Source organism: Solanum stenotomum, chromosome 2 (assembly GCF_019186545.1).
Source record: "Solanum stenotomum isolate F172 chromosome 2, ASM1918654v1, whole genome shotgun sequence".
Classification (NCBI taxonomy): domain Eukaryota; kingdom Viridiplantae; phylum Streptophyta; class Magnoliopsida; order Solanales; family Solanaceae; genus Solanum; species Solanum stenotomum.
In genome coordinates, this window is record NC_064283.1 from 32769924 (window position 1) to 32842012 (window position 72089).

At 37.0% G+C, this 72089-nt stretch overlaps 2 pseudogenes; both read right to left on the reverse strand.

The window, feature by feature from the left end:
* Nucleotides 1–24338: 24338 nt before the first annotated feature.
* On the reverse strand, nucleotides 24339–24994 carry LOC125857062 (agamous-like MADS-box protein AGL62; annotated as a pseudogene).
* A 10076-nt stretch (nucleotides 24995–35070) lies between these two features.
* On the reverse strand, nucleotides 35071–35727 carry LOC125857063 (agamous-like MADS-box protein AGL62; annotated as a pseudogene).
* Nucleotides 35728–72089: the final 36362 nt, after the last annotated feature.

Genomic DNA, 72089 nt, shown 5'->3' on the forward strand with positions numbered 1-72089 from the left:
TAAGAAAAGGATAGTAGTATAAGAATGTGTATAGATTATCGGCTATTGAATAGGGTCACTATTCGAAATAAGTATCCGTGGCCTCGAATAGACAATCTTTTTTTACCAATTGCAAGGTGCATCAATTTTTTCTAAGATCAATCTAAGGTCTTGCTACCATCAATTGAAAATTAGGCCTGAGGATGTGCCTAAGACAGCGTTTAGAACTCGCTATGGGCACTATGAGTTTTTCGTTATGTCTTTTGGTTTGACCAATGTGCCTGCAACTTTTATGAGTTTAATGAATGGCGTGTTCAAGCCATTTCTTGATTCTTTCGTCATAGTCTTTATTGATGATATTTTGGTCTATTTGAAAAGTGAGGAAGAACATGCCAACCATCTTCGTAGTGTTTTGGGTGTTCTTGGGAAGCCAAAGCTATATGCTAAATTTTTCTAAGTGTGAATTTTGGTTGAAATCGGTTGTATTTTTTGGTCATGTAGTTTCGAAAGAAGGAGTAATGGTAGATCCCCAAAAGATTGAGGTGGTTAAAATTGGGTTTGGCCTAGCTCTGTGACGGAAGTTAGGGGTTTTGTTGGGCTCACTAGCTATTATCGTCGATTTGTGAAGAACTTTGCTTCTAATGCCACTCACTTGACTAATTTGACCTAAAAGGAGATACCATTTGAAAGGACTGAAAAATGTGAGGAGTGCTTTCAAAATCTCAAGACTCTCTTGACCACCGCACCTATTCTAGCATTACCGGTTGAAGGTAAAGATTTTATTATTTATTGTGATGCTTCTCATTCTGGGTTCGGTGTTGTGTTGATGCAGGATAAGAATGTTATAGCTTATGCCTCGCGTCAATTGAAGGTGCATGAGAGGAATTATCCAACACATGATTTGGAATTGGCAGCGGTGGTGTTTACTCTAAAGATTTGACAGCATTACCTCTATGGTGGTAAGTGTGAAATGTTTACTGATCATTGTAGTTTGCAGCATGTGCTCACTCAAAAGGATCTGAATTTGAGACAGCGAAGGTGGATAGGGTTACTTAAGGATTATGATGTGACCATTCAATACCATCTAGGAAAGGCTAATGAGGTGGCAGACGCTTTGAGTCGAAAAGCAGTAAGTATGGGTAGTTTAGCTTGCTTAAGTGTAGCCAATTGACCTTTGGCTAATGAAATTCAGACCTTAGAATCTAAGTTCATGCAATTGGGCATCTCAGAAAGAGGTAGGGTGTTAACTAGTATTCAAATGAGGGCCACATTCATTGAAGATATCAAGGCCAAGCAATTTGAGGATGAGAATTTGGAGGAGCTTAGAAAGAAGATTGTGAATGGTAAGGCACAAGCAACCACGCTTGATGCGGATGGTGTGCTCAATTTTAAAGGAAGAATTTGTGTTCCAAGAGTAAATGACTTAATTGAGAAATTATTGGCGGGGTCTCATGGCTCGCGATATTCTATTCATCCGGGTGTGACCAAGATGTATCAAGATTTGAAGCGAATTTATTGGTGGCCGTGCATAGTGGAGTTTGTAGCGAAGTGTCAAAATTGTCAACAAGTGAACAATGAAAATCAAAGGCCTGCAGGTTTACTTCAAAGAATGCCAATTCCGTAATGGAAGTGGAAAAGAATAGCCATGGATTTCGATTAAATATTACACCAGGTAACCTTCTTGTTATTTATCTAAGGAGGAAAATAGTTTCTAAAAGTTAACAGTTTTGATATTTATAGTGTATGTTTTTGGGAAAAGATTTGCAAACCATATAATTTTTGAATGAATTTTCCTTGGCAAAAAGTGTTGCCTTTAAAATTCTTTAGTTTGCAGAATGAGAGATGCACATTTTTGTTTGATAAAATAGTATGTAAAAATGTTATAGTTGGAAGACTATTTGAAAACAAAAGCATATGTATGTGATAATCTATTCATATGTTTAATTCTATTTGGAGATGGAAAAAAACTTTTGTAGTTTTGTACTCCATGTGCCTGATTTTTGTAGAGACTAAAAACTTTTGTAGTTTTCTACTTGGATAAATTCGACTATGCAATTGGTTTGAAGACTATGAAAACTTCACGTAATAAGTCAATGTTGTACTTTTGATTTTATATAAACTTATGTCTATTTGTGATAGAGGAAAAATATCAGTGACTTAGAGTTTGTGATTTTGTGCCTCTATGGAATGAACTTTGACATTGTGTAAAAATTGTCAAATGGAATTGAAGCATTATAATTCTTTTGTAAAATAATATTTTCAAAAGTGGTTTCATGTTGCCAATGACACTTTGATAGCATGAGAAAAAAAATGAGGAAAAACTATTTTCAAATACTTGAAAAATATTTTGAGATCATATTTAAAATGTGGGGGGGTTCTTTGCTTATGACAAAGATAAAATTAGACTTAATGTCTAATTTAAATTTGGAGGAAAAGATATGAAATTCGATGATACTTTTGTATTATGTTAGACCCACAAAATTTTTGGAGTATATTTGATATTGTGGTTGTTGAGTTTCTCGTTTACTAATATATGGTATGACTAGTATGAAACTAGCAAATTATATGTATACTTGTTAAAAATGATTGAGTTCTTTTATGAAAAAAGTGTCACTTAAAATGTTGTGATTTTTTATGAAAAGACATGTCTATTAAATATAACTATTTGTATATACATGAGTATTGGTGAATAGTCATTTGTTATGTTTTGTAAAAGAAACATTTGGAATATATTGCCTTTATTGGACTCGATGAAACTTTGTTCATAGGTATTTCTATAACAATCAAATTGAAAGTTATGGAAAGGTCCTTTTGAAAAGGACACTTGACAAGGTGATGACTTTGAACAGTGTTTGTATCACAAAAAATTGTAAGAAAGAGGAACAAAATATTTGTGAGAAAAAACTACCTCGCGGAAAGCTTTACAAACTCAATATTTTTATTTGTTCTTACTTGCTTGAGTCAAACTGTTTGTGACATGAACACTTGTGAATGTCAATTACAAAACCTTGTGAGGAAAACTGATCAACTTAGAAGTTTTGTCTAACTGTGAGTGCAATAAATAAAAATGTCAAGTTTGTGTGGAATCTAAGTATGATGAGCATTCTTATAAATCTGTTGAAAGGAATTCTAATCCCTTAGAGTTGATTTACACTGACATTTGTGATATAAAGTCAACACCTTATCGTGGTGGGAAAAAGTATCTCATAACTTTCATTGACAATTGCATTAGAAACACTATTTATTTGGTGAATGGTAAAGATGAAGCAATATACATGTTTAGACAATATAACATTGAAGTTGAAATCAATTGAAAAAAAGATAGGAAGTGATAGGAATGGAGAGTATAAATCTCCTTTTGCAAAAATATGTTTGGAAAATGGATTTATCCTATTCACCTAATCTAATGGAGTTGCAGAATGGAAAAAAAAACGAACTTTGAAGAAAATGATGGTTGCATTACTTATAAGTTCAGGTTTACCACAAGACTTGTGTGGAGGAACTATCCTTACTGCAAAAGTGAACAACAAAAAGTTTTGTCTTTTCAGAAAGAAAGCAATTTTGTTTGTTCAGGACACAATCTATTCCATATGAGAAATGGAAAGGAAGGAAATCCAACTTGATATACTTCAAAGATATGGGGGTGTCTAGCCAAACTCCAAGTTCCTATTCCTAAAAGGATTAAGATAGGACCTATGATGGTGGACTGTAAAATTAGACTTTAGTAGTTTAGTGAAGGGTCTAAAATACCTTGGAAAGAAAAAAGGAGAATGTACTAGTAAATGTCCAAGGACATCTACTTCCTTTGAATATGATTTTGTAGCATTTCTTGTGTCTTCTGTAGACTCATCATTTTGGAAAGATGGTGTCATAGTGAGATTCATTCAATCTTGAGCAATCATACTGGAAGTTAATTGATTTTCTTCCATAAAATAAAACTTTGGGTTCAAAGTGAATTTTCAAAAGGAAAATGAAAATCGATGGAACTATTGACAAATACACAGCAAGACTTTTTGTCAAAGGTTGTACACAAAAATAAGGTTTTGATTTTATCGATACATACTCGCCAGTAACTAGAATTACATTCATTTGGATGTTAATTGCATTAGTTGCGGTATATGACCTCCAAATTCATCAAATGAATGTGAAAACAATTTTCATAAATAGAGAATTGGAGGAAGAAATTTACATGGAACAGCCTGAGGGTTCTGTGGTTGTTGGTAAAGAAAATAAAGTGTGCTAACTTGTTAAGTCACTTTATAGACTAAAACAAGCACCCAAACAATGACATAAGAGATTTGACCAAACTATGTTGGTAAATGGATTTAAGAATGATGGAAGTGATAAATGTGTTTACATTAAAATCACAAGGACATTGTTTGTTTGTATATTGGTGATATGTTGATCATCAGTAGAGACGCTAGAAAGCAACTTTGATATGAAAGATCGTGGAGTTGCTGATGTGATTTTAGGTATAAGAATCCTTAGAACACCAAGATGTTCAGCAATGTCACGGTCTCATTACATTGAAAAGGTACTTGACTAGTTCAAATATTTGGATTTTAATATTGTCAAGGCCCCAATAATGTGAGTTTTGCAGTTCAAAAGAATGAAGGTGAAAGTGACTCAGAATTGCATTATGTTAGAGTATTGAGAATTATGGTGTATATCAGAAAATGTACACAATCAGATATAGTATGTGCTATTAATAAATTGAGTCGGTTCACGAATAATCTCAATCAAACTCATTGGATGACAATGAGAAGAGTTTTCGGGTATTTAAAACATACTCAAAACTATGTCTTGCATTCTACAAATATCCTACCGTATTGAAAGGATATAGTGATGCAAATTGGATAACCAAGATCAAATGAAGTAAACTCCACGAGTGGATATGTATTTACTCTTGGTGGAGGAGCGTCTCTTGAAAATCCTCCAAAAAATACATGTACCGCTAGCTCTACAATGATCTCTGAGCTAGGTGCTCTAGATAAGGCCGGTGAACAAGTTGAAAGACTCTGGAATTTTTTGATAGATATTCTTTTTGGCCCAAACCTTTGGCATCAGTGTGCATACAATTTGATAGTCAAGATGCAATAGGTAGGGCATGGAGCATGATGTCTAACGGAAAGTATCATCATATAAGACATAGACATGATACCATTAGAAAACTACTGTCTAGCGAAATTATCACAATTGACTATATAAAGTCAAAGGATAATGTGTCGGATCTACTAACAAAAAGGGCTAACTAGAGAGAAAGTTGAAAGATCCTCTAAGGGAATGGGTTTACGGGTTAGGACAAGTCATAATGGCGGTAACTCTATCTAGTAGACTGGAGATCCCAAGAGCTAGATTCAAGGAGAAAAACAAAGTTGTGACTGACGGTTCGGCATTGTCAACCAACTCAATCCATTCCCATGATGAAGACAATGCTTAGGAACAAGGAAACAAAATTAAGGCTTGTTAATGAGTTAATAAAGCTTAAAGTTTTTAATGATTTGCTATGTTTCGTAGATTTGATCAAAATAGTGTATATACACGATAACACATTTAGAAATCACCTATTTGAGTGTGAAGTGTAAGACGCTTTAAAGAGAATGATTGTCAGAATCCCATCTCTATATACACTCATGAAACCAAGAGGTGTTCATGGCTGAAACGAAGACAACCGTAAGAACCTTAAACGGTAAAGGGTTAATTTTGTGACATATGGTTGTCTAGGTATACACCAAAGCTCGACGGTTCAAAGATATCGCATCTACTGGTTGATCGAGTATATCCGACATATGTTCACTACGGAGAGTCCAAGGGGAAACCTACTTATCCAGATGCAATGAATTCTTGCTTGTAAAGTACTCATAGTTTTCCGTTTCTTTGTCTCGGAGTCATTCCCCATTCATGTAGGGGATTTTTGGGCTTTAAAAGGTGTGAATGGAAAATGAAGAGTTGCGACTTTTATGAAGAGTTGTGACTTTTATCAAAAGTTGCGGCTTTTATGAAGAGTTATGACTTTTATGAAAAGTTGCCACTTTTTTGAAAAGTTGTGATTTTTATGAAAAGTTGTGACTTTTATGAAAGGTTGTGACCTTTCCGAAAGATTGTGACTTTTCCAAAAGTTTGTGACCTTTTCGGTAAGGCACAATAAGAACCTTTTCACACTACCATTTGTTTTCTATAAATTGAGGGATTTCCTCTCATTTTAGGGGAACGATTTTTTCTGGACTTCTTCTACTACTACTAAATCTAGTATTCGAAGTGTACTTTACTTCCGTTGAGTGGTTCACTGTCACAATGATTTTAGGTACCGATACACCGGTGAGTAAGATCATTCTATCCTGGGAGGATATATTCCATTAACCTTGGGTATTTGAGGGGAATAATTTCCTTAAGGGGACATTATGCATTCAGTGGACTCGATATTCTCTCTTTGAGAAAACTATTTTTATATTGTTTCTAATATGTTTCTGATTCTATTTTCTCTACTAGTTTAATCTTCTAGTATGAAAATACTCTTTAAACTTTGTTGTTGCTTACCAAGTTCTTCAAAGTTTTGTTCTAAGTATCTTAGGAATACAAGATGAACAACAGACGTGAGGGGTGAAATCGTGGGAGTTTTTTGGGAGAAATTTTAATATATTATTTTTCGTTTTTGTTTTGTCCACATTCGAATATGTGAATGTTTTAACTTTAAATTAATTAATTAATTTATAATTTAAATTTTTAAGGGGATGTAATTTGTGAGGAGTAGAAGTCTTGGAAATTTTTTTGGGAGAGATTTTAGTATAGATTTTCTTTTCCTCTTTTGTTTTGTCCATATTTCAATATGTGAATCTTTATTCAAAAATATTTTAAAACTTTCAAAATCTTCTTAACTCTTTGGAAGATCCAAAATATTATCCTAATATATTGTGTATGCTTTTGGTATTTTTAATTTATCATTTTACAGTTATTAACTTTACCATTCTGTAACTTCTAATTATAAAATTATTAAATAATTAAATATATTTCAACGAATAAGAATTTTCTGATTAAGATAAACTCAAACACAATTTTCAAATTCAATTTTTTTTTCTAAAAAGCCCAAAAATCCTTGAAAACAGTTTTCATTGTTTCTAAACGCATCCATGTTGTGGATTTTAAAAGAAAAAAAAAGAGTAAACAATATTAATTTTCAATTTTTTTTAAAAAGAGTCAAAAACGTAAAATATATAAACAATTATCTTTCTATTAATTTTTATTTTCGAATTAAGTTAAATCTTAAATTTCTGCATAATGTATAAGCTAAATTATAAAAGAAAATGAAAATAGAACGGTAAATATAAAATGTTACAGAAAATGAAGATCTGAATAATCAATTAATATTAATTAAAGATTTTGAATTAATTTTTATCATTACTTTTGATATATTTTGATGTTTATTATTATTTATTATTTTCTTGCACTTAAATTGTCGTATCAATTTATTGTAATAAAAAAATTGTTCTTTTTCCAGTATGATTTGACATGTTTGTTATAGTATTTTGCTAGTTCACTTCAAATAATTTTTTTCCGACTTGCTTTGAACATTTTTTACCTCTTGAACTCTGGTGTCTATCAAAAATAATTCTTCTAACTCTCTCAATAGGGAAAGTTTTGCATAAACTCTATCCTCCTATATCTCACTTGTGATACTATAGTGTGCATATATGTTGCTATTGTTGGGATCTTCATTTTTTATTTTTATTATGTGTGAACTTCAAAAAAAACAAGCTAAAACAATCTAAATATACAATTGGATGAGCATATTTCTCTCTATATTTTGTACTCTCGTGTTTATATAGTGAATTACTCATCTCCTTTATGGATGTAGGTCGATTGACCGAACCACGATAAATCTTTGTGTCTTTTGGTATATTTCTCGTTTGTCTTCTTACTCGTGGTCTTTCGAGGTTTTCTTTGCTCGCTTCCACATGACACCAAATCATTTCGGTCATAACAGACTCACAAACAGTGTTGCTAGTTGATTAGAGATAGTACTAACCATGAGTTAGATATTGAACGTCAAAACCTACAATATCAAACAATATAGGCAGAAAGTATGTGGTTAGTGAGGAATATACATAATAAACATGATATTTAAACATACTAAATATTTAAAACATGTTGATATAATGACCAAGTTGAATAACATGAAGTTGAGACATACTGAACTGAAATACAAAGTACAAGGTCGTGCAATTAGTAAAATTTTGATTATGGGAGATACTAAAACTGATATAACAATGTGAGCAACTACATGGAGTGCAACGTACTACCCCCATACCAAAAAGAGGGTGCCCAATACTTGTCATTGTAAGGGACCTGATAGAGAAAATATTGATTCACTAAGCTAATGCCTATCTGAGAGAAATCTCATGGTGGTACGTAGTTCTGAGACTTAGATATTGCTACTAAAGGTCTATGGACGCTGATAAAAAACCTTCATCTCTAAATCTTCTCGATGCTATGTATTACTACCAAAGAAAACGCGCATAATCTGTAAACACTAATAGTCTCATAATACTGAATCATACTAATAACTAATACATACTGAGTAGCTCATAAATTATGACTGAAAATAATCTGGAAGATACTTTATCTAAAAGCATCTAAATCATGAAATTTTAATTAAGTGAGACATGAATCTGAAATAGCATAATTTTGACTCATGAAAATACTTGTATATTGAGGACTCATGAAAATAACATTGAAATCATGGGATTCATGAGTACAACATGCAATTAGGGACTACTCACGAAGAAAAAACTAATTTACCATGAAAATCCATGAAGATCAAAAAATTTTCTAACTTGTGGGAATCATAACCTTGAAAATCTGATGTATCTTTTGGACTCAATGGGTGAAGGATACCCATTGATGAAATCCCACATACCTTGAGTAGAAACCTACATGCTTGATTCCTTCAATGGAAACTTGAAGCTTGAAATTCTAGTTCTTGCTTTGGGAGAAGACTTGACAGAGAGAAAACCTTGATTTCGGAGAGTTAGGAAAGAATGGGAGGTTAGGATCACTAGAAATCTTTTAATCCCACTTAAAATAGTCCAAAATGGCCCCTTGTCTCTTAAAACTGACGGACGCCCCTTGATAGACCTTTCTATGGTCCGTGTAACGATCAACATACCGTGAAGGTGTCCGTAAAAGATAGCGATTTTTGGGTTTCTGAAGGTCATTTTACGGAAGCTTCTACGGACCGTAGGTATGTCCAAGGGCCGTATAAGTGTCCATTAAAGACAGAGTTTTCTGGGTTCTAGAGTTTAGATCTATCCATAGTACGTAAAAGTTTCCACTATCTATAAAACAGTGTGAAACGTTCTTACAAAATTTCCAAATTATGAGCTCTGGCTTATGAGTACAATCATGACCTTGGCTCCTTTCACTGTCCGTGGAGTCGTCTGTAAAATCAAATCTTTTGCAGACCTTAGTTCTTATTGAACCTTCCAAGGTTTGATATGGGCTTAAGAATTTTAAGAGTGTTACAATATTTTCCTCTTAGGAACATTCATCCTCGAATGAAGTTTAACTAGGCTAAATATAGTAGGGAAGGAACTGCAACCCAATAGTGAAAGATAAACACTGAAAATTGAAGGAATGACTGACTTCGAAATAAAACTTACAAGTTGATCTGATTTCATGAACATGCATGCATACTGAGACATGAAAATAACTGAAAAAACATGAATTTGAAAGAGTTCTAACGAGAAATTATTACCTCATGCTGAAAATGAACTGAAAGGGAAAAGATGGGGATATTTGGACATCATTTTGCTTCGATTTCTCAAGTTGAACCCTCACCTAATTTATTTCTCCAAAGGACTTTCATTGAAGTGACTTCCTTATTCCTCAACCTACGAACTTGACGTTCAAGGATCTCAACTGGGACCTCTTTATAAGAGATTCTTTTATTCACACTGATACTTTATAAAGTCACAATCGAAGTCAGATCACCAATGCATTTTTTCAACAAGGACTCATGGAACAATGGGTGCACTAATGCTAAATTTGAAGGCAAACACAACTTTTAATCCACATTATCAAAATGCCTCACAATCTGATAAGGGCCAACATAATGGGGACTAAGCTTTTATTTCTTACCAAATCTCATCACCCCTTTCGTGGGTGAAATATTTAGATGAACTCAATCATCTATAGAAAATTCATGTTATCTTCTCCTCACATCTGCATAATATTTCTTTCTACTATGGACCGTTCTCAACCTATCTCTAACAAGTCAAGTTTTTTACATGGAAGCATGAACTAACTCGGGACCTATCAAAGCCACCTCACCAACTTTGAATTAACCAATAGTATATCTACACCTCCCACTATGTCAGCACATTATTTTTTGTCTCTTCGTATAATGCCTCAGCAATAATGTTTTTCCTCTCTTCTCTTTTGTTACACAGTAACTCACACATAAATAATTAAATTAATGTGTTTGAGTAGGTTTAATTAGATTCCTTTAGACAAATGTATATCTTCTTTGTGTTGTGTTTTAAAAGGTGTGAATGGAAAATGAAGAGTTGTGATTTTTATGAAAAGTTGTGATTGTAATGAAAAGTTGCGATTTTTATGAAGAGTTGTGACTTTTATGAAAAGTTGTGACTTTTATGAAATGTTGTAACCTTTCTGAAGGGTTGTAACTTTTCAAAGGGTTGTGATTTTTCCTGATAAGGAACAATAAACATTTGTCCACACTACCCTTTGTTATCTATAAATTCCTCTTATTTTTCAACAAGGAAAAAACTAATTTTCTGGACTTCTACTACTACTACTACTATTAATACTAAATCTAGTTTTCTAAGTCTATAAATAAATAATTTTCTCTTATTTTTCAACAGTGGGCACGATTTTCTTCTTTTAATTTTTTTTTTTGTATATTGTTTCTAATCTATTTCGGATTCTATTTTCTCTACTATTTTTAATTTTCTAGTTTTGAAAATGTTGTTTAAACATTGTTGTTTCTTATCAAGTTCTTCGAAGTTTTTGTTCTAAGTATCTTGGTGTTATTCTGGTTAAAGATTACACCAGGTAACCTTCTTATTATTTATCTACGGAGGAAAATAGTTTCTAAAAGTTAACTCTTTTGATATTTATCATGTGTGTCTTTGGAAAAAGATTTGCAAACCATATGATTTTGAATAAATTTTACTTGGAACATAGTGTTGCCTTTAAAATTGTTTAGTTTGCAAAATGAGATATGGAGATTTTAATTTGATAAGATAGTATGCCAAAATGATAAACTTGGATGACTATTTAAAAAGAAAAGTATTTCTATGTGATCTAAGAATATGTTTTATTCTGTTTGGGCAAAACTAAACTTTTGTAGTTTTCTACTGTGGATAAATTAGACTATGCAATTGGTTTGAAGGATATGAGCATTTTACCTAATAAGTTAGTGTTGTACGTATGGTTTTCTATAAACTTCATTATTAAATAGAAACAAATTCTACAAAAAAAATTGTCTTTATTGTTAGTATTCTAAATTTTAAGTGGTATGTCTAATTGTGATAGATAAAAAAAAGATTAGTGACTTAGAGTTTGTGATTTTGTGCCTCTATGGAATAAACTTTGACAGTGTGTAAAAATTGTCAAATGGAATTGAAGCACTATAATTCTTTTGTAGAATAATATTTCCAAAAGAGATTTCATATTGTCAATGATATTTTGATAGTATGGGAAAAAATATGTGGAAAAACTATTTTCAAATACTCAAAAATTATTTTTGGGATCATATGTAAATGTGGGGGGGAGGGGGGAGTTCTTTGCATATGATAAAGATAAAATTAGACTTAGTTTCTAATTTAAATTTGGAGCACAAGATATGAAATCCAATGATACTTTCGTATTATGTTAGACCCACAAAATTCTTGCAGTATATTTGATATTGTGGTTGTTGAGTTTCTCTTTTACTAGTATATGATATGACTGTATGAAACTACCAAATAATGTATATACTCGTTCAAAATAATTGTGTTCTTTTATGAAAAAGTGTCAATTAAAATATTGTGATTTTTCATGAAAAAATATGTCTACTAAATATAACTATTTGTATAGACATGAATATTGGTGAATAGTCATTTGCCATGTTTTGTAAAAGAAACATTTGAATTACATTGCCTTTATTGGAACAGATGAAACTGTGTTCATGGTAGCTCTATAACAATCGAATTGAAAGTTATGGAAAGGTCCTTTTGAAAAGGACATTTGACAAGGTGCTGACTCTAACAATGTTTGTATCACACAAAATTGTAAGAAGTAGGAACGAAACATTTGTGAGTAAAAGCAACCTCATGGAGATCTTATCAAACTCAATATTTTTATTTGTATTTACTTGCTTGAGTCAAACTGTTTGTGACATAAACACTTGGGACATGTCAATTACAAAACCTTGCAAGAAAAACTGATAAACTTAGAAATATTTTCTATCTTTGAGTGCAATAAATAAAAACGTCAAGTTTGTGTTGAATCTGTGTATGCTTAACATTCTTATAAATCTGTTGAAAGGAACTCTAATCGCTTAGAATTGATTTACACTTACATTTTTTATCTGAAGTCAACACCATCTCGTGGTGGAAAAAAAGTATCTCATAACTTTTATTGACAAGTGCATTAGATACTATGTATATTTGCTGAATGCTAAGGATGAAGCAATAGAAAGACAATATAGTATTGAAGTTGAAAATTAGTTGGGAAAAAGATTAAAAAAAAGTAGCAGGAATGGAGAGCAGTCTACTTTTGCATAAATATGTTTGGAAATTTCCTATTAACCTCAATTTAATGGAATTGCAGAACGAAAAAAACCGAACTTAGAAGAAAATGATGGCTACATTACTTATATGTTCAGGTTTACCACAAAACTTGTATGGAGAAGCTATCCTTACAGCAAAAGGGAACAACAAAATGGTTTGTATTTTCAGAAAGAAACCAATAAAAAGTTTTGTTTGTTCAAGACACAATTTATTCCATATGATAAATGGAAATAAAATAAATCCAACTAGAAATATTTCAAAGTGTGGTGGTGTCTAGACAAAGTCCAAGTTTCTATTCCTAAAAGGATTAAAATAGGCTTTAGACTCTGGACTATAAAATTACACTTGAGTAGTCTAGTGAAAGGTCTAAAAGACCTTTAAAAGAACAAAAGGGTAATGTACTTAAAAAGAGATTCAGAGGTGTAGTAAATGTTAAAGGACATTGTAACGACCCGAACCATTGTTAATTAGGAGGGACAAAAATCTGGGAAAAATCTAGGCCATTGTCCCACCACAGCAAGTAATATGCCACTACGGCAGCAGCGCCAGTGTGGGGTAAGTTGGCGCCAGAGAGGGATAGGTGAGGCAGAACCTAAATTACAAAAATCCTATTTTCTCTACCTTCCTAAAATTCCTAAATAAGTCATAAAACACCCTAGAAACCTCAGAAAAGCTGCTCTAAGCTTGGGAAGGAAGGAGAAGAAGAATTCTAACGTGAGGATGGCAATATGTTGCAGATTCTTGGCCAAATTCACCGTCGCGAAGCCCAGAAAACCGGAAACAAAGTCAAAACTCCGTGCCTCTGCTTGGCACCCAGGTAGGCTTGGTTTTATGAATTGGGTAGTTACAAATTTGTGCTTACTACATAATATATGGAAATCAATGATAGGGTTATGTTTAGACCTTCGTGCACCAAGTAAATTCCATGAGTAATCCCTAGAAATCAAAGTATGTGGGTTTATGCTTTGAAAGGAGAAATTGATGAATTGTTAGGGCCTCTAGAATTGTTATCATGGATATAACTAGTTTAAGAATAAGACTATGAATCATGAATGGAACTAGATTTACGAATGCATGCTAGATCATAAATTGGAGTGATTGAATTGAGGGTTTATGATGAATTGTGACTAAACCCTAGAAATAGGCGTTAGATGATCAACTAGGGCTAAGTATAGTCAATTTAAGGTATTTATATGAATGTTGCATTGTTGATCACACTTTTTAATAATGAGATGGGTGAACCATGATTGGCATGAATAATGACTTAAATGTATGATCTTGAAGATATACTTGTGATTGTGACTGTGATCTGTTGAATAGATTGGTTGCCACGTTTTGGCATAACTAACTTGGATCAGTTGCCACGTTTCGGCATAACTATTGGATCGGTTGCCAAGTTCCGACATAACTATGAAATCGGTTTCCATGTTCCGGCATAACTAACTTTGATCGATTGCCACGTTCCGGCAAGCTAACTGTTTGGGTTTAGGTTCTATGAGAGGACCAATGATGTGATATAAATGTGAAGTTGTTCGCTGTTCGTAAATGTTGATGATATCGTTTATGTTTTATATGCCCATGCGAGTATAGTGTTGTATTGACTTGCTTATGGTGTACTTAGTGGAAGGGAAAATTATTCAAGAGGCGAGTAATAGGTAGTAGGTGTTGTAATGGCAATGAGTAGAGGTAGCATGTGTGATGAAATATACTTAGGTGGATTTCACCTTTGGGGAAAGGGATTGAGTTTAGTGTTAAGGGAGCTTGATGTAATATATTATCTGACTTTGGTTGGGTAATGTGACGAGGAAGTAGTGGTATGATGTGAACGGTTAGTCGAAATGTTGGTGTTTATGTTTGGGGGATTTCTCTATTAGTTAGAATGGTTGGGCTATGATCAAGTACCTGGAGAATAGGTTAATTGCGAAGGGTGTTAGTAGTTAGAGTACTAGTGTATGTTGGAGGTTTTTCAATAAAGAGTAAAGGTGGAGAAGCGAGTGGTTTATGTCATGATCTTACTAGTTGGTTTCTTTTTTTATGTGATGGGCGTCGGGTTGACCGTTGTTGCCTACCAGTACGCGTGTTTGTTCTGATACTACTCTTCCTATGTATTTTGACATAGTCTGGATGTAGGATTGGTGGCGTTTCATTAGGTGAAAACGAAGGAAATCTCTAGCAGCTTCTATTTTTCCTTCCGCATGGTGAGAGCTCTGTCTTTTAATTAATGTCCAGTTGTACCCTTAGTAGCTCTTGTACCTGTTTAGACTAGATCCATAGGAGTTGTTTAAATTACTTTACAAGTTAAATCAAAAGTGTGTCTAAAGGTATTATTTGTAAAATCATAAGTATTACATTTATTTTTGTTTTCTTTAAATTTTCGCATGTGTTTACTATTGGGATATGATGGTTCTCCTACTTAGGTGTTAGAGTGGATGCCCGCACGATCCGATGGGTTGGGTCGTGAAATTGGTATCAGAGCCTAGGTTACCGGTCTCCCCGTACAAGAGAAAAATATAGACTAGACTCCTGCGGATTGGTGTGTTGACGTCTACATCTAATCTTGCTGAAGCTAAGAAACATTCTAGGAAATGGTTCCACTCATTCTCTCCTTCCGTGCGAAGTGTCGCTTGTGGTATGAGTTGAGTCCAATTGGTATCTCCCGATTCCAATTGGAATCTCAACAAAATGAACCGGAAATCGTGGTCAAGACTGAAGGAGCACAAGCAAGGTAATTGGAATTGGGAAGGTTCCAATTGGTATCTAGCCTTATGGGTTGTAAAAGGGATGGATGACCAGTAATGGTCATCTATGGGACGAACTAACTAATGAATTGAATATGTATGTGTATTGTATCTTGCGAACTGTGAACGCGCTCTTCTTGTTGATTGAATTAGCTGTGAATGTAAAGTTGAACTTGTTGAAAGTGATGATGCGATTATGTGTACTATAAACGTGTGTTTGAACTTTATTATGTGCAATGTGCTGGCCAAGTGGTGTAAATTATGCGAGCTATAAATGTCGGGGTGTATCATGTGGATGTATGAGTTGTGGTATTGAATTAATGATATGAATTGGCTCGCGTACCGTGGGATTGATTAGAGGGTAGACCATGATAATTCTAGTTAAGAAAACTATTCTAAAACATGCTAAGTAAAGCTGGGAACCTTGGTGGAATTTAGAAAGATAGAAAACCCTCAAAAAATCTTAGCTAGGTTCGGTTCCGTGTTGGCTGCTGGAGAGGGATTATTACTACCAGGGTGAGACTGCCAGAGCGGGATTTTTTCTGCCATAGTGGGATAAGGCGAGGCAGAACCTCAGCATGTCTCCCCTGTTTTGCCTAAGCACAAATTCTAATCCAAATGGTATCTTAATCCACCCCTACCAGTCTAGAAGTGTTCAACAACAGAAGTAATAGATCATAAAACCTTAAGATTAAATGGAAGGCTACATCAGACAGCAAGAAACATGCATCTTTGTGCTATAAAGACTTAAGAGAGCCAGAAGATAAAAACAACGCGTCTAATATTTACATGCCAAAAAGGGTGAAATAAAAAGTCAGATCAAGAACCCTGAGAATGAGAAGTGTCTGTGTCAGAGGCGAGGTCCTCCAGGGGCTTCTCGCCGGCCCAGGCCTCATTCAGCATAGGGAACTCCCTGTAGTCTTCTAGATCAAGTCGGGGGATGTCCCTGTTGGGGGATGTCCCTGTCAGGGGATACAGAAGAAAAGATAGCCTTAATAGTCTTGCACATCCAGGCCATAAGGCGGTCCCTCTCCAGACCCTTCTGCCTTTCCCAGCGCAGCTGGTGACGGAGCATCTCGACCACTAGGCAGTGCTGGGTGGAACCGGAGTGAGGTCAGCATAGACACTCCTCATCTTTTTCTGGATAACCTCCAGATCCTCTTCAACCCGTGCACCTGAGAGTGGCTCCTCGTCGTTTGAATCCACGACTGCTTTACTGCTGCTAGCCCTACCCGTCCTCCTCATTTTGCTCATACAAGTAGAGCTTTGTCTAACCAAAAGAGGGTGTAGGGGGGATACATCGAATGTACCTCATCAAATCAAAGAGTGGCACACTCGCCCGCTTGTACAGAGCAGTGATAAGACCAGGAAGAAGGACCGCCTTTTTGTTGCCACGATAAAATATCTTCCATTATGAGATGATCTGCGCCCCCACATTTAACTGGATACCCTGTATGGCTCACGCCACCACCAAGGCCCGGGGAAAGGTCACGTCGATGCGGTTGCCCAACGGGCGTATCCTCCTAGTAACCAAATATAGCCAACTCTTAGCATCGGGTGACCAATCCATTCTAGTAATACCCTCAGCAGTAGCCCAGTATACCTGATCCCGGTGCGTAGGCTCAACTAGAGTGTCTCTCAGCCAATCAAGATCCATCTCCCTTAGCCTGGCCTCGTATTCATGGTTCGGGACCTTCGATAACTCTAGGGCCTCATTGATAGCCGTGGCATTCAGAGGAATGTAAACTCCTCTGATGCGAATGAAGGGGTGAGGGTCGTCCCATCGCACAGTAGGCAGGATGGCATAGAACTCCCTCACCGAAGTAAAGCGTGCATGTTGGGGAGCCTCAGTCAGTGGAATCCACTCAAACTCTACCAGACAAGCATAGAAGGTAGGCTCCTTCTCCTCTAACTTGAACAACACGAAACCCCTCTTGCAACAGAACCCTGTTTGCAGTTATCGTGATGTCTTTCCCGACTCACAACATAGGGAAACTGGATGAAAGGTAAGTGTTTGTCATTTTGTCCAACCATTTCGAGAGCCTGCAATAAGTAAAATATAAGTTAGAATGTGAAAGTATACTTGGGGTAAGCCTAAAAATTGAGAATGAAGAAAAGAGAATTTTTTGTGTTAAGGGTAAGGCAACTGCCTGGTGCATCTCGCCACAACGGCCATAATCCCATCTTGGCGGGATTATGAAGGCCGCCAGAGCGGCCTTCATTTAGGACGAACACCAGGCGCGTCAATGGCGCCTTTTTGTCCCAAAACCCCTATTCTTGATAGAATTTCAACAGATCAGAGTTATTTAACTATCCTAGAACATAAATAAGCAATGATTTCGTCAAATTAACTCCTAAAAGAGACCTAAATCAGAGTTTTATACCAAGGGACCCTTCGACATCCCCCACCCATTTCTGTACCATTTTACCCATATTCTTAAAAAATCCTTACGCCCAGGACATTGTGGGAACGTTGGGGATGTAAGGGAAGTAACCATGCTACGTTTTCTAACAAATCTAGCAACTAGTTCAATTTCTAAAACTACCCCAAAACCATCTATTTTTGATCATTTAATCGTTATGAGATTATCGTTAAATAGGTAATAAAGTAAAGAGTGAAGGGGAAACGAGAATTTACATTGATTTCGACGTCCGAAAGTGAAACAATCGAGAGGTATTGGGAGAGTTGAGTAAGGGGGAAAGGGAGAAATGAGGGAATTCGTTCCTCACTCCCCCTTTATTGTTTTCGATCTCCCGTCTCAGTGGGAGATCTCTCGCCACAGCGGCTCCGCCTTAGCGGGAGGGCTGTCGCCCTAGCGGGCCAGGCTATGTAAATTTAATGCATTCAATTCTTCTTGTTGGTTTCATTTGTTCCTCTAGGACATTGGGTATAATATTCTTTCATGTTAATGAAGTGAAAAGTTGACATTTGTCGTGATCCCGTAGTGGACCAATCCTTTACTTTAGTAATGAATCGAAGTAGGGAGCATGATGTTCGTGCACTAGACGTTCGGGGATGAACGAGGGGTAAATTGGTATCTATTGTAATGACCCGAACCATCATTAATTAGGAGGGACCAAAATTTAAGAAAAATTTGGGCCATTGTCCTGCCACAGCGAGTCATATGCCGATAGGGCGGCAACGCCATGGCGGGGTAAGTTGGCACTAGAGTGGGATAGGCGAGGAAGAACGTAAATTACGAGAAATCTTATTTTCTTCGCCTTCCTAAAATACCTAAATAAGTCGTAAAACACCCTAGAAACCTCAAAAAAGCTGCTCTAAGCTTAGGAAGGAAAAAAAGAAGAACTCTAACATGACGATGGCAATACCTTACCGATTCTTAGCCAAATTCATCATCGCGAAGCCCAGAAAACCGGTAACAAAGTCAAAACTCTGTGCATTTGCTTGGTGCCCAGGTAGGCTAGGTTTTATGAATTGAGTAGTTACAAATTTGTGCTTACTACGTAATATATGGAAGTCAATGGTAGGGTTATGTGTAGACCTTCGCGCACCAAGTAAATTCCATGAATAATCCCTAGAAATCAAAGTATGTGGGTTTATGCTTTGAGAATAGAAATTGATGAATTGTTAGGGGATCTAGAATTGTTATCATCGATAGAACTAGTTTAAGAATAAGACTACGAATCATGAATGGAACTAGATTTACGAATGCATGCTAGATCATAAATTGGAGTGATTGAATTGAGGGTTTATGATGAATTGTGACTAAACCCTAGAAAGAAACCTTAGATGATGAACTAGGGCTAAGTATAGTCAATTTAAGGTATTTATATGAATGTTGCATTGTTGATCACACTTCTTGATAATGAGATGGGTAAACTATGATTGACGTGAATCATGACTTAAATGTATGATCTTGAAGACATACTTGTGATTGTGATTGTGATGTGTTGAATGGATCGATTGCCACCTTACGGCATAACTAACTTGGATCGGTTGCCACGTTCTGGTATAACTATGGGATCGGTTGCCACATTCCGGCGTAACTAACTTGGTTCGGTTGCCACGTTTCGGTATCCTAACTATTTGGGTTTGGGTTCCATGAGAGGACCAATGATGTGATACAAATGTAAAGTTTTTCATTGTTCATAATTGTTGATGATATCGTATATCTTTGATATGTGCATGTGATTATAGTGTTGTATTGACTTGCTTATGTTGTACTTAGTGTAAGGGCAAAATGTTCAAGTGGTGAGTAATAGGTAGTAGGGGTTGTTCATGTGTTGTAATGGCAAGGAGTAGAGGTAGAGTGTGTGATGAAATATGCTTAGGTGGATTTCACCTTGGGGGAAAGAAATTGAGTTTAGTGTTAAGGGAGCTTGATGTAATATATTATGTGACTTTGGTTGGGTAATGTGACGAGGAAGTAGGGGTATGACGTGAACGGTTAGTCGAAATGTTGGTGTTTGTGTTTGGGGGATTTCTCTATGAGTTAGAATTGTTAGGCTATGATGAAGTACCTGAAGGGTAGGTTTATTACGAAGGATGTTAGTCGTTAGAGTACTAGTGTATGTTGGAGGTTTTTCAAGAGATAGTAAAGGTGGTAAAGCGTGTGGTTTGTGTCAGTATCTTACTAGTTTGTTTCTTTTGTTATGTGGTGGGCGTCTAGTTGACCGATGATGCCTACCAGTACACGTGTTTGTACTGATACTATTCTTGCTATGTCTTTTGACAGTCTGGATGCAGGATTGGTGACATTTCATTAGGTGAAGATGAAAGAAATCTCTAGCAGCTTCTATTTTTCCTTCCGCATGGTGGGAGCTCTGTCTTTTAATTAATGTCCAGTTGTACCCTTAGTAGCTCTTGTACCTGTTTAGACTAGATCCATTAGAGTTTTTTAAATTACTTTACAAGTTAAATCAAAAACGTGTCTAAAGGTATTATTTGTAAAATCATAAGTATTACATTTATTTTTGTTTTCTTTAAATTTCTGCATGTTTTACTATTGGGATATGAGGGTTCTCCTACTTAGGTATTAGAGTGGGTTCCCGCACGATCAGATGGGTTGGGTCGTGACAGACATCTACTACATTCGGATCTGATTTTGAAACATTTCCTATGTCTTTTGTGGGCTCATCCAATTTAAAAAGATGGTGTCGATAGTGAGATTGATTCAATCTTGAGCAATCTTATTGAAATTTTGTTGATCTTCCTCTAGAAAATAAACCTTTGCGTTCACAGTGAATCTTTAGAAGGTAAATGAAAGTCGATGGAACAGTTGACTAATACAAAGCAAGACTTTTTGTCAAAGGTTTTAGAAAAGAAAAAGGTCTTGATATTTTCGACACTTACTCGCCAGTAACTAAAATTATATTCATTCGGATGTTAACTACATAAATTGCGGTTTATGAACTCCAAATTCATCAAATGAATGTGAAAACAACTTTCTTAAATAGAGAATTGGATGAAGAAATTTACATGGAATAGCCTAAGGGTTCTGTGGTTCCTGGTAAAGAAAAGAAAGTGTGCGAACTTGTAAAGTCACTTTATGGACTAAAACAAATACCCAAACAATGACATAAGAAATTTGACCAAATGATGTTGACAAATGGATTTAAGAATGATGGAAGTGATAAATGTGTTTACCTTAAAATCGCAACGTCATTGTATGTTTGTATATTAGTGATATGTTGATCATCAGTAGAGACACTAATGACATAATTGCTACTAAACATATGCTAGAAAACAACTTTGATATGAAGATCTTGGAGTTGCTTATGCGATCTTAGGTATAAGAATCCTTAGAACTTCATAATGTTTAGCATTGTCACGGTCTCATTGCATTGAAAAGGTATTTGACTAGTTCAAATATTTGGATTTCAATATTGTCAAGACTCCATAAATGTGAGCTTTGCACTTCAAAATAATGAAGGTGAAAGTGATTCACCATTGTATTATGCTAGAGTATTGGGAAGTATGATGTATATGAGAAAGTGTATGCGATCAAATATAGAATGTGCTATTAGTAAACTGAGTTGGCTTACAAGTAAACTCCATCAAACTCATTGGATGACAATGAAAAGAGTTTTGGGGAATTTAAAGCATACTCAAAACTATATCGTGCATTACAACAAATATCCATCAGTATTGAAAGGATATAGTGATGCAAGTTTGATCATCGGGATCAAATAAAGTAAAATTCACTAGCGGATATGTATTTACTCTTGGTGGAGGAGTAGTCTCTTGGAAATCTCCCAAACAGAAATGTATCACTAGCTCTACAATGATCTTTGAGCTTGTTTCTCTAGATAAGACCGGTGAATAAGTTGAAAGACTCCAGAATTTGATAGATATTCTCTTTTGACCCGAACTTTGACATTAGTATGCATACACTTTGATAGTCAATATTCAATAGGTAGGGCATGGAGAATGATGTATAACGAAAAGTCTTGTGATAAAATAAGTTGGCATAATACCGTTAGAAAATTCTTCTTTAGTGGAATTATCACAATTGACTTTGAAAAGCCAAAGGACGTGTCGGATCCACTTACAAAAGACCTAATTAGAGAGAGAGTTGAAGGATCATCTAAGGGAATGAGTTTACGGCTTAGGAAAAGTCATCATGGTAGTAACTCTACCTATAATACTTGAGATCTCAAGAGCTAGGTTCAAGGAGAAAAACAAAGTTTTAACTGACAGTTCAACATTGTCATTCAACTCAATCCATTTTCATGATGAAGACAACGCTCAGGAACAAGGATAAAACATTAAGTCTTGTTAACGAGTTAATAAAGCTTAAAGTTTTTAATGATTTCTAAGTGTGAAGTGTATGTCATTTCAAAGAGAATTATTGTAAAAAGTCTATTGTCTATACACTCATGAAACCAGGAGGATTGTTGCGTTTTAAAAGGTGTAATGGAAAATGAAGAGTTGCGACTTTTATGAAAAGTTGTGATTGTAATGAAAAGTTGCGACTTTTATGAAAGGTTGTGACCTTTCTAAAGGGTTGTAACTGTTCAAAGGGTTGTGACCTTTCTAATTAAGGCACAATAAACATTTATTCACACTACCCATTGTTGTCTATAAATAGAGAGTTTCCTCTTATTTTTCAGGAAAAAACAAATTTTCTGGACTTCTTCTACTTATACTAAATCTAGTATTCTAAGTGTACTTTACTGTCGTTGAGTGGTTTGCTGATACCGTGGTTTTAGGAACCAATACACCGGTGAGTAAAATCGTTCTATCTTGGGAGGATATATTCCATTAACCTTGGTACTTGAGGGAATAATTTCCTGAGGGGGACACTATGCATTGAGTGGGCTAGATTTTCTTCCTTAAGAAAAATATTTTGTATTTTGCTTCTAATATGTTTCTGATTTTATTTTCTCTATTGGTTCTAATTTTCTAGTTTTGAAAATGCTCTTTAAACTCTATTATTTCTTATCAAGTTCTTCAAAGTTTTTTTTAAGTATCTTAGGAATACAAGATGAACATCACTTTGATCTCTTTGATGACTCTTATATAGGCTTCGTTAGAGCTAGTAGTCGTTGAGATCTTTTACGACAAAGAAGGCAACCCCCAAAAACTGATCCTTGGAAAGAGGAATTGATACTTTCGACTTGTGCCATTTTTTAGAGAATACGATTCAGTCCTCAAAATAGATTGGTACTTTCTTTCATATTAATCACACGGTCTTGATACTTCTTAATTTCCTTCAAAATGGCTTGGTACTTAATATTATGGTAATATATAATTGTCCTCCTGTAATGAGAAGTGTTTTGTTACATTAACATATCTTTGATTTGATTGTTTTATTTCTTATATACTGATACTATATAGAATTTGATATCATGGATATCTTGAATATTATTTTATAAATATTTATCTCTACTTATTGTTGTACTAATAATGTAGAAGTGCTTTGGAAACATGTGTATGTATAAGCTCGACTTTGAGCTAGTATGGAAAATAGTGTGGAAGTAATATTATTGTGAGTTGTAAGAAATAAATGAGTGTTGTTCTTATTAAAGAGTAGTAGTCTTTTGACACTACCAATTTTTATTCAATATTATTGATGTTGTTGTTACTCTCTTGCTATTGCTATTTAGGGTGGACATTATCCTGGGTGTGATTATCATTTTGTCAAACAAACTATACATACATTAAAAACCCTACAAAAGAAGATGATAAATTATATCAAGACTAATATAAGTCTTTGTCCCCCATTTATAAATGATTAGAACTTGCAACATTCACCATCTTCTTCTCCAACTATGTAAATCGGCCATGAATGATCAACGGCGAGTGATCCTTCTATCTACACTAGAAGAGAAGCATGCTTATCTTATGCCACATAGCATCCCAACTTGCAGTCTTCTATCTACACTAGAAGAGAAGCAAACCAATCATGGTTTTCTATAGGGAATTCTGATTGAAAGGTACTTGACTAAATGAAGGTGTTGTGTTTCACAAACTAAGAAATCTATGAATTGTAGAAGCAGATCTGCAAGGACGAGATTCCCCATGGTATTGAAGAAATAAGTTCTAGCGCTATATATGATTATACAGGCAAACCACATTTTTTCTACAAGTTTGTAATATCTTGATAAATATGAGATTATGTTATGCAATTGAAAGGATGAATTTAACATGACAATGGACTTATAACATAACATATATAATTAAAATTACTAAAATCATAACGGATGCATATTACATGATGAACAACACTTAGTACTGACTTTTACTGAATCATAACTAATAAACACAACACTTAGGATAACTCAAATGACAAATGAACCTAGACATTTAATATAATATTTTATTTTCGATAATTCCATAACACGTGCACTAGGAATGACAGTTGAACTAGTAATTGGGAACTATGGCCAAAGTAGAGCCACTAACCCTATTAGCAAAGGGTCCACCAACATTGAGTCCATATGAAGAACTTTACCTACAAAATTAGGAGGAGTCGAGGCACTTCCCAATGTCTAAAATGGGACTGCATTATTATTCACCATTAGTGCCTTTTTTTCAACCTTTTGGTTTAGAATTTCCAATGCCTTCTTCAAGTGTTGAAGTTGGAATAAGTTAAGTTCTTCCATAAGAAGTTCCCACCATAGACCATTAGCTCTCCTCGTAATTTCTCGAAGGGATTCTCCGCGATTTTTCTCCATCTAGAGAACCCCCTCGAGGTTCATGAGCTTGGAATTGAGCTCACGAATATCAGCTTCTCTACGAGCCACGATTTGTTGATTGTAGACATCGTTATTTGGTGGAGGGAGGTTCCTCCCAAGGAACCTCTCCACCAACGTGTCCACGCTAGGGTGACCAAAGGAGAAAACTTTACCATCCTGGGAAACTACCACAATGGCCATTTCAGCAACACATAGCGTACAAAGTTCACTAGCCTTTTTGAACAGACCAACATGTCAATTAGAAAACATAACTAGTAAGTTTCTCGCATTCTTCATTTTCACCATGTCAACCCTTTGACGACCCTTGTTGCTTCTTGTTGTCATGTCTAAACTATCACTAAGAAATTGTGATTTTTGGTCTTAACACCAAGAGCTTTATATTATAAATTGTGTTTTAAAATAACTTAATGATATAGACGTTAATGATTATAATTAGACAATTCATTTTTTTTCCTAATTAGATATATATTATTGGATTGCATTTGACCGCTATTTTATTTGAGAACAATTTTTGAAAAACAGATATATTAAATGATTAATAAAAACCTTTTACTTTAATAATAACACCAATTTTGCATTTACCATTGAAGTTTCCTAGTCAATCAAAATTTAGAATTCTTTCCTAATTAGAATTATATTATTGGATTGCATTTGACCGCTATTTTATTTGAGAATAACATTTTTTAAAATATATTAAATGATTAATAAAAACCTTTTATTGTAATAATAACACGAATTTTGCATTTACCATGGAATTTTCCTAGTCGATCACCATTTAGAGATTTTTCCTAATTAGGATTATATTATTGGATTGCATTTGACCGCTATTTTATTTGAGAGCAATATTTTTTAAAAATATATTAAATGATTAATGAAAACCTTTTATTTTTATAATAACACCAATTTTGCATTTACAGTTGAATTTTCCTAGTCGATCATCATTTAGAGATTTTTTCTAATTAGAATTATATTATTGGATTGCATTTGACCGCTATTTTATTTGAGTACATTATTTTTTAAAAATATATTAAATGATTAATATAAAACATTTTATTTTAATAATAACACGAATTTTGCATTTACCGTTGAATTTTCCTAGTCGATCATCATTTACAGATTTTTCCTAATTAGAATTATATTATTGGATTGCATTTGACTGCAATTTTATTTGAGAACATTTGTTTTTAAAAAAATATATTAAATGATGAATAAAACCCTTTTATTTTAATAATAACACGAGTTTTGCATTTACTATTGAATTTTCCTAGTCTATAATCATTTAGAGACATACAATGTATCACATCAAGTATATATTTGCCTTTTGAATTTGTAAATGCTAAACAACTCACATTCAAATATTATATTGATTTGTACTGGATTAGTTAACAACAAACAACTCTCTCTAAATAATAAAATTTGTAAGCTTATTTATTTAAATAAATTTAGTAGTACAAATATAAAATAAAAAATGTAGAAAATAAACAAACTCGTTAAAAGGAGTTGAGGGGTATTTTTGTCTTTACATAGATTAATACCATGGTGTTAAATTTTATGTATTCCTAATATCACCAAATGTAAGGTATTAGTTATACATCCTATACCATGTATGGTGTATTACTAATCCATGAATTCGTTATACATAGACCCTAAATTTCTACCAAATATGGTACTAAATAATATCATACAAATATATGGACTATTTCTCCTAATATTCCCTACCAAACGACTCAATATTATTTTTCAGTTTTTTGATGTTTCTACAACTTATTATATGAACTTTGTCCTAATTAAGCTTTCTTCTGCTTGTCTCTGCCCAACCTATGTGTTACCATAAACTGGTATTCCATAAGTGATCATCTACTACAGGAATTCATATTAAAACCCTAAATTTTCATCAGATTAACTCCGCCAGTAGGCGTCATGGCCAATGCCAACGATGCCTGGCATACACTCCATGCTAATGAACAACCACCAAAACCACCATTGATCTATGCAACGACTTTGAATAAAGTAGAAAACAAAATCACAACGCCTATCTCTATCAAAGATATTACTTACATTCATGGAGAGCCAACTGTATTCTGCGAGTGAGGAAGAAGAGGTTGAGACCATAATCATTAAAGAAGATTTACCGTTTGCCATAATTCAAAAATTTTCTTATGGCTGGTCAGAACTAGAAGAAATTCGTAAAATTGGTCCTTTATGGTGTGAGATTCCAGGCGGAATGTAAGGCAGGATTCTTGAGTGATAGACACATCCTAATTCGCCTTACTACTATGGAATATTACGTGCATGTCATGTCAAAAATCGGCATATTTTTTGAAGGCTAAAGAAGGGTATACTATCAGATGCAACCTCTAAAGTGGGAATCCTAGTTCAAGCCAGAGGCGGAAACTACTACTGCCTTAGCATGGACCTCTTTTCCATCCCTATCACCTAATTTTTTTGTTAAAGAATCCTTCTTTACGATGTCTAAAGCAGTGGGAAAACTGTTAAATGTTGCCATGGCTACAATAAGCAAATCTAGACCTAGTTGTGTCTAGGTAGTGTTTGAAGTCAACTTATTGAAAGAATTTCCCAAACGGATCAATGTCGGAGTTATGAAGACATCTTCTGGGGAAATCATCTCAACATGGATAAAAATCTGATACGATTACACGCCAAAGTATTGCAAATATTGCAAACTTTAAGGCAAGGGCATGATTTTCATCGAGGGGGTTTAAAAAGATAAGTAATCAAGTTGGTCAGGGCTGGTCAAATATAATCAAGTCAGATTCAATATAAGCAACTAGATAAAATTCAACTCTACCTCAACACAAATAATGAAATCGAGGAAGTATGTGTTTGATATAATGTTAAAATGAGTATGAGAGAATGTATTTTATAAAATTTTAATTGTGGTCTTGTCTCCATCATTGTAGTATATATACGTTACTAATATATGTATCCACGCGATGCACATATAATATTAATATAGTATTATTTATTTATTTTTTATTGTGATATCTTGTTTGAGTATACTAAATCATATTACCTTACAAAAGTCCAACTATCGTATTGTTCCTCATTAATTAAATGTAATACCTCCCCCTCTGTCACACCTCACGCCTACACCCTGGACATGACCGACACTCTAGAACCATCACTGGTCCCAAGAGAATCCTTGGCCTTGCTTACTACTTAGGGGAAGACATTACTCAACAATAAGAACTTCAAATGCATAGATTAACTCAATTGTCTCAGCTATTGAATAAATTCAGAAACGTCTAGAAATATTCAAATAGCCATAAGAAGGCAACTCAAGTCTCAAAAACTTAACAAAGGAAAAGGAAAAAGATTCCTCAACTACTACTGTCTATGAATCCTTTAAAAACTATAATAGATGTCGGGAAAAGACTCACAATATCTTAATAAATATAAAGAATGTAAACTTCGAACCCTTCGGAAAGCGAAGAGGTTTACCAAAGCTATCTAGAATGAAATGGGATCAATGAAGTGCTTGTTCATGACCTGAACATCTATATCGTATCATAAATAAGATGCAAATTGAATGACCTCAGTACATTGAATGTATGAGTATGTAAGGGGAAAGATGAAACTTAAGCAATTGAACGGAGACTCTAGGAAGACGAAGAGATTCCAAAATCCGTCTCGAGCAAAGATTCCAAAAAAAATGAGAATATAAAATGCAAGGATATGAAAAACCTAATATCAGTGTGAGAGTACGGGAATTGAACAGTTGAGAGAGTGAAGGATTATTGAATTTAAAATAGTTTGGCCCTTTAAAAATCTTTCAGTTGGCGCGACAGTTGGCGAAGTAAGTCTCATCTGCAGACCTACTCGGTGATGCGCCGAATGGTATTTTAGCTCGCCGAGTTTTACAGAACTCCCAACAATTTGGGCGTTCAAACAGTGGACATAATCAGGCTTGCCGACCTGTTTGACGAGTCGCTGACTGAGCTTTTGGATCGCTGTGTATTACAGAATCCCCCCATAAAGCTGGGTTGTTCAAACGATGGTCTAAATCGGGCATGCCGACCTGTTCGGCATGTCGTCGATTGTAATTTTACCTCACCTATTGCACATTTTCCAACACTTTTAACTTTTCAATTTGCAAAATCAACACCCATTATTCAAAAGCAAAGTTTAAAAAAATCACCAAAACCATGGATTGCCTCCAAGGAAACGCCTTATTTAACGTCGTGGCACGACAAAGATACTAATTCAAACTTCATTTTTTGAGATTGGCCGTTGTTTATACATTACTAATATATGTATTCACGCGATGCACATATAATATAAATATAGTATTATTTATTTATTTTTTATTGTGATATCTTGTTTGAGTATACTAAATCATATTACCTTACAAAAGTCCAACTATCGTATTGTTCCTCATTAATGAAATGTAATACCTACCCCTCTGTCACACCTCACGCCTACACCCTGGACATGACCGACACTCTAAAACCATCACTGATCCCAAGAGAATCCTTGGCCTTGCTTACTACTTAGGGGAAGACATTACTCAACAACAAGAACTTCAAATGCACAGATTAACTCAATTGTCTCAACTATTGAATAAATTCAGAAACGTCTGGAAATATTCAAATAGCCATAAGAAAGCAACTCAAGTCTCAAAAACTTAACAAAGGAAAGGGAAAAAGACTCCTCAACTACTACTGTCTATGAATCCTTTAAATACTACAATAGATGTCAAGAAAAGACCCACAATATCTTAATAAATCTAAAGAATGTAAACTTGGAACCCTTCGGAAAGCAAAGAGGTTTACCAAAGCTAGCTAGAATGAAATGAGATCAATGAAAGGCTTGTTTATGACCTTGAACACCTATATCATATCATAAATAAGATGCAGATTGAATCACCTCAGTACATTGAATGTATGAGCATGTAAGGGGAAATATGAAACTTAAGCAATTGAACAGATACTCTAGGAAGACGAAGAGATTCCAAAATCCGTCCCGAGCAAAGATTCCAAAAAAACCAAGAATATAAAATTCAAGGGTATGAAAAACCTAATATCAGTGTGAGAGTACGGGAATTGAACAGTTGAGAGAGTGAAGGATTATCAAATTTAAAACTGTTTGGCCCTTTAAAAATCTTTCAATTCGTGCGACAGTTGGCGAAGTAAGTCTCATCTGCAGACCTACTCGGTGATGCGCCGAATGGTATTTTAGCTCGCAGAGTTTTACAGAACTCCCAACAATTTGGGGGTTCAAACGGCGGACATAATCAGGCTTGCCGACCTGTTTGACGAGTCGCTGACTGAGCTTTTGGATCGCCGTGTTTTACAGAATCCCCCCATCAAGCTGGGTAGTTCAAACGATGGTCTAAATCGGGCATGCCGACATGTTCGGCGTGTCATCGATTGTAATTTTACCTCACCTAATGCACATTTTCCAACACTTTTAACTTTTCAATTTGCAAAATCAACACCCATTATTCAAAAGCAAAGTTTAAAAAATCACCAAAACAATGGGTTGCCTCCAAGGAAACGCCTTATTTAACGTCGTGGCACGACAAAGATACTAATTCAAACTTCATTTTTTGAGATTGGCCGTTGTTTATACATTACTAATATATGTATTCACGCGATGCACATATAATATAAATATAGTATTATTTATTTATTTTTTATTGTGATATCTTGTTTGAGTATACTAAATCATACTACCTTACAAAAGTCCAACTATCGTATTGTTCTTCATTAATGAAATGTAATACCTCCCACTTTGTCACGCCTCACGCCTACACCCTGGACATGACCGACACTCTAGAACCATCAATGATCCCAAGAGAATCCGTGGCCTTTCTTACTACTTAGGGGAAGACATTACTCAACCACAAGAACTTCAAATGCACTGATTAACTCAATTGTCTCAACTATTGAATAAATTCAGAAACGTCTGGAAATATTCAAATAACCATAAAAAGGCAACTCAAGTCTCAAAAACTTAACAAAGGAAAGGGAAAAAGACTCCTCAAGTACTACTGTCTATGAATCCTTTAAATACTACAATAGATGTCGGGAAAAAACCCACAATATCTTAATAAATCTAAAGAATGTAAACTTGGAACCCTTCGGAAAGCAAAGAGGTTTACCAAAGCTAGCTAGAATGAAATGGGATCAATGAAAGGCTTGTTTATGACCTTGAACACCTATATCGTATCATAAATAAGATGCAGATTGAATGACCTCAGTACATTGAATGTATGAGCATGTAAGGGGAAATATGAAACTTAAGCAATTGAACGGATACTCTAGGAAGACGAAGAGATTCCAAAATCCATCCCGAGAAAAGATTCCAAAAAAACCAAGAATATAAAATTCAAGGATATGAAATACCTAATATCGGTTTGAGAGTACGGGAATTGAACAGTTGAGAGAGTGAAGGATTATTGAATTTAAAACTGTTTGGCCCTTTAAAAATCGTTCAGTTCGCGCGATAGTTGGTGAAGTAAGTCTCATCCGTAGACCTACTCGGTGATGCGCCAAATGGTATTTTAGCTCACTGAGTTTTACAGAACCCCCAACAATTTGGGGGTTCAAACGGCGGACATAATCAGGCTTGCCGACCTGTTTGACGAGTCGCTGACTGAGCTTTTGGATCGCCGAGTTTTACAGAATCCCCCCATCAAGCTGGGTGATTCAAACGATGGTCTAAATCGGGCACGCCGACCTTTTCGACGTGTCATCGATTGTAATTTTACCTCAATTGCACATTTTCCAACACTTTTAACTTTTCAATATGCAAAATTAACACCCATTATTCAAAAGCAAAGTTTAAAAAAATCACCAAAACCATGGGTTGCCTCCAAGGAAACGCTTTATTTAATGTCGTGGCACGACAAAGATAGCAATTCAAACTTCATTTTTTGAGATTAGTCGTTGTGTCACTAGGTAACCTTCATTTTGGCCTTGGGTTCAAATGAGATGAAATTCAACCCATTTGCGTTCCAATTTCTCGATGGACACTGGGTGCGAGGTGATTATTTGATTAAGTGTAGAGACGTCCTCTTTCATTTACTTCAAAACTTTGTCTGACCCTTTCAACTTAATGAAAAAGTGCGCAGGCATGTCTTCCGTACGAAAGTTCTCCGGGTCAGCATTTTTCTCCTTAGGCTTTTGATGTTCATGGGGTGGAACGTATCTTTCCTTGTCACCATCCCTTTCGTTCCTATTAGCATTACGATCACGCCATTGTCTGTCACGGTCTCCCCATACATCATCTCTATTCAAAGTCGAATTTCCACCCGTCCTTGGACAATTTGGACGAAAACCTCCTCTTTGGTTTGCAAGGAAGTTCACTTCCTCATTATACGGTTCTTCAAATTGTGCTTCTTAATGGTTTGCTCCACCAATACCCACAACATTTACACTCTTCAACCCACTACACATCACATTTTTCGACAATATTTCCAGTTGGGTCATCATTTTATCCATATTTTGGTCTCTCTTGATCCTTCTCGATCTGCTCTTTCGTCATCCTGAAAGTGAGATGAGACACTTGGTCCTCACGATTGCACCATGCTCTATTGATCTTGGTCAAGCAATCAAGGAGTTGAGACGCTACCTCATAAAGATGTTGCATTATACCTCCGGGAACAAGTTGATCAGCAACACCTTTGATCACCGAGTCAAGACTCCTATAAAAGTATTGTAGCGGTACGTTGTTTGGAAGTCTGAGAGTCAGACATTGAAGTACAAACTTCTGAAATCTCAACCATGTCTCGTGGATTTGTTCACCGTCCAAGCATTTGAAACTCTATATACTATCCCTTAATATCATCGTTTTGATGAGGGAAAGAATCTCACAAAGAAATCCCGTTTGAGTTCATCCCAAGTGGTGATGGAGTTCCCCGATAGATCAGCTAACCATTAGGTAGCTTCACCCATCAAATAAAATGGGAATTACAACCGAAGAAGAACTGACTCTTGTGATATGTTCTTGAACGAGAATGGACTACTAATGTCCACGAAGTTCTGAATATGTTCATGGGGATCTTCATGGGCAATTCCTCCATATAGGCCTTTCATTTGCAGGAGTTGTAGCATTGTGCTAGTGACATGGAAGACATCATTCCCCTCAATCGGAGGTAGACGTATCGCACCAACACCACCCAATTAAATCAGGTCATTCACATCGTAATGATATCCAATATCATCTTGGTGGCCCACTTGGCTACCATTACTCTCGTTCACGCTCATTTTTTCCTCTGTTCAAAACAAGCCAACACAGACACAAAACAAACTAAGTCGAGTCAACTATAACACAAAAAGATTACCACTTTAAACTTTAATAATAGAATTCGAAAAAATGTATTTAGTTTTTATTTTTCTCCTTCAATTTACTTAAAATAATCTATATATCATAAATCATATGTTTACTTAATTTGTTAAATAATAATAATTTAATTACATAATGAAATATATGAAGCACAACAACTATACTTTATTTCTTATGTTATGGCATTATAATTATAATCGATTAGATTAATTAATTTAATTGAAGTAGAAGACAAAACAATATATGAAACTCTTCCAATTCAGTGACTCTTTAAATTTTGAAACCAATTTTTTTTTCATGTGTCATGATTCAATGTGTCTCATTATTGAAACTCTTCCAATTCAGTGACTCTTTGAATTTTGAAACCAAAAATAAAATGTATGTGTCATGATTCATTGTGTCTCATTATTGAATTTTGATAGTTGAAAAGACAGTTAAATATCACTATAAATACCAATAAATTATAGCCACAATTTGCTTGTCCCTAGATCATCATACTCTTTTTTTTTTGTCATATACAGTTCTCTAATCTTCTTCCTAGATAATGATATAACATATAGTCAAGAAGCTAACTAAGGAGAAGGACATGTGACATCATTCGGAAGTTAGCTTTCTTACAATAGAATAGTTGAAGTTAGAAGTACAATAGATGAAATCATGAAAAAGAGAAGTTTTCTTACGGTATAATAGTTGAACTTAGAAGTTTAGAAGAGGGAACCTATTCCTTGAGATCCTTTGTTTATTAGCTCATAATTTTAAGCTTTCATTTTCATTTTGGAGTTAAGGTATGGTTGTCCATATTAAATTTGGTATGCAATCCACATTTTTATGTAATTCTTGTATCATTTTGCATTGTTGTGGGAATTTTATATTTATTTGTCATTGTGTTATTGTTCTTGTAAGTGTTACTTAATCGAAAAAACTTCTAATAATGTATGATGAGTTTGATAATACTTGAATAATTTATGCAATATGCTCATATATTCATATTGTCAATTTTCTAAATTCAAATTAATTTAAATAAAGATTGCTAAAATATTGCTTCTCTGAATAAGAGACAAATGTTTCTTGAAGTTGTCTCTTTAATTAAAGGAAGCAATCAAGAAATGAGTGGTGACCAACTAATGGAGATTGTGTATAGAGGTCTGAAGGGTAGGAGATTTCTAATTGTCAAAGAAGATATATGGAGTAGTGAGGCATGGGACCAAATGCCAATAATATTTCCAAATGATGACAATAGAAACCGAATCATATTAACCACTCGGCTCAAGTATGGTGCTGATTCTGTGAGATGTCCTGACTTTCCACCTCATAGAAAGTCTTTTATAAGTCTTGATGTCCTGATTTTCCACATTTATTTCAATGCAAAAAGATATTTCAAAACATATGTTTTACAATTCAAATTGCTTAAGGTATTTGATGTATTTTCAATTGATTAATATGATTTCTCTTGTGTAATACCTCAGCTTATACACTTGAGATATGTTTCGAAGATAAGTCTTTGTCGAATCGACAGGGTTGATATATGAAAAATGTCATAAATAAGGCATTTTGATATTGGATCGCCACTATATTATCTTATCCTCTTGCTGCGAAAATCATAAGAAAAACTCGCAATCTATTCCCAAGGAATTCCAATTAAAAGGTACTTGTATACCATGGGAAGTCATGACTTTGCTGGCTCATTTACCCAATCTCCAAGAGTTCCCTCGAACAGATTGGACACTAAATGAATATGTTGCGTTTCACAAATTAAAATATCTACAAATTGTAGAAGCAAATCTGCAAGGAGGAGAGTCCCCAGACGTTTGTAATATCTTTGATAAACAAGAGATTAATATTGAATGCAATTCAAAGGATAAAATAAACATGACAATGGACTAATAACATAACATATATAATTAAAATTACTAAAATCATAAGGGATAAACATTACATGATGAACACAACACTTAGTACTGACTTCAACTAAATCATAACTGATGAACACAACACTTAGGATAACTCAAATGACAAATGAACCTAGATACTTAATATAATATTTTATTTTCGACAATTCCATAACACGCGCACTAGGAATGACGGTTGAACTAGTAATTGGGAACTATGGAAGAAGTAGATCCACTAACCATATTAGCAAAGGGTCCACCAACATTGAGTCCATATGAAGAACTTTAGCTAGCACAATTAGGAGGAGTCCAGGCACTTCCCAATGTCTGAAATGGGAAATCATTATTATTCACCATTTGTGCCTCTTTTTCAACCTTTTGGTTTAGAATTTCTAATGCCTTCTTCAAGTGTTCAAGTTGGAATTAGTTCAGTTCTTCGATAGAAGATTCCCACCATACACCATTAGCTCTCTTCCTAATTTCTCGAAGGGATTCTCCGCGATTTTTCTCCATCTGGAGAACCCCCTCGAGGTTCATGAGCTTGGTATTGAGCTCAAGAATACCAGCTTCTCTAAGAGCCGCGATTTGTTGATTATGGACATCGTTCTTTGGTGGAGGGAGATTCCTCCCAAGGTACCTCTCCACCAACGTGTCCACGCTAGGGTGACCAAAGGAGAAAACTTTATTGTCCTGGGAAAATATAACAATGGCAATTTCAGCACCATATAGCGTACAAAGTTCGCAAGCCTTTTTGAATAGACCAGCACGTCGCTTAGAAGACGTAACTCCTAAGTTTCTCGCATTCTTCATTTTCACCATGCCAACCCTTTGACGACCCTTGCTGATTCTTCTTGTCATGCCTAAACTATCACTAAGAAATTGTGATTTTTGGTCTTAACACCAAGAGCTTTATATAAGAAATTGTGTTTTAAAATAACTTAATGATATAGACGTTAATGATTATAATTAGACAATTAATTTTTTTCCCTAATTAGATTAATAATATTGGATTGTATTTGACCGCTATTTTATTTGAGAACAATTTTGGAAAAAAAGACATATTAAATGATTAATAAAAACCTTTTACTTTAATAATAACACCAATTTTGCATTTACCATTGAAGTTTCCTAGTCGATCATCATTTAGAGATTTTTCCTAATTAGAATTATATTATTGGATTGCATTTGACCGCTCTTTTATTTGAGAACAATATTTTTTAAAAATATATTAAATAATTAATAAAAACCTTTTATTTTAATAATAACACGAATTTTGTATTTACCATTGAAATTTCCTAGTCGATTAACATTTAGAGATTTTTCCTAATTAAAATTATATTATTTGATCGCTATTTTATTTAACAATATTTTTTTAAAAATATATTAAATGATTAATGAAAACCTTTTATTTTAATAATTACCCAATTTTGCATTTACCATTGAACTTTCCTAGCTGATCATCATTTAGAGATTTTTCCTAATTAGAATTATATTATTGGATTGCATTTGACCGCTATTTTATTTGAGAACAATATTTTTAAAAAATATACTAAATAATTAATAAAAACCTTTTATTTTAATAATGACACAAATTTTGCATTTACCATTGAATTTTCCTAGTCAATCAACATTTAGAGAGTTTTCCTAATTTGTTAAGACTCCTATAGAAGTATTGTAGCAGCACGTCCGTGAGTCGGACATTGAAGTACCAACTTCTGAAATCTCAACCACGTCTCGTTGATTTGTTCATCGTCCAAGAGTTTGAAACTTTGTATACTACCTTTTAATGTCATCATTTTTTATGGGGGAAATAATCTCACAACGAAATCCCGTGTGAGCTCATCTCAAGTGGTTATGGAGTTCCTCGATAGCTTAGCTAACCATTTTGTAGCTTCACTCATCTAAGAGAATGGGAACAACCGAAGATGAACTGATTCTTGTGATATGTTCTTGAATGAGAACGGACTACAAACGTACACGAAGTTTCGAATATGTTCATGGGGATCTTCAGGGGCTAGCCCTCCATATAGTCCTTTCATTTGCAGGAGTTGTAGCATTGTGGTAGTGACATGGAAGAAAACATTCCCCTCAATCGGAGGTAGGCGTATCGTACAAACACCACCAATTAAATCGGGTCATTCATATCGTTATGATTTCCATTATCATCTTGGTGGCCAACTTAGCTACCATTACTCTCGTTCGCGATCATTTCTTCCTCTGTTCAAAACAAGCCAATACAAACACGAAAAAAAGTAAGTCGAGTCAACTACAACACAAAAAGATTAACACTTGAAACTTCAATAATAGAATTCTAAACCGGCAGTGGCACCATTTTTTATAAACAAACGCTCAACAACACCTTATCTAATAGTAGGTGTGAGCGATTTTTAATCTTGTATAAAACCTAACGAAAGGTTGGGTCGAACTCAAAAGGAGTTGTACAAGTTCGAATTCAGTTACAAAGTTACGAATGTAATCTAATTGGTGGTTGGAGTAGAAATTATAGAAAATACTTAGTTAAATTAAAAGGGGGGACAACAAATGTTACTTATGTTATTAAGAGGAATTCTCGGGATGTGATCAATTATAGGCCAATTATGCTATATGGGTAAATTGATTTTTATTAATAATTTGTTGTATCATTGTGGGTAGGCTAGACTATAAGTGCAATAGTTTTCTCACAAACAACTATTACGGTTCATGCGAGTTCTCTCGAATCTTGACAAGCTTAACACTACAAAATAGACTAAACCCTTAATTTATCCACTCTCTCAAGCTAGATAGGTAGGAGCGAGTAAATATTCCCTCTCTCGAGATTAACCCATAACAACCCACATGCTAAAATCATCAATCGATAACCTTGGTTTTAGAACCTTTCTCTAAAACACTGAGCTAAAATTATATTTACAGCTACAATTCATAAATTACTACTCGGCTGTCAATCAAACCCACATTAAAACAACATTTAAAACATTAAACAACAATACCATAAGCTAATTAAGCCAATAATCACACCCTAAGAATTGGGGTTTTACCTACACATCATAAAAAGAGAAAAATAATTTCCAACTATGCTAGCGATGAGCTGGGTAAAAGTTTCCAAGTCTCTACAATGCTCCAAATTGAATTAGTTCAAAGACCCAATTGCAATTCCTCCAATTTTTGTCTCAAAAGCTTCAAAGTCTCCACTGGAACTTTAAAACTCAAAGAAGCTAAAAATTCTGAGAGTTGTGGAATCAGAACTGTGGGAACCTACTTTCTCTTTTTTTAAAAAATTTCAATTTATAGTTGCCCAATTTTTTTCCTGAAAGGCCATTGGGTGAAGTAAGTCGCGCTTCGCCAACCAGGTCGGAGATCCGACCTTCGCTCCCTCCATCACCAATTTGCATTGGACATCAGTCCTCAGAGTTCTGTAAACTTCGGCGATTATAGTTGTTGTCGCGGAGTCGTTCGGGGATCCGCCGACTACCCAGTCTTGTCACCTAATTGGTTCTTCCCCAGGGATGGCTCACTGGAACTTTGGGCAAGCTAAAGAGCCACTCGGCGGTTCGCAGAGTAGTCTTGGCGATCACCAGGATTGCTTTTCTTCACTTCTTCAGTTTGTTAGTTCCTTTTTGCCTGGTAGCGTCCTTGCCTTTCCCCTTATCATTCTTAGCTGCAAGTCAACACTTTAACATCAGTTTAGAGCATCAATTACGCATTTGAGGACCCTTATACTATCAAAACAAATCCCTATATGTGTCAAAATCTCGGACTCAGAAACATCTCCAACTTAAAATTTTGCTTTTCCTCAAGTAAAACTCAGGATCAATCAGTTCAACAAGGATGTCTACAAATAGTGTTGCTTAAGACACAACATAAAAGCACACAAAAAGGGTTTAAACTACACGTACAATGATCAATTGTGCACTCAAAGTTTCAAATGTTTACTCACCATTATCAAGTGTACTCAAGCTCATAATGCTTGCTTCAATTGCAGGTTCAAGCTCAACAAAGGTATTCAAATGCCATCACAACAAAGATGATTCCATATTCACACAAAAATTCTCAAAAATTTAAGGTCCCGGAATCACATAAAACTGTCACACTCAAAAAAAATGAACACATGCTTGACTCAACCCATAGGCTTGACCTTATTTTTCTATCAACATTTGTTTCAGCTAACTCAAGATTACAAAGGTCTTTTTAAGGCTTTTAATGGTTATTTAGGCTTAGGAGCTTCTACCTTCTTTGAAATATGACCTGAAAATCACTTTTTCTCCTCCTCTTTCACATTCAAATATGTTCATAATCCATCCCATTATTCAACTAAACATGAATCACCGGATACCCATTTCTTTCACTATTTTCACACACTTTATTTCTCAACTTTTTTCTCCTTTTCAGTCTTTTTCTTTTCTTTCTTCTCACTTTTTTTTTCATGGAGGGGTTCCATCTTTTTCAAAACAATACATCAAAGGGGGAATTCTTCAAATTTCTTGACTTTCCTTCTTTTTCACCACACCCCCAACTTAGGCTTTTGGCCTAAGTTGGCTATTCAAACGAACCAATACTTCATGAAGTTTATGGGTGATGGGATAAAGAGGTCAAAGTTGTTCAAGTTTCTTACAAAGAAAAGGATAGGCTCAAAAGATATCAAGCAAGGTTCACACTTCTCACAAGATTGGCCACAAAGAGGTATATTGTTAAATTTGTTTAATCTTCAAAAAATTTGCCTAAGATCAATTCAATTTCTTGCTTCGCTCAAACAATCGGACCAACAGGGCAAATTCTAGGTGTCATCAAGCACAATGATCAAGACAACCTTATAACACAAGGCATTGATAAAATTATCAACAAGACTTCACTTTTTCTAGCTAGCGTGCAATGTTCATCACAAGAGACCTAATCGATAATGAGGTAGTCACAATGAGATGCTAAAAGTTCACATATTGCCTATGTTACTTATTTTGCCACATCGTAGATGCACATTTATTTTGTTCAATTAAGAGCACTATTCAAGTCATCGGTATTGACCACAACCGACACTCAGATTTGCACAAGAACAACCACAATCACACATAAAAGAGGTGGCAAACTTTTTAAACTTGGTTCAAAACCATTTCAACACCATTTTCATATTAAAGCAATAGGCCACAGTTTATCAACAACAATAATCCAACAACCAAGATGTATATAAGCCAATAAGCTCTAATATTCACAAAAACAACCCAGAAGAGGTAGGTATAGAAATACCTCACGCCACCAACAAAAAGAAGCAGTTGTCCTCAAATGCAAATAAAAATAAAATCACTCTAAAAAAGGAACAGAAAAGAAGGAAAGAAGATCATCCTACCATGCTAGGACTGGGGTGAAGTCTGCATATCAATCACTCCCTAGTCACTGCCCCTGTCTGGGCATTAGTGCCTAGTGTCTTAGCATCATTGGCTCCACTAGAGCCCACCATAGACTTGTCCCTCAACAAGGCCTGCATAGTTGTCTCTACCATGGCACCCTCTAGGTCTGCCAAATCATCGTAGACAGTCTCATCTGTCACACCAAGCTTCTCCTCATCTATCTCAGCCTCGGACTTGGCAGGTCCATCATCAACCCTAGTATCATCTCCAGTCGTGAGAGCCGAAGGAACCTCAAAACTGGCTGGAATATTAGTGCTCGCCATATCGGGAACCTCCACCGTCCTAAACAACATAGTAAAATAAGTGGACTTCAGATGGTCCACATCCTTCCTCAACCCAATAATATCAGCCTTCAAGGCTGTCACCTCATCTATAGCACCTCGAGTCTCCTCACAAGCTGCAACTCTAACAGTAAGGGCATCTAGTGCCAACTTGTGATACCTCATTTTAGCCCTAAATAGGTCCAAGGCAGCAGCTATCACCCTCTTTATTATCCCAGGCATAACAACCTCAACTCATAGGGCACGCATATCAGCTGAATGAGCCAGAGGGCCTATCTTGTATAGCATGGCCTGGGTGATAGGGGTCGGGAAGTAGCATCAGAAGTAGTGGAAATGGGTGCAGTACATGAACCAATAGCACCAGAAATAAAAGGTCCAAAAGTACCTGAGGGCCTATAAGCCTAAGGTGACATGATTGCCTCTGTAAATAACATATCAACATGAACCTCTGGGGATGTATCCACCAGAGCTTCCCTTCTCCTTTCAGCCTCATTCCATAAGTACTCAGCCTCAATAGGTCGGATGTCACTATATGAGGTAGGTGTTACCTCCACATTCGTCTTATCATCTCTAGGAACACGGCCTATCTATACAGCTCAGTAATCAGCACATGGAAGTGAAGTGAGGTCTGGCGCTGTTTTTCCCTCATGGACATCTCCTGCTCAATTAGCTACCCTAAATTCAACCTCTTCTTCGCAATAATGGAACCAAGGCAAGCTTCCTTCGGGTGGCGGAGGATGGACTCATTCTGAGACGGTAGAATAGTGCTACTAATGAACCCGAACCAGTATCTGGCAGCAATGTTAAGTTCCTTCTTCTCTATGGGTGCACCAGCCTCAATCCTCCTCGTGGTGACATTGGAGAGGAGGGGTGCCATCTAACCCTTTAAATCCTCCAAAGCCTTCTTCTATATCAGGTCAACGTAGTCATGCATACAGTTCCTAGAGAACCCATGAACTTCATTAATATCAGAGCATCGACACTTGACCTTTCTTCCCCAAACAACAACAAAATCAATTGGTTTAAAAACACGTTCTTGCTTCTTTCTCTTCGGCAGTAGTTCACCGTAGGCTGAATAAAACTTCCGGACCCAAGTAGGAATGTATGGGCCTCGGGGTTAGGTGAAAACCTCAAACTTATGGAATTTGACAGTGGCAATCTAGACGGATCATTCATTGCTTTGGAGTGTAACTTCGCTCTCTTGGCCTGTAGCAGCTGATCATCCTTAGGTTCGGAGATAGACGTCTGAGAATAATTCTGAGAACCATCTTCACTTCCAAAGGTAGTGAAGTGGGTGGCGTAAACCCCCCATGGTGTTGAAGCTCTCCTCCACAGGTGTAACATCAATGGGCTCCTTGCCCCTTCCTTTACCTCCTTTCGGAGGAAGTTTGGTAGCCTTCGTCCGGGTAGCAGCTGCTTCCTCATTAATAGTGATCCCACATGCCCGCTTCTGTGGTGGTACGTCTCTACCATCTACCTTGGGTCTAGCCATGCCTGCAATTCATGTGTAAAATGTTAGAAAAATTACAATGAAATTGTTGCAGGAAAACTCGCCGAATCGATCGGTGAGTCATCAAATCACTTTGGCAAGTTCGGTCGGGCTCGCCGAAAGTTCCAAAACAACAAATTTCAAAAATCAAAGCTAGTTGGTGATGTCCAGGCCATTCGGCGGAAGATTGCCGACACCAATCAGTGAGCTAGAAGTAGCTCGCTAAAATTTACAAAAAAATTATGGGGATTTAGGGCATAGAAGGGTGATCAGAAGGGACATTCAGTGAGTCACCGAGTGAACTCGACGAGCACATGTGTATCGCCGAAAGTTACAAAACACAACCTCAACATTTAGCGAAATAAAAGGCGATCCAGGGGACGTTAAGCGAACCTCCAAACCCTTGGGTGAGCTCAACCCAGCTCGCCAAATGGCCTAACGTGCCAATTTTTCACCCTATATTTCAAAATCAAGCCCGCGACCTACAAAATCAAAATCAAACACTTACATTATGAAATTAAAGCAAGACCTATATTACACATGCCCTCGAGGTACTCTGACTTCCCTCGATTTGGCCAAAATTGGCCAATTGACGTCTTTTTCCCTTAAGAATGACATCATCCGCTCTATCATAGGACAAAATTTGACAATTAGCACAATTCTGGACTGCTTAGACTTCGCCCCTCTAGACCCATGATCTTTACAACACAACCCAACAGTTTAAACTCAATTTAACAAGAAACGACACATGAATCTATGATTTAATGCCAAATAAATTCAATTTCAATTAAGAACGGGAAAACCATTTACAACACAATGATTAAAATGATATTACCCACATATATGAACAACAAAGTATTAGTAGCATTTGAGTTCAACCAACAACTAAGTTTGGGGTTCGGAAAACCAACCTTTTATGCCAAAATTTGTAAAGCTAGGAGGCAAAGTAATTTCGAAATCCGTCCTGAGCAAAGATACCAAACAAAACGAGAATAAAAATGCAAGGATACGAAAACTCTAATATCGGTGTGAGAGTACGAGAGTTGAACAAATGAGAGTGAAGGATTTTTGAATTTAAAACCATTTGGTCCATTTAAAACCTTTCGTTTCGCGCGCCAGTAGGTGATGTAAGTAGCGTTCACCGACCCACTCGATGATGCGCCGAATGGTAATTTGGCTCGCCAAGTTTTACAGTACTCCCAGCAATTTAGGGATTCAAATGACGGTCATATCGGGCTCGCCGACCTTTTCGGCCAGTTGCTGACCTTTTCGGAGAGTCGCCTACTGAGCTTTTGGCTCGCCAAGTTTTACAAAATCCCCCATCAAGCCGGTTGGTTCAAACAGCGGTCTAAATAGGGCACGCTAACCTGTTCGGCATGCCACCGATTGGACTTTTAGCTCTCCTATTGCCCATTTTCCAACACTTTTCACTTTTCAATCTGCAAAATCAACCCATTATTCAAAAGCAAAGTTTTAAAAAAAAATACCAAAAACATGGGTTGCCTCCCAAGAAGCGCCTTATTTAACATCGTGGCACAACAAAGATACCAATTCAAACTTCATGGGGTTGGCCATTGTGTCACTAGGCAACCCTCATTTTGGCCTTGGGTTCAAATGTTTGTGTTTCCAATTGCTTGATGGACACTGAGTGCGAGGTAACCGTTTGATTAAGTGTAGAGACATCCTCTGTTATTTCCTTCAAAACTTTGTCCAACCCTTCCATCTTATTTAAAATGCGCTCAAGCATGTCTTTTGTACGAAATTTATCCAGGTCAGCCTTTTTCTCCATAGGCTTTTGACGTTCATGGGCTAGAATGTATCTTTCCTTCCAATTGGCATTACGATCACGCCATTATCTCTTACGGTCTCTCCATCCATCATCTCTATTCCAACCCGAATTTCCACCTGGCCTTGGATAGTTTGGACGAAAACCCCCTCATTGGTTTGCAAGGAAGTTCACTTCCTCATTATACAACGCCTCAAATTATTCTTCTTCAGGTTTTGCTCAACCAATACCCACAACATTTACACTCTTCAACCCACTACCCTTCACATTTTCGACAATATATCTAGTTGGGTCATCATTTTGGCCATATTTTTGTCTTTCTCTTGATCCTTCTCGATCTCCTCTTTTGGCATCCTAAAAGTGAGAGGAGACACTTGGTCCTCATGAGTGTACCATGATCTATTGATATTGGTCATGCCATGAAAGAGTTGAGACGCTACCTCATAAAGATATTGCATTATACCTCCGGGAACAAGTTGATCAGCAACACCTTTGTTCACCGAGTCAACACTCACATAGAAGTATAGTAGCAACACATTGTTTGGAAGTTCGTAAGCCAGACATTGAAGTACCAACTTCTGAAATCTCAACCACGTCTCGTGGATTGGTTCACCCTTCAAGCATTTGAAATCTTGGATACTTTCCCTTAATGTCATCATTTTTTATGGGGGAAAGAATCTCACAAAGAAAGCCTATGTGAGTTCATCCCAAGTGGTGATGGATTTCCTCGATAGATCAACTAACCATTTGGTAGCTTCACCCTTCAAAGAGAATGGGAGCAACCAAAGACGAACTGATTCTTGTGATATGTTCTTGAACGAGAACGGACCACAAACATCCATGAAGTTCTGAATATGTTCATGGGGATCTTCATGGGCTAGCCCTCCATATAATCCTTTCATTTGCAGGAGTTGTAGCATTGTGCTAGTGACATGCAAGAAAATGTTCCCCTCAACCGGATGTAGAAGTATTTCACCAACACCACCCAATTGAATCGGGTCATTCACATTGTTAAGATTTCCAATGTCATCTTACTGGCCAACTTGGCTACCATTACTCATGTGCATGTTCATTTCTTCCTCTATTCAAAACAAGCCAACACAAACACAAAATAAAGTAAGTCGATTCAACTACAACACAAAAAGATTACCGCTACAAACATCAACAATAGAATTCTAAACACCACTCCCCGGAAATGGCGCAATTTTGGATAAAGGCTCAACCACACCTCATCCAATACTAGGTGTGGCCGATCGAAATCTAGTATAAAACTCAACGAAAGGTTGAGGTCAAACCCACAGGGAGCAGTACAAGTTCGAAAGTTACGAATGTAATTTAATTGGTGGTAGGAATAGAATTTATCAAAAATACTTAGTTAAATTGAAAAGGGTGACAAGAAATGTTAGATAGGGGGGATTGGTTTGTCAATTAACAACTAAAACGAATACGAAAATAGGGGTTATAACAATATTAGGAGGAATTCTCAAGATGTTATCAATTATAGGCTAATTATGCTATATGGGTAATCGAAGTTTATTAATAATTTGTTGAATCACTGTGGGTAGGCTAGACTATAAGTGCAATAGTTTTCTCTTGAACAACTATTACGGTTCAGGCAAGTTCTCTCAAACGTCGACAAACTTAACACTACAAAATAGGCCAAAACCTTAATTTAGCGTTTGTTGAATTTCTTGAGCGTAGAATTTTAGGTGTGAATGAGAGGGTTTGATTTATGAAAACTGATTTTTCTACATGTTTAGTGCAATTTAGATGACCTCTCATGGGTTTTTAGGACTAAATTACCCCTAAAGAAATAAATAAAACAAGTTGGCTGTCCAACTAAATTTTTCAGCAGGCAGTGAGGTCCGTATTGGCTCTGAAACGCAGAGCCATCGCGGAGTTGCTGCCAGGTTTGAGCATCGTTACTAAATAGGTTATAACTTTTTACTCAAAGCTCAAAATTTAGAAAACTTGATGAAGTTAGAAATATAATTTGAAGAACTTTCATTATATGTCTTGTAGCCCATCTAACTCATCCTGTACTAAGAGTTATGATAGTTTGAACTTGACCCAAAACTCCTAACTTAAGCATAGCTTGCAAAAATTCAGATTTTGCTATTTCCAATTTAGTTCCTTTTTGAACTCAAGGTGCTACATCTAGTAACCTTAACACTTAAGAAATTTTAAATTTCTCGGTAAAATCCTACTCACAACGAAGGATGGTTCATTTCTTAGCTCAAAATTTTACGGGGTCTTATATGCAGTAACCGGCCAAACCCAAGAAACTTCTGATATCTAATGGAGAGAGAGTTCTGGGCCATTGTTGTACTGCCTCAATTTTCTTAGAATCCACTCGGATCCCTTTGCTAGATACCACATGACCAAGGAAAGCGACATACTGTAACTAGAATTCACATTTTTTGAACTTAGCGAATAGCTGGCGATATTTGAGAGTTTGCAGAACAACTCTCAGATGAGTTGCATGCTCCTTCTCACTCTGAAAATAAATGAGGATATCATCAATAAAGACAATGAAGAACAAGTCCAAATACTATTTGAACACCTTATTCATTAGGTCCATGAAAGCTGCAGGAGTATTTGTTAGTCCAAAAGACATGCCTACAAATTCATAATAACCATACCAAGTTGTGAAAGTTGTCTTCAAAATGTCACTATCTCTGACTCTAAGCTGATCATAGTTAGATCTGAGGTCTATCATAGAAAAGCAACTAGCACCCTGAAGTTGGTCGAACAAGTCATCAATTTTGGGGATGGAATACTTATTCTCTATTGTGACTTTCTTCAATTGCTGATAGCCAATGCACATTCTGAAAGAACCATCTTTCTTTTTCACAAACAATACTGGAGCACCCCATAGAGAGATAATGGGTCTAATGAAGCCTTTATCTAGAAGGTCTTTCAACTGATCTTTCAATTCCTTAAGCTCGGCTGGAGCCATTCTGTAAGAAGGAATCAAATAGGCTGGGTATCTGGAAGAAGATCTATTTCGAAGTCGATTTCCCTTTGGGGAGAAATTTCGAGAAGATCTTTTAGGAATACCTCTAGAAAATTATGTACTACGGAGAGTGACTCAAAAGTTGGGGTTTCAGACATTGAATCCTTAACCCAAACAAGATGATAGAAATACCCTTAGGAAATAATTGTTTTGGCCTTAAAGTAAAAGATAAATTGACCTCTAGGCACTAAGCTACTACCCTTCCATTCTAAGGTTGGCTTATTTGGAAACTGAAATCGAACGATTCTAGTTCTATAATTGACTGAGGCATAATAGGAATGTAATCAATCCATGCCTAGAATGATATCAAAATCTACCATTTCTAACTCTACGAAGTTTACTAAGGTGACTTTCTGGGAAACTGTGACAGGGCAATTTCTGTATACCCGTCTACCTATAACTGGGTCACCAAGTGGAGTAGAGACTGAAAAGGGTTCTGAGAGAGTTTATGGACTGACACCAAAGTTTACAGCTATATACGGAGTTACAAAAAATAGTGTAGCCCCTGGATCTAACAATACATAAACATCTAAATGAAAGGCACGTAATGTACCAATGACCACATCAGGAGAATCTTCTTGGTCCTGACAATCCTGGAGAGGATACAACTTGTCAAGACGAGGCACCCTGCTGATTTAGGCGACCTATTGGTGTTGCTGGAGCTATAGACTAAGACAGAGTGTTGTTACCTCCTTACCCCTACCTGGAAGAATGGAAATCCTTCAACCTATGGCCAGACTGACCACACGCAAAGCACCCTTCCCTTCCTAGAAGACACTTGCCTAGATGGTTCTTACCACAATTTGGACATGTTGGGTAAGACATGTTACCTAAAGTACTCCTCGGAGACTTACACTCTGTTTGGATCATTGTTACCCATTGTTTCATAATGTACTGTATTATATTGTACACTATTGTACTATACTATATGGTAGATACAATGTTTGGCTAGACTATATTGTTTGTTGTTGTTTACTAACATTTTTATTGTTTGGTTTGACTGTATCGTACTATATTGTAATTTATAAATTAACTAAAATATCCTTAATTATTCTAGGGTATGAGGTTTGACTAAAGTTAAATAATATAGGGTAAAGGGTAAAATAGTAATATGAAATATTATGTAAGGACATAATTTAAAAAAGAAATTAAGTAACAATGGGAACACACCAAATCGGTTGTTCCATAAAATGGGGATTTTTATTGTTACATAACAACGAAATTTAACAATACAATACAATATATTTTAAGTAACAATCAAAACAAACATTGTAGGTATGGTAATGATACAATACAATACAATGGGGAACAATGATCCAAACAGAATTTTAGGGCTATGCCTTACCTTTCTGATCCTGTCGAAACCTGGGGGATGGAACGCTACCTAATGAAGGTGTAGGGGTTGTAGTCTTTTGTTAAAACTGTGAGCAATTCCCACCACCCGACTTTTGCTGAGAGTATTAATAATTCCCTCTTCTAGCCTTCTCGTTGTCCTTAGCCATTTCCCTCAGCTTATCTCCTTCTACATGTTGCGCATAAGTCTTGAGTTTGGAGATATCCATGAACCCTACAAGCATAACATTCATGAACTCAGTCTTCACCAGATCAGTTACCCCAAACAAGAACTTATTCATTTGTGCCCTTGGATTGGCAACCATGTGTGGAGCATACCAGGAGTGCTAGGTGAACTTCAGCCCGTACTTTTGTACCGACATTGAACCCTGCTTCAAGTTCATAAACTCTTGTGCTTTGCTTCTGTCAACTCCCTTGGAAAGAACCTTCAGTAAAACAATGCCATGTCACAGGAGCTACATCTGTACCCATGTTGTCTTTCCAATTAGTGAACCAGATATGAGCCACATCCTTAAGTTGATAGGATGATAACTCAATACTCTCAGTACCAGTCACTTGCATTACTCGAAGAATCTTCTTAACCTCATCAATAAAGTTCTATGGGTCCTCACAAAACTTAGACCATAGAAACTCAAGCGGATTCATCCGAACAAAGTCTCAAATTCTAGTTGCAGTTTATCCACCAATAGTGTTTGAAGGAACTGGGCCTACTGATTGTTCTGATTGGCCAGACTCTGAGCCAAGAGCAGGATCACATTCCGATATTCTGCATTTGTAACCTCATGGTTCGGGACTAGATGAGTTGCGTTAGCATTGCATGCATTGGCATTCCATGTGTTAGCTCTATGAGTAGGCATGATCTGAAACGCATAGTAACGGATTAGAAAAGAGAACTTGAATCATACCTCATGCATGATAAGAATAGCAAAGAAGGTGAAGTTTTTCTTAAAACACTTTGTAGCCTCCCCCTCATAGATGTGGTGTGCTTCACACCCATGAAAGAGACTCTACTTAGTGCGTCTTGATAAACGCTCAACTACACCTCATATAATACTAGGTGTAGGCAATCGTAATCTAGTATAAAACCTAATGAAGAATTGGGGTCAAACCCACAGGGAGCGGTCTAAGTTAGAATTCAGTTACGAAGTTACAAATGTGGTCTAATCGGTTATAGGTATAGAAATTATTGAAAACATTTACATAAATCAAAGTGGCTGACAACGAATGTCAGATGGGGGGATTGGTTTATCAATTTGCAACTAAAACATTTATAAAAAACAGGGGAATCTATAAGTAGAGAGGAATGCTCGGGAATGTGATCAATTATAGGCTAATTTCTCTATATGGGTAATTGAATTTACTAACAATTGCTAAATCTCAGTAAGTAGGCTAGACTATAGATGCAATATCTTTCTCTCGAACAACTATTATGATTCAAGTGAGTTCTCTCTAACCTCGATAAGCTTAACAATGTAAACAACCAAAAACCTTAATTTATCTACTCTCGGCAGAATCAAGTTTAGGATTCACTCTATCGAACTGAACCCACTTCAACCCAATAACTACAATTATTAATGGAAAACCTTAGTTCTTAAACCTCTTTCTCAAGCAAGCCCAGAACACTAAGTTAGAATTGCATTTGCAACAACAATTCATAGATTACTATACAACTATCGATTAAAGACACTTCAATTAAGCATTAAAATCAGTAAAAAAAAATACCCATAAGCTAATTAAGCCAATAATCGCATTATCACACCCTAAGAATTTGGGTTTTAGCTATACATCATAAAAAGGAAGAAACAATTACCAACTATATTAGCTATGAGCTGGGTAATAGTTTCCAAGTCTCTACAATGCTTCAAATCGAACTAAATAAAAAACCCCATTGAAATACCTCAAAACCAAGTCTCAAAAGCTTCAAAGTCTACAATGGAAAACTTAGGAGAACTAGATTTAGATTCTACAATGCTTGAATAATATTCTGATCTTTTTTCAAATTTCAATTGATAGTTTCACAAATTTTGGCCTTCAGGGCCATTAGGTGAAATAAGTCGTGCGTCGCCAACTAGGTCGGCAACACGCCCTTTGCTCCAGTCCATCGCCAATTTTCCTTGGCTCTTTGTCCTCAAGGTTCTGTGACTTTAGGCGATCGAGGTCAATGTTGCCGAGTCGTTCAATGGTCTGCCGACTATCCATATCCGTCGCCATGTAGGTTCTTCCCCAGGGTTAGTATGCTAGAACTTTAGGCAAGTTAAAGAGCCACTTGGCATTCCCCGAGTGGTCTTGGCGACCACCAGGATTGCCTTCCTTTAATTTCTTCAGCTTTTTCACTCCTTTTTACCCGGTAATGTCCTTGTCTTGCTTCTTAACCTTCATTGCTGCAAATCACCACTTTAACATCAATTTAGAGCATAAATTAGGCATTGAGGACACTAAAACTATGAAAAGAAAGCCCTAAATTAGTCGAAATCTTAGACTCAACAACACCCCCAACTTAAACTTTTGCTTGTCCTGAAGTAAAATTTAAGATCAATTTGTTCCACAAGGATGTCTACAAACAATGCTACTGAAGACGCAACACAAATGCACACAAGAGGTTCAAACTTCACATACAATGTTCAATTGTGCACTCTAAGTTTTAAATTGTGACTCACCATTATCAAGTATACTTAAGCTCACCATGTCTGCTTCAAATGCATGTTCAAGCTCAACAAAAGCATTCAAATGCCCTCACAACAAGGATAATTCTATGCTCACACAAAATTCCTCAACAATTTAAGATACCAGAATAAAATAAGACTCTCACACTCACAAAGATGAACACATGCATGATTTCACCCATAAGTTTGCCCTTATTTTCCAATCAATATCCGTTTCAACTCACTCAAGATCACAAAGGTCTTTTTAAGGCTTGTAACAAGGTTGAGTGTAAAGGTATGGTCTTTTTGGCTTAGTTGATTCTACCTTTATGAAGTATGGCCTGAAAATCACTTTTGTCCTTCTCTTTCTCATTCAAACATGTTCACAATCCACCCTATTTTTCAACTAAACATGACTCATCGGATACCCCATTTCTTTTGCTTCTTTCACACACTTTATTTCAAAAACTTTTCTCTTTTTCACCATTTCTTTTCTTTTTCTCTTTTTTTTACATAGAGGGGTTCCATCTTTTTCGAACTATGCTTCAAAAGGGGATTTTTCACAATTTTTTACTTTCCTTCTTTTTCACCAAACCCCCAACTTAGACTTTTGGCCTAAGTTGCCTATTTAACAAACCAATACTTCATGAAGGTTATAGGTGATGGGACAAAGAGGTCAAAGTTTTTCAAGTTTCTTCCAAAGAAAAGGTTAGGCTCAAAAGGTGCCAAGAAAGGTTCACACTTCTCACAGGGTAGCCACAAAGAGGTATGTTATCAATTTGGCACACCTTTCAAGACTTTTGCCTAAGATTATTTCAATCGCTTGCATCAATCAATCAATCGGACCAACGGGGAAAATTCTAGGTGTCATCAAGCACAATATTCAAGACAACCTCACCACACAAGGCATTCGATCAATTGTCTAACAAGAGTCCATACTTTCTAGCTAGCGTGCAATGTTCATCACGAGAAACTTAATCGACAATCGTCTAGTCACAACGAGATGATAAGAGTTCACATTCGGACTATATAACTCAATTTGCCTAATCGTAGCCGCACATTCATGTCATTCAATTGAGAGCACTATTCAAGTCATCGATATTGAATACAATCGACACTAAAAAATGCAAGAGAACCGCCACAATCAAAAACAAAAGAGGTGGCAATTTTTTTTAAAATTGGTTCAAAACCATTTTCACAATAAAAACAATGGATCAAGATGGAAAAACAACCAAGATAAATAAATAAACACAAATAAGCTCCAATGTTCCCAAAACCAAAACCAACAACAAACCAATATTCACAAAAACAGCCCAATAGAGGTAGGCATGGAAATACCTGACCCAGCCAACCAAAATAGCAATTGTCCTCAAATGCAAAGAAAAACAAAAATAGTCTAAAAAATAACAGAGAGGGAGGCAAACGAGTCATCCTTCCAGGCTAGGCTTGAGATAAAGTCTGCATATCAGTCACTCTCTCTATCTGTGCATTCAGTGCCCGACAACACAACATCCTAGCCACTAATAGAGCCCACCATAGATGTATATCTGAGCGATGCCTACCTAGTTGTCTCAAACATGGCATCCTCCAAGTCTGGAAAATCCTCATGCGCGCTCTCCTGTCAAACACCTAGCTGCTCTTCATTTGTCTCTGCCTCAAACTCTACTTCAACATCATAAGCTCTAATCGTATCCCTAGTAGTAGCCGGAGGAACTTCAGAACTAGCTGGAATATATGTGCTCTTGACCTCGGGAATCTCCACTGTATCCAATAGCATCGATAGTTTAGTGGACTACAGCTTGTCCACATCTCTCCTCAGCTCAGCAACATCGGTCTTCAAGACTGTCACAGCAACAGTAGCCCCCTGGCTCTTCTCACAATACTGAAACCTCACCATAAAGGCATCCAACGCCAGCTTGTGGCCCTCAATCATCTATCTATGCTCCCTCAACTCAGCTCTAATAGGAGCTAGAGCGATAACAATCTCCCATTCTATCAACCTAGGCACGACGGCCTCTACCCGGGAGGCACGCACATCAGCAGATTGTTCCATTCTTATAGAGCATGGCCTGGGTGATAGGGGTTCGGGAGGTGGTAGTACCATCACCAGAAGTAGACGGAGGGGGTGTAGCAGAAGAGATAGGCATATCAGAATCAGAAGGTCCAGAAGTACCTATAGGCCCAGTAGCATGGGGGGAATGATTATCTTGGTTGGCAACATATCAACGTCAACTATCGGGGACGTAGCTGACGATGCAACCCTTATCCTATTGGCCTCATCTCTCAAATTTCAAATTTCAAATTTCAAAGAAAAAAGAAAAAAGTTGCAAAGTCTCTGAAAGTTAAGAATACAAAAATGACTTCAAAAGAAAGAATAAATAGTTGAAAATTTTCCACAAGTTTAAGCAAGCAAACTTTCAGCAAATGAAGAAGAATACTCCAAAAATTCAGGAGAAACTTCTAAATATGATGAGAAAAGGATAAGCTCAGAAAAGTGATATACCGTGAGTTTATGGTATTTTTAATATATTTCACTTAAGAATTGTGTGTCTCTAGGGCCATTTTGTATTGGTTTTTATGTATTTTTCTCATGTTTGCAGGAAATATGGAAACTGAGAGACGCAGCTGAAGGATGTGCAAAAAAGGGCATCTACGGACCGTAGGTCCATTCACGCTCCATAGATGGGTGTCGTAGATGGGCAAGCAAGGCTTGAAAGAAAATCAGGGAACTCTTGACCAAGTGCAGAACCATGGTTGTAATCGACGGACCGTAGATTGATCTACAGACCGTACTACTGATCCGTCAAATGATTCAGAGAAGGGTTCCAGTACCTGATTTTGAAGATTATAAGTATGGAGCTACGAAGGGGGATCCACGATTCGTACTGATGCTCCGTCATTTGGTTCAGAGATTTGGAGATTTTGAAGTTAGAAATTTGCCCAAGTCCTGAGTCACGGAAGGGACCTACAGACCGTAGATCAAACCACGGTCCATAGGTCAGTATCATCGATCGAAACCACATCCTGAAACATTATTTCCTTATTTCATTTCCTTTTTAGTTAGAACTCATTTTTCTATATATATGGAATGTACACCTCGTTTTTGGGGGTTAGACTTCATTACTCTTATTCTAATTTTTGGCTTTGGAGATTAAATTGCAACTTTAGCAATTCTTAATTTCCTAAGCACGTTTTGGCGATTTTTACTTTGAAATTCAAGTTGAAATTCTGTGATTATGCTACTCTACTACGTAAGTTCATGATTTATTCTTCAAATATTATGAATTGTTTTCTTGCTAACATGGGTAACTAAATCCACAATTAGGGTTGGGGGAACCATGAGCGATTAACGAAGTATAAATAGTAACTAAGTAATTCCCAAATAGTGTTTTGCGTGCATTGATAATTATTTCGTCTACAAGTCTTTTTAACTGTGCGCAACGTTAGAACTCACCTTGTTATTACTTGCCTAACCAAGGAGGTAGTTAATAAGAAAAGAATTATCAACATAGATTTAGTGTGATACTATCTAATAGAATTAATGTCGATTAGTGTGAGGGTGAAAATTAAGCCATACATCGATGTGACATCTAATATGAGCTAATGGTAAGGGTTAGTAAATTATACACACGTAGCCGGACTAAGGTGCGGGGTCAAATTCTCTATATGCCGAACCAAGGATTTTGAAATAACTAACTTATCTCTTTGAATGTAATACACTAGGAAGGGAATGTTATTACTAGGATTACTAAGTTATGAGTTTATGGGGAACATGTACGCCCTAGTTTCCTTCTCAATTTGATAACAACAAAACTTTGAATCTTTCTTATTGATTACTTTCATAATTTCCAAAAATACATTGGCTAAACGAATATAATCATTATTGATCTTAGGTCTAAACCATATTCCTCATGGGAAACCATATTCCTCATGGGATCGACCCCAATCTACAAGTTGAGTTCTTTACATGATAAAAATTGCTTATGCTTATGATAAGAGGTGTAATTTGAGCATATCAAATTTTGGCGCCGCTGCTAGGGAATTTGGTTTTTAGATTAAGTTTAACTACATTATTGAACTTTAGTCAAATATTTCCTAATTTTACTTCTTCTTTTATTTTTGTGTCTTTCAGGGTCTTACTCTAGTGTATGCCAAGTACACGGAGCTAAGGCAAACCACTTACTCCCTACGATCCCAAACTGAATAGAACTTTGCGGAGAATGAATAATCAAGGAGTTTCGAGTAACCCTATCAGGGTAGAGTTAGGTGAAGGTGTTGGATTACAACCTCCGAGGGTAATTGATGCTAATAATCAGGCTCCAGTTGAGAATAGATTGGGAGATGCACTGAGGGAACATGAACCAAAAGGACCGTTTGGATGAAAATTTCAGGGTCAACATTAATATTGCCAATTCCGATGGATCTCTTGTCCTACCGACTCTACCTCAGGGGCATACATTTGTGATGACCAGTAGCTTGATACAAATACTTACAGTGAGGGGCTTATTTGCAGGGTTGCCAGCAGATGATCCACATGCTCACATAGCCAAACATAATCATGTATGCAAAAGTTGTATAGGTCGACCAGATTGGGATATGAATGTCATTGGTTTGCGTGTGTTCCCCCTATCATTGACTGAAGATGCTGCTGTTTGGTTCAATGAACTCTCTTACAATTCAATCTATACATGGGAGTAGTTGACAAAGGCATTTTAGCAAGATTATTTCCAGTGTCCAAGAAGTTGAACAAGAAGGATAAACTCAATAACTTTGTAGCATTACCTGGAGAGTCTGTCAGTAGTTCTTGGGATAGGTTCACTGCCTTCATGAGGGGTGTCTCGAATCACTGTATTGATGATAAGTCGCTGAAGGATTACTTTTACCAAGGACAGAATGATAATGGTAAGGCAGTGCTCGATACAGTTGCGGGAGGTTCGTATGGTGAATGCACTTTTCCATAAATTATAGAGAAAATGGAGAAGATATCTCAAAATAATAAAGCTTGGAGCACTAGAAAGTCAGACACTGGGAGGAGAACATTTATCGTTCAAGCTACAAATAACTAGCCCGCAAATGAGATTCGCGAGGAGATGGCACAGATGAGAACAGAACTAGGGTTCGTGTTAAACCATGTGATTGGAGGAGCAGAGAAGGTAAATGCGGTGAACTATTTGACTAGAACTCCACCACCGGTAGAGGAGTATATTTTTGAAGAGGATGCTTATGCGGTGAATGGGTAGACTGGGGTTTCTGACCAAACGCTCAAGGTTACAACACGGATAATTGGTGCCAAGATCAAGGAAACAAAGGTCTGAACTATGGAAATTCCAACCACAAGGGTCAATATGTCCGGGATGGGAATTACAATCCCGACAACAATTACAACCAAAATAACTATAGCAACAGAAACGATCGGGCTGGACCTTATGTTCTTCCTCAAAATCAGGATTCTGCTCCTAGGGAAGATGGAGGTAATATGTCACGTATTGAGGATATGATGCAGAAAATGATGAGGAGGTTTGACGCGACTGATGAGAATGTGAAGGAGAAGCAAATTGACTTGTCTGGTATTGGTCAAAAAGTTAACGCCCACACAGTGTCGATCAAGCATCTTGAGCTACAGATGACTCAGTTGTCGACTACAGTAAACCCACGTCAACTTGGCACTCTTCCTAGTAATACTATTCAAAATCCAAAGAATGATAGACATTGCATGGTAGTCACGACTCGAGGAGGTAAGCAGACCATTGATCCACCTATGCCGTCTGGGGTAGAAACTGATGCTAGTAAAGATGATGATGTGGTTGAGGTAACTGGAGGGTCTGAGAATGCGATAGAAAAGGAAGAGGAGGTAACTCAGAAAGTTGTCCCCATACCCAGACCTCCACCTCTTTTCCCACAAAGGTTAGTGAAAAAGACTGAAGAAAGCAAATATCACAGGTTTATTAGCATGTTGAAGCAGTTTTCCATCAATGTTCCGTTGATAGAGGCTTTGGAGCAAATGCGTGGGTAAGCTAAATTTATGAAGGATATGGTGAAAGAAAAGGGTCGTGAACTTCGAGGATGATGATAGATTGCAACATTATAGCGCCACTCTACTAGGTCCCTTGTGTAGAAGAAGGAGGATCCTGGTGCCTTTACTATTCCATGTACCATCGGATTATTGCATTTTTCTAAGGCATTGTGTGATCTTGGAGCTAGCATTAATCTGATGCCATTGTCGATTTACAAAAAGTTAGGTTTGGGAGATCCAAAACCGACTGCGATGCGATTGCTCATGGCAGGCAGAACTGTGAAGAGGCCCATTAGGTGTGCTCCATGATGTACTAGTGAAAATGGAGTCGTTCATCTTTTCGACAGATTTTGTGATTCTTGACTGCGAGGTTAATCTTGAAATTCCCATCATTCTTGGGAGACCATTTTTAGCTACGGGCCGCACTTTGGTTGATGTGGAAAAGGGGCAGATGAAATTCAGACTGAACAATGAAGAGGAAAATTCCAATAATTGTAGGTCTATGAAGCAAAGTAGTGAGCTCCAATCGGTATAGGCGATAAACTATATAGTTGAGAGTGTGTCTGAGGTGCAGATTGAAGAGAGACTAGGTGTTCAGGCACTAGCAACGGTTATGATGAACTTTGAGAGTGGTGGTATTAAAGAGTATAATGAGTTGGTCGCCTCACTTGATAGATGTTAATATCATTTGAAACCAAAGAAGCTGGAGTTAGACATGAAAAATTGTTAGTCCCTACCCGCAAGACCATATGTTGAGGAGCCACCGAAATTGGAGCTTAAGACTCTACCATCACATTTGAGGTACGTATTCTTGGGAAAAGATGATACTTTACTGATCATCATTGCGGCAGATTTGATTGGGCGACAAGTAAAGTGCTTGGTTTCTGTGTTAAAGAGATTCAAGCGAGTTATTGGGTGGACTATTGCAGACATTATTGGGATCCCTCCTGGTATTTGTTCTCATAAAATCCAACTCATGCAAGATCACAAGCCTAGTATTAAGCACCAGAGAAGATTAAATCCGCCTATGCAAGAGGTAGTTAAAAAAGATATCATTAAGTGGTTGGATGTTGGAGTTATCTACCCCATTGCAGATAGTAATTGCGTATGTCATGTTCAATGTCTACCCAAGAAAGGTGGGATTACTCTGGTTCCTAATGAGAGAAACGAGCTTGTTTCGATGTCGCCCGTGACTGGATAGAGAGTCTGCATGGACTACCGGTAGTTAAATGCTTGGACAGAAAAGGACCATTTCCCTATGTCATTCATGGATCAGATGTTGGACAGACTTTCAGGTAAGGGTTGGTATTGTTTTCTTGATGGTTATTCGGGCTACAATCAGATTTCTATAGCCCTAGAGGACCAAGAGAAGAACACCTTCACTTGCCCTTATTGGACTTTCGCACTGAAACAGATGCCATTTGGGTTGTGCAACGCTCCAGCAACCTTCCAACGTTGTATTATGTCTATATTCTCTGATATGGTGGAGGACACTATTGAGGTATTTATGGATGATTTCTCTTTGGTAGGTGACTCTTTTGATCGATTTCTGGATCATTTGGTTGAGGTGCTAAAAGATGTAAAGACTACAATCTGGTGCTAAATTGGGAGAAGTGCCACTTTATGGTGAAAAAAGGAATAGTTCTGGGTCATCGGATTTTCGAGAAGGGCATTAAGGTTGATAGAGCAAAAGTAGAGGTAATAGAAAAGCTTCAACCACCTATCTCTGTAAAAGGTGTTAGAAGTTTTCTTGGGCATGCAGGTTTCTATAGGAGGTTCATCAAGGACTTCTCTAAAATTGCACATCCATTGTGCAAACTACTCGAAAAGGAGTATAAGTTTTATTTTAATGATGCTTGTCTGAGAACATTTGGGGAGTTGAAGGAGAAGTTGGTTACTGCACCCATTATTATTTTACTGAATTGGGGACAACCGTTTGAGGTAATGTGCGATGCGAGTGGAGTGGCGTTTGGTGTAGTTTTAGGACAAAGGAGAGAGAAAATTATTAATCGTATTTACTATGCTAGCAAAGCTCTAAATGTGGCCCAAAAGAATAATACTGTGACTGAACAAGAACTTCTAGCGATGGTTTTAGTATTCGAGAAATTTCGATCCTACTTGCTTGTTACTAAGGTCATAGTGCATAATGACCATTCTGCATTGAAGTATTTGATGGCGAAGAAGGATGCAAAACCGAGGTTGATTAGATGAGTATTGTTGCTGCAAGTGTTTGATTTCGTGTTAAAAGATAGAAAGGGGATCGAAAATCATGTTGCCGACAACTCGTCCAGATTAGAGGAAAAGGATATGCTAAAGCTTGGTGATAGGGCTGACATTAATATTTCTTTTCCAGATGAACATGTATTGGCTACTTCTCATGATCTGATTCCTTGGTTCGCAGACTTGGCTAATTATTTGGCAAGTGATTTGGTGCCCCTGGATTTCTCTTTTCACCAAAGGAAAGAGTGTATACATGATGTGAAGAAATTCTTTTAGGATGAACCTTACTTGTATCGTAGTTGTATTGAAGGAATTATTCGTCGCTGTGTGCCCGAGGTGGAGATGTTGAGTGTACTTGAGGCGTGTCATTCATCGTCTGTTCGTGAGCATCATAGTGCTATTCGGACTATGCATAAGAGTTTGCAGTGTGGGTACTAGTGTCCTACATCTACCAAGATGCTCACAACTTTGACGAATCTTGTACTCGTTGCCAAAGAGAAGGAGGGATTTCAAAGAGGCAAGAACTTCCTATGAATCCTATATTAGTGATAGAGTTGTTTGATGTATAGGGCATTGATTTTATGGGTCCATTTGTGAGTTAACATGGGATGAAGTATATTCTTGTTGCGGTTGATTATGTATCGAAGTGGGTGGAAGAAGTTCCACTCCCCAACAATGAAGGTAAAAGTATCACCGCATTCTTGAAAAAGAATATCTTCTCTATATTTGGTACACTGAGGGCGATTATCAGTGATGGAGGTTTCCACTTTTGTAATAAGTTGTTCAAGGCGCTACTTGAGAAATATGGTGTCCGCCACAATGTAGCCACTCCTTACCATACGCAGACTAGTAGGCAAGTCGAAATGTCCAACAAAGAGATCAAACAGATTTGGCGAAGACTGTGAATGCTAATAGAACGACTTGGTCAAGGAAGCTTAATGATGCTCTATGGGCCTATCGCACTGCCTACAAGACTCTCATAGGTATGTCTCCTTACCAACTTGTATATGGGAAGTCCTGCCATTTACCGGTAGAGCTAGAGCAAAAGGCTATGTGGGCGATGAAGAAGCTAAATTTGGATTGGGGCGCCGCATCTATTCAAAGAATGAATGAATTGAATATGCTTGATGAGTTTCGCCTAAAAGCTTATGAAAGTTCAACCTTGTACAAAGAGAAGATGAAGAGGTATCATGATCAACGAATTGAAAAGCGATAATTTGTGGTGGGTGATCTTGTTCTTCTATTAAACTCTAGGTTGCGCTTGTTTTAAGGAAAACTCAAGTCCAAATGGACCGGGCCATTTTTGCTCACAAAAGTGCTCCTCCATGGAGCGTTTGAGCTTGAGAATAGTGAAGGAACTAGGTTCATGGTTAACGAGCAAAGGATCAAGATCTATCTAGGAAATGCAGAAAGTGTGCAAGAAGTTGTTGAGGACTACTATCTTGATGAACTCTAAGTAATCAAGAGGTATGCGTCGTGCTGCGACGTTAAATTAGGCTCTGCTTGGGAGGCAACCCAAGATGTACAAACGAGCCAACTATAGGATTTTCTTTTATTCAGTTTAGTAATTTTCTTTGTTTGGTTGTTTTTCTGTATTCCTTTTCTTTTTGGTTAGTCTTGTCTAGATATAGCATAGAGTCCATGTGTAAAAAGTGTCCAGAAAATGTAAAAAGAGAGGCCTAATGGGTGCTACATGTGCAGGGACGAAAAGCAAAATCTGTAGAAAAAAAAAGTCTGGTGCACAGGTCTACGAACCCTATCGAAGGTATGTGGTTCATTCCACGGACCGTGAATTGTGTCCATCAATCCCAGGTAAGGTCCCTGAAATTGTAAAGTCCAAGTGTGATCTACGGTCCTTATCTACGGACCGTAGATCAACCCATGGACAGTAGACGAGGTCTCGTGGGTCCAAACCCTAGTCTGCCTGACCCGACCCGGACATCTTTTAAATAAAACCCCTTTTTTTTCAAATCATTCCCACTTCCCTCATTTATACTCCCATACCATTTATACACCCCTCTAACTACTCCAATCACTCCATATTACCATAAATCCACCATCAATTAACCCCATATTAATCCTCTCATTTTAAAAAGAATTCTCTTCTCCCCCAACTCCACCCATTCCCCATTTTCAAAGGTTCGGTGTCCGAGTTTGGTGCAAAAGGCGAGCAAAAGGTTGTTGGAAGTCTCAAGTCGTCACACAATCACCTCATTCCCATTGCTTGTAAAGTACCATAGCGCCTAAGAAGCAAGTGACCTACTACAAAAGGGGAAAATCAAAATTCGTGCAGCCTACTTTTAGGATGATTAATGAAGACACATACGCAGAAAAGGATCCAACATATGTTCCACCGTCCATGAGGACATCCCCTACTGCACCTCGGGCAACCCGAAATACATCCCGGTAGGTGGTCACTGATGTAGTCACTGTCTCCCAGTCTGATGAGGAGAACACGTTGATCGGGTCACCGGCTGGTTCTCCTTCCGGTTCTGAGGCTGGTTCTACTTCTGGCTCAGAGTCCGCCTCTGCTTTCGGTTCTGAACCTGCCCATGCTTCCAGCTCCGGTTCTCAATCCGCCACTGTCTCAGGGTCACATGACAAAACTGCCTCATTTGATGAGGCCAATAGTTTGGGAGAAGTCCCGGTGCCACGAAGCTATGACCCTGATCAAGTGGATGGGGAGCCAAACAGATAGTGTGTTGAGAGGAAATGGCAAATCTACCAGGATGCCAGAATGCGGAATGAGGAAGAGAAGATGGCCCGGCTTATTACTAAAGAGCGCAGAGTCCTCATGGGGAGTTTACACATTATTCTCGACATCCACCGGCTTTTTCATCTTCACAAATGCGATTGGATGCCTTGAGATATCGGGACTTATAGAGAGGAGATTGTGCGGGAGTTTTATGCCTCCTATGCTGCCACTCTCCGAGGTTCGATTGACAAGAGGTCCAAGCCCACAGCCCAGGACCCTTTCACTACTACTATGGTCTGAGGTTTTCCAGTGGACATATCACATGCCACCATCAACCCATTCCTCTACGGCCCTAGCCCTGATCACACTTGGGCACTCAACACGGCTAAATTTGATTACAGATGGGATGTTGTGAGGAGTGGAGCCTTCACGCGTAATGCCAACAAGAGGGAGGTTGTCTTACTGTGGTTGTCTAGGTACATAGCTATAGATGGAGAGCGTGCGGACTGGGTTAGCTCACCACGTTTGGGTATCCGAAAGGCCAACTTAAATTTGGTGACCAAGTTATTTTGGTTGCTGGTGCGGAACAGAGTGTCGCCCACAAAGGTCGACAATGAACATACATGGGATAGAGCAATAATGGTGGCAGCATTAGTAGCTGGGTTTGAGATCGACTTCGCCCACATGGTGCTGGCTGAGATTCATGAGAAGGCATTCAAGACCTCCACTACTTACCTTTTTCCGTGCCTCATTTTTCAACTATGCAGAGACTCTAGCGTGCCAATCTGGCATTGTGAGAAATTGATACAGGCAGCGGGGACCCTAGATATTAGCCTGATTCTGGATGAGGCAAATATGACAGCACCTCACAGAGAGCTGCGAATCGATGTGCCATTGGGTACTGATATAGTAGCTGTTGTGGAGTAGATGCAAGGTGATGAGCCTATCCCTCCAACCTACACTGATGATGCCCCAACCTCCTCTTCTCAGGCCGCTAGTCAGGTCACCCAGCTCATCTAAAGCCACGTCGCCTTCTGGAACCTCTGTTGTGCCGTTAGCTCGAGTTCAGAAATTGGAGGGGTAGATGGCCACACTGCTTGACCATGTAAAGTCAAGGATGCAGAAGTCCATTGCAGATTCCGAGGCTAGGATGGAGAAGATAATGGAAATCTTGATGGATCAGAAGGTTCAGGCCGTTCATAAGCGCATGGATGCCTTCGAGTTGAGAGTACTCGTACGGCCAACTCCGGTCATAGATTTTTCCTCTATTCGGACTGAGTTGGACAGTCTCTCAGCCGACATTGATTCCATCCTTGTTGCGCCCACAGACGAGCCAGAGTCTGCACCCACTGCATTGGCTGATGATACGTACTAGATGCTCTATTCAGCGAGGATACAAAAGCACAACCCAAGCCCACCCATGTTTGTGGGAAGAGGCACCGCTCCAGCCAAAATTCTGACACTACTGAGGAGGCCCAAGCAAAGAAGCGGAGCACCAGTCGACTGAACAGGCTCGGAAAGCCTCTATTATAGATAAGGAGTTACGTCACCAAAAGGTTCGTGAGAGCGCGCGTGGGGCTTCACGTTCTGTTTCCATTGTCGAGGTTCCGACTATTGAGACTCATGATGTGAGCACCAATGATGGTGCGGTTAGAATGATTGATAACACTACTGAGGGTCCTATGATTGCTGACGTGGGCACTACTTAGGGTGGCCCCAATGGTGCTGTAGCGGGATCCGGGAAACCGGACCCACCCGTTTGTTGATGGTTCGTTGGCGCTATGCGCCACAGGTTTGCTTCACCCCAATCCATTACTTTTTACTGTTTTTTGTGTGCACTGGGGACAATTGCATCTATTTTTTGTTGGGGGTGGGGTAAATGGATTGTGGGTGATAGGGTGAAGTCTGAGTAACTCAACTCAAAATTTTCTTGCATGTGTTCTTTCCCTCTAAGAGACTGCTTAATTTCTGTTTAACCGGCATGTGTTAAGATTGTATGTGTAGAAGTATGAGAAAGAATGAAACATGATGGCAAATATATGAAACTTTTTGAAAGAAATGATACCCATCCAAAAAAACATTTTGTGATATGTGCTAAAATCTGTAGGCCAGAGTAAGTTGAATGTGTTAGCTCTGAGTATGACATGATAATGAACCAACTTGATGGCATGACTTAAGCTAAAACTTTAACTAGGTAATCTGATAATTTGATAATGCAACTATGTGCCAAAAGTGTGTGAGAATAGTTGATTGTTCAAATAGTTTTTGTGACAATCTAGAACTTGCCCGGTTAGTCCTGCTAAGACAATCTACTCTAGAGGCTAGTAAGTGATCATAGGCCCTTGTTCTGATAATTCCACAAATTGCCTAAAAGAAGAATCCAACAAAATGATATAAATGTTCCCTTTGATCCAAATGCTTTGAGCCTAAATTAGATCATTTCTTTCTAAACCCCTAACTCACCTTCCCATAATCTACTATGTTGGCCCCGGTCCCTCCTTGGACATGTGCACCTCGACTTAGGCCAAAAGCCTAAGTTGAAGGTGGCAAATGTAAAAGAGTAACCTCAATCTTGGCCCTGATCCGACAACAGGTATTGTGCACCTCAACTATTGGAAAATCCATAAGTTGAGGGTGGCTAGGAAAGATGAAACAGAAAGAAAAATGGGTATGAAGAGAGTTTGATGTTAAAAAGGAGAAAAAGAAAAGAGAGGAAAGGATGTGACTAGTTGGAAGCTAAAGAAAAGAATAAAATTCAAGAAAAAGAAAATAATGATAATAATAGTAATAATAATAATAATAAAGAGCTACAAAGTCTAAAGTAGCATCCATGGTTGAAGAGAATCAGAGGAAAGAAGGTAAAACGGTAGGATGTCAAGAATAGGGCAAAAAGAGGTAGAAAGCCTAATGTAATGTCAAGGAGGGCAGAAAGTCACTATAAAGTACCCAAATGTACCACACCTGACCCTGAGCCTACGTTACAAGCTAAGAAAGTCTTATAGTGATCCTAAAACCTAGTTTGGAGAGTCTAAGCAGTAAAAATAACGACAAGCCTATGGTATTGAGTACTAACTGTACTTGAAGTTACTTCTGAGTGTGAGTGTTGAATGAATCCTTGTACTCATAATCAATTTCATTGTGTGAAAAAGGGATTTTGTTTGAAGTAAGAGCACTAGTTACATTGTCGGAAAGTTGGTACCGTGGTGATAGTAAAACAGTGTATGTTGTGTGTTGGTTGGTCGGTCTTTGTCATGTTTTGATCCGCACAAGTTAGCTTGTTGAGTCTGAGAGAAAATATTTGCACTCGAGAAGAGAATCGGGGTAGAGAGCCACGTTATTGCTTGTGCTTGAAATGCTTGCTTCTATACAAGTGTCATTCAGAGTCTTAGTGCGTCGCTTAAGGACAAACAATGAATTTAAGTTGAGGGTATTGATATACCGTGAGTTCACGGTATTTTTAATACATTTGACTTAATAGTTGTGTGTGTCTAGGGCCATTTTGTATTGTCTTTTATGTATTTTTTTCATGTTTGCAGGAAATATATTCAGACGTGGAAACTGAGAGACACAACTGAAGGATGTGTAGAAAAGGGCATCTACGGAGGTTACCTACGGACCTCATGTCCATTCACACTCCGTAGATGGGTATCGTAGATGGGCTGGCAAGCCTTGAAGGAAAATCAGGGAATTCTTGACCAAGTGCGGAACCACAGTTGCAATCGACGGACCGTAGATTGATCTACGGACCGTACTGTTGATCCGTTAAATGATTCAGAGAGGGGTTCCATTACCTAATTTTGAAGATTCTAAGTATGGAGCTACAGAGGAGGATCCACGGATCGTAGATCAATCCACGGTTCGTACTGGTCCTCCGTCGTTCAGATCAGAGATTTGAAGATATTGAAGTTAGAAATTTGCCAAGTCCTGAGTCACGGAAGGGACCTACAAACCGTAGATCAAACCACGGTCCATAGGTCAGTATTGTCGATCGAAACCGTGTCTTGAAACATTATTTCCTTATTTCATTTCCTTTTTAGTTAGGACTTATTTTTCTATATATAGGGCATGTAAACCTCGTTTTTGGGTGTTAGACTTCAATAATTTTATTCTACTTTTTGGCTTTGGAGATTAACTTGCAACTTTAGCAATTCTTAATTTCCTAAGCACATTTTGGCGATTTTTACTTTGAAATTCAAGTTAAAATTCTGTGATTATTCTACTCTACTACGTAAGTTCATGATTTATTCTTCAAACATTATGAATTGTTTTCTTGCTAACATGGGTAACTAAATCCACAATTAGGGTTGTGGGAACCATGAGCGATTAACAAAGTATAAATAGTAACTAAGTAATTCCCGAATAGTGTTTTGCATGAATTGATAATTGTTTTATCTAGAAGTCTTTTTAATGGTGCGCAACGTTAGAACTCGCCTTGTTGCTGCTGGCCAGACCAAGGAGATAGTTAATAGGAAAAGAATTATCAACATAGATTTAGTGTGATATTATCTGATAGAATTAATGTCGATTGGTGCGAGGGTGAAAACTAAGCCATACATCAATGTGACGTCTAATATGAGGTAATGGTAAGAGTTAGTAAATTATACACATGTAATCGGACCAAGGTGCGGGGGGAAATTCTCTAGATACCGGATCAAGGATTTAGAGATACCTTACTTATCGCTTTGCATGTAATACACTAGGAAGGGATTGCTATTACTAGGATTACTGAGTTATGAGCTTATGGGAAACACGTACGCCGTAGTTTCCTTCTCAATTTGATAACAACAAAAGTTTGAATCTTGCTTACTGATTACTTTCATAATTTCCAAAACTTGTTACACAAATACGCCCTCCCCCCTTTTACTTATTTGTCTCGGAAATACATTGCCTAAACGAATATAATCGTTATTGAACTTAAGTCTAAATCATATTTCTCGTGGGATCGACTCCAACCTATAGGTTGGGTTCTTTACGTGATAACGATCGCTTATGCTTCTGAAAAGAGGTGTAATTTGAGTGTATCAAAAATCAAAGTACAAACCGAAGGGACAATAAAAAGGATCAAATGCTAAAAGCGTAGCAAACGTTGAAAGTACAAATTCAGTGCAATGCACTTGAAGGGATTAAGCCAATTTTATTCCAAATGACTATCCTACCCATCTCTAGGCCTACATTACAAGATAATAACAAGACCTACATGATTTTATTTCAAATGTTCTCACATTTAAGAAGATTTTCATGAAGTCCAATCCTATGGTATCACAATTGAATGAGTTCAATATGTTGCTGAGTGTGACTGTATTTCACAAAATGTCCTCAAATCAAAATACTTTAAATGTGTGAAAATTGGGACTTCCTTTGTGGTTAGGGCACATAAAATACAATATTAGGTCTAGTTCAAAACCTTTGTTTGTAGAACGATTATCAAATATAATCATTACTTAAGTACATTTTAGGTACCACTTGAATCCATGGAATTACCTTGGAGTCAATCTCAGTTGAAAGACAAAGAATTGTGAGAAAAAAATGTACAATATTAATTGTTGGTGCTAACCAAGTTAAAATACGTTTAAAATAAAAATGGGTTGATACCCACTTTTTAGTAGTTGTCCAAACCAACTTTATGGATGCTTTCATTGTTGCTAATTGTTCGAACCAACGTTGTAGACCACTTTTTATATTTTTGGTCATCATACCCCTCAAGATGACATCATTTTAAATTAAGATTGCCATACCTTTAAAAATGACATATTTTATAAATTAATTTGTTACCTCAATAAAATGATGTTTTTGAAAATTGGTTTGTCATGTCGTTCAAAATGACACTTTTTATCTGTTATTCCCCTTAAATTGACATTTTTCATTAAAAAAATTAGGATGTTATTATGTTCAAAATGTTGCATTCATCACCTTGTTCATTGTTCAGATGAGGTCATGTTTGCATAATTTATGTTGCATTTATGTTACAATTGCTATTAACAGTTGTGTTTCAAATTTTATTGTTCAAGTTGAGTCGTCCGCCTTTCAAAAAGACACGTTGGATTGTCATATCCCTCCAAGTGACATATTAAGTTTAAAATTGGGTTGTCATCTCCCTTCAAATGACATGTTAAGTTCAAATTGGTCGTTTGTCTTTCAGTAGTCACATTGGGTTGTCACATCCCTTCAAGTTACATATTAAGTTCACGATTGGGTTGTCATCTCTATTATTATGACACGAATAGTTCAAAATTGGTCATCTGCCTTTCAAGAGACCTGTTGGATTGTCACTTCCCTTTAAGTAACATGTTACATTCAAATTGGGTCGTCCACCTTTCAAAGAGACACGTTGGGTTGTCACCTCCCTTCAAATGACATATCATGTTAAAATTGAGTTATTTTCCATTCAAAGAGACTTGATGGGTTGTCACATACCTTCAAGTGACATGTTATATTCAAATTGTTTCGTCTGCCTTTCAAGAGACACATTGGGATGTCACCTCCCTTCAAGTGACATATTATGTTCAAATAGGGTCGTTTGCCTTCCAAGAGACACATTGGATTATCACCTTGTTCAAAGTGACATATTAAGTTCAATTTGGGTCGCCTGCCTTTTAAGAGACAAGTAAAGTTGTCACCTCTTACAAAGTGACATGTTATTAACATCGTTGTCCTTTAAAGGAGGTACACTGCCCTTATTGTGCAATTTTGAAAATAACACCGAAGGTATTCGAATGTTTCAGTTGATCATCAATCCTTGCCTTTTGTTTATTATTTTCAGCCCCATTGGCGGACGTCGAGTATTTTATAAAATCTCTACTAACATCTCATATTGTTTTGTTCAAAGTTTATAAGACCAAATTTGGGTTCATCAACTTTGTTTGACCAGGATCTCTTTCATCGATCCTAATCAAATAAAGGGGCAAGCTGTTAACACCAAATTTTGGTATGATATTTTTAAAGTTAATACTTTTTAGTATTTTATTTTTGAAATAATTCAAAATACATATTTTGTAATTTTAGTGCAATTTGTTGATAATTATCCTTATCTTAAACTATTAGAATTTTTATTAGTTAATTTTGTTTAAATTATTTTGTGCCACAATCAGGTAAATATGTTGTGAATATTTGTTCGGTTTTATTAAGTCATTATTTTTTGTTAAAATTTCATCTTTTACGTGTCATTCATTTTATTTGTTACTTTTATTAATATTCATTTTAGCATATTCTAAAAATACAGTTAAATACAGATAAGATTTGCAGACAGATGTACTTTATTAGCTAGTGGTTTTAACCCACGGTTTAAGTTATTGTATTGTACTAAGGTTTTCAATTTTTTATCTAAATAATTTTTGGGTCATTAAGTTAGTGATGGCGGATAAGATTCTACATTATGGGTGTAATTTTCAGTTTTTTAGTCTTTACAATTTATTTTTAGTGTTCATAATTTGCCGGTGACAAGCTCACCGGAGCTCCACCGGAATCCGGCGAGTCCACTACCAAAGACTCATTGTCCATTTTTTCCGCCAGACCCACCGGAAACAACCACCCAACCAGAAGCTTCAAAACCCAAACCCACCTCTGCTTCTTCTTCAAGGAATCAGATCTCCATAAAAAGAAATGAGCAGCAAACAGTTCCAAGCTTCGCTGCAACCAGAATTACCTCTAAACCGCAGGAGAAACACCTGAAACAGCCACCAGAACCACCATTCATGGCTTCAAACAACCTTCACAACCTCCACCCAGAACTCCATCTCATCGCCTCAAACCAAAGCCACCCATTATCCATTTTCTTTGACGAAACAACGGCTGCCAGACCACCCCAAACCATCAAAACCTCCATTATTTCCGGCGCAATCACCCAAGACTAACCAGGGTCACCGCCGCCAGTCCCCTTCACGATTTCTTTTCTATTTTTTTATTCTCCGACGAAACACCCCAAAACCACAATTGTTCATCCTTAACGTAACACCACGAAACAACATACTCACCTCACCAGCACCGCACCACTCGAAACCACCGCGAAGTAGCCAACTTTTGCAAAGCGTGAAACCTTAGTCACTATTTGACACCATATCTATTCATTGGTTTTGTTTCTGTTTGATTTTGTGTGTTTCTCATATAGATTTGTCCAAATCTAATATTTCAGGAAAATGGGCATTGTCATTATTTGGTTGTTCACTGTTTTACCCATTCTTAGTTTTTAGTTAAAAGCTGCTGGTTAGATTGATTACTGTTTTGATGTCTAGTTTGGTTTGTTTTTTTACTGTTAATTAATTTATTATGGGCTTTAGATATACATTGCTACATTATTTTGTTCACAGGTTATTTGTCTAATTTTTGGGTTTATTTAGCTGGTTAATACTATATTGCTTTTAATATTTTATTTCTTGTCCTTTTTTTTGAATTATTGCTATATTAAATCTTTTTTTTGGTGTTTCATCGGTTGTTCGGTTTTCCATCGGTTTTTCGGATTCGCATCTAGAAGTCCCACATTGGAGGATAAAACGCTCCCTAAGAAAGGCGACTCCATATCCAAGGGAGCTCCAACCCGAGACCTCATGGTTAAGGATGAAGGAGTACTTACTACTCCACCATAAGCGTGGCAACAGGACCGGTAATGGAACTACTGGACTGTCACTGACCGGAGCTGGCCCAGAATCGGCATCCTCCGTGCGGGGAAAGACCGGAACCGGGACGGACCTCGACCGGTAGTTCCGGAAATTTCCTAGAGTTCTGTCCCGGATTGGTATTGTACCGTGACCAAACCGGTAAACCGGGACAAACGACTTTTTTTAAAAAAAAATAATTAATTATTAAAATTACTAAATTACGATTTAAGAAATATTTCTTTTAAAAGTCAAATTTAAAATTAAAATTTACGAAATATTGCAATTTTTAAAAGTTTTCTATTAAAATTTAAAAGTTTAAATTTCAATCTTTAAAAGTTCAAATTTTAAAAGTTTAATATAACACCCCATATTTTAGTCAGTTGAACTAGTGAGTACTAGAGTCTTTGGAAAGAGTTTTGGTGTGTCGTATGAGGGTTAAAATCAAAATAAATGACTCCCGTACTTAGAATATCATGTTTAGGGGTTAAACGTCCGGATACGACTCCCCAAGGACCATCCAAGGGGTCCTTGAGTAGGACCCCAAAACTGTCAAAAACTGTGACCTACGGTTGCAAACCACGCCCCTTAGATCAACCTACACCCCGTAGGTCATGGGCATAGGTCAGGCATGCAAATACCCTACAAAATAGGATCCCCAAGTCCAAACCATGGACCCAAACCACGTCCAGTAGACCCATCCACGGTCCATGGATGGGAAATCTGTAGGTCTACCCAGTTTTCAGCTTTTTAGTTTATAGTTAAGTGCTTAGGGATTACGTTGGTAATTAATTAGGGGTTAAGTAGGTCGGTTAGTCAGGTAATTAACCTCCTATAAATAGTTAATAGACCCCTAAAACTAAGTCATTAACTCATTCATCTAAAGACCCCAAATTACTCTCTAAGAAATCTTCTCTCTAGAATAGAAGAAGAAGAAGAGCAAGAGAAGAGAAGAGGGGCAGCATCTAGGTCGATTCTCCATTCACTTCAAGCTTTGTTTGGGGCTTTGATTTAAGGTATGTGAATCTTATTCTTCCATGGATTCTTCCACCCATGGAGTCCCCTTAGTTTTACCCAATTGAAAAGCCAAGCCCAATTGTATTTAGGGTTGTGCTATCATAGTGGGTAGGGCTTGGATGTGATTCCAATCTAGTGGATAACCTCTAATTATGATTGATTTAGCTTTGTTTAATGATATAATGATAATTTCATGTGATTTCTATGGTAAGCCATAATCTAAATTGATGAATGTGATATTGGTGGGTTTATGCCATTTCAGGTGAAATTGAAGGTTCATGAGTGATCCTCCTAAATCTATGTCTTGTATTGTAATTGATCAAATTTAGGATCATATAACTATGAATTGAACTAGACCTTCTTGAATATGATTGATCTTGACTTGTAAAGTTGGAATTGAACCTTTAGATCGAATTGTGGCAAGGATAACCTAGTAATGAAGAATGTGGTTGAATGTCTTGTAATCTAGGTTCTTAATATGCTTTCATGATGTAGAGTCATTGAGAATGAGGATTCATAGTAATGAATGATGATCATTAGGGCTTAAGCAAGAAGCTAATATGATTAATTTAAGGCTTTGAGAGTAAATCTTACATATGACTCCAAGGCTAATGAATATGATTGAGTTGACAGACCTTTACCTACGTAGTTCACCATATGAATCATAGATGGTAGGAAGTGAGAGGATCACTAAGGTCATGATGATATCCTTGTCTAATGATGA